This window comes from Podarcis gaigeae, assembly GCF_964106915.1.
Source record: "Podarcis gaigeae genome assembly, chromosome: 7".
Lineage (NCBI taxonomy): Eukaryota > Metazoa > Chordata > Lepidosauria > Squamata > Lacertidae > Podarcis > Podarcis gaigeae.
This window is the reverse complement of record NC_139683.1, coordinates 68,404,589-68,476,677: the sequence shown is the minus strand read 5'-3', so window position 1 is coordinate 68,476,677 and position 72,089 is coordinate 68,404,589. Positions and strand designations below refer to the sequence as shown.

The 72,089-nt window shown below is 43.9% G+C and overlaps 1 protein-coding gene across 2 annotated transcripts; it reads left to right on the top strand.

The window, feature by feature from the left end:
• The first annotated feature begins 39,905 nt into the window (after positions 1 to 39,905).
• Positions 39,906 to 69,831, top strand: LOC310848333 (glutamate decarboxylase 1-like). Of its 2 annotated transcripts, none has more exons than XM_083747315.1 (16): positions 39,906 to 40,061; positions 40,792 to 40,848; positions 45,175 to 45,309; positions 46,130 to 46,372; positions 47,397 to 47,487; positions 52,656 to 52,768; positions 53,890 to 54,005; positions 55,264 to 55,343; positions 56,637 to 56,691; positions 58,575 to 58,691; positions 59,003 to 59,067; positions 60,414 to 60,492; positions 62,505 to 62,654; positions 64,539 to 64,646; positions 67,807 to 67,855; positions 69,569 to 69,831. In XM_083747315.1, exons 1-16 carry the CDS (start codon positions 40,031 to 40,033, stop codon positions 69,670 to 69,672), a joined length of 1,593 nt encoding a protein of 530 aa, XP_083603441.1. In that variant the 5' UTR covers positions 39,906 to 40,030; the 3' UTR covers positions 69,673 to 69,831. The 2 variants fall into 2 exon arrangements, with proteins under 2 accessions (XP_083603441.1, XP_083603440.1); XM_083747314.1 differs by having other exon boundaries at positions 39,911 to 40,061; positions 67,766 to 67,855.
• Positions 69,832 to 72,089: the final 2,258 nt, after the last annotated feature.

Here is a 72,089-nt window from a genome sequence, read left to right as displayed (position 1 = left end):
ATGATTACCTTTATCAAGCACAATCCTCTGTTGCAGCATGAAATGAAAGTAACCTTTAGAAGCTACTACCTAATCATATGTTGTTACTTACAAAAGGAACACAGAAAATATCACCTAAGCTCCTAGTGATATTTTCAAATTATACCCCCCCTCTCTGTATAGCGTAAAGGTCAGGGCTGGTAGTAAAGGTAAAGGATCCCTGGACAGTTAAGTCCAGTCAAATTTGACTCTGGGGTGCAGCACTCATCTCCACTTTCAGGCCAAGGGTGTTTGTCCACAGACAGCTTTCTGGGTCATGTGGCCAGCATGACTAAGCCACTTCTGGTGCAACGGGACACCATGACGGAAGCCAGAGCACATGGAAATGCCATTTATCTACCTGCCACAGTGATACCTATTTATCTACTTGCACTGGTGTGCTTTCAAACTCCAAGGTTGGCAGGAGCTGGGACAGAGCAACAGGAGCTCACCCCGTTGCACAGATTCAAACCGCCGACCTTACAACTGGCAAGCCCAAGGGGCTCAGTGTTTTGGACCACAGCACCACCTGCTCCCTACTCAGAGCTGGTAACCACATAGCACAAGGCAAGCAGGATCCACATTTGCATTACTGGGTGCTGTGGGTTGACCCCATGTTTGATTGCTCATTTTCTACATATCTTCCTGCCATTGACTGCTGATTTTTAAACTTTTTAAGAATTAAGTTTTTGTTTCCAAACTTTTCCCATAAAACAGCTGGGAATTGGGGTAGACATTCCCTTCAACGAGTAAAAAAACCAAAGCAAAAAACCTTCCTTCTCAGAGAAAGAAACCTAAACTCCACAGTGGAAATAAAGAACTAAAATGGAGAAGTGCCATAGCTGAATATAGCACAAGAGGATCAAAAAGCTTTGGATTACAAGAGCTTTGGATGGTACCCAACTTGTTTTGCATCAGTAGCATCCATCAGTGGCCTGAGGAAAAAAAACCATTTGTTGCCAACTCAGATAGGAACACACCCACCCACTCCAGAGGAGCATGATTTGCAATCCTGGCTTTTCCACAAAGCGAGTGAGTCTCACGAGTGAGCGCATCATGACTCATCTTCAAAAGCTTGGTGGGCAGGGCTTGGAGACTGTAGGGACATCTTCATTGCTTCTGTCCAGTTCTGAACATCTCGCTTGATTCCTGAACTCCTGAATCATGACTCCTCAACTCAGTGGCTGTTGCCAAGCTTGTGCTGTTTCTCGATGAAATGAAGATCTCTTTCTTGCTTGTACATAAGAGCCTGTCTGTATATGTTGGGAGTGAGGCAGAACAAACAGAGGGATGCCAACTTTGTTGCTTTGAGCTTCAATCAGCAAATGTAACTAAGCATTTACAGAACCATGAACTTTGTCCATCTAAGATGTAAATCTTGTTAGGCTTGTGTGCAATTACTGAACTTCAAATCTTTTTGGGTGAAGTTAAAGGCCTAAGCAAATTTTTGGGTTTGTTTGTTTTTTGTTGTTGTTGCCTGATCTTGGCTCAAATGGTAACTTTACGGGAAATCTTCTGATAATACTCATTGCCCTGTGGCTAGTAGCTGTTGGATGGAGTGCTTCATTGTTTAGGATGCTCATTGAATTAAAAAGAAATAGCAGCAAAACAGTGTGCTTGTGCAGTAGTATAAATTAATCACACCGGGGCTCTTTGGAAATCAAAGATTGAGGAATTGGATTATGTGCAGAAAACGGTCTCTTTCAAGCCTGTCTTTTTCATGAGGGCAACTTAATTAAACTTGGAATTTTCCATACAGAGTCATGAAATGAAAGCAGCAGAAAGGAAAAACACCTATGACGCATCCACCATGAGCTATGTTTCTCTGCACAAATAGTTGTACTTCGGGTATGCTAAGACCGCAGCTGGTGTTAGTCACTCTTCAATACCATAATAGAGTTTTGGTAGACCCTATTCCGGCAGTTTATTTTCCTCCAATGAGTGGGCAGGACAAAAGAAAACAGTGCACTGGTGTTAGCTGCTGAAATTATGACTCCTGAGTGTAACATTCGCAGCTGCAAACTTTAGAAAGGAACTGCAGTACGGAACTATGGAGCGGTACTATTTCTAACTCCTTGGCAATGTTCACATAACAAAATGGCACTACTCTGGGCTTCTTTCGCTTAGAGAGTGTCACGGAGAACCGTTATTCTCACTGCAACAAATGACGGAGCACTTTGGCTCCCTCTTTGAGTTGCATATCACTACAAAGCGGAAAGCATGAGTGGGTATATCGGCGAAAGAGATGAGGCTGTGGGGAGTGCATTGTCTTTTTCAGGTCTTATGAGAACTGGGCTTAAATAAGTCATGTAAGGGTTGTGGGTTTTGGCAGGCACTGCCCCTGTCTCCCAGTGTCCCTGTTGGCCCCACTTCCAGTCTTACCTTTGATTGGGGAAGTCTTCCATATTTTTAAGAGAGGATTTTGCTGTCTCCAGTTAGTTTGTTTATTAGATTTATACACCACCCTTCATTGTAAGATCTTAGGAAGGTTCACAGAATAAAACAGAGGATAAAAACAGGTAAGCAAATAAACCAAGACAACAAAACAATAACCCCCGCCTTCCCACAGAAGCATTAAGAAAGGCTGTAGAATATCAATCAGCCAAAGGCCTGGTTGAAGAGGAATGTTTTCGTCTGGTACCTAAATGAAGGTGCTAAGTGAACCATCCTGGAGAGAGAATTCCATTCTCATGTTGCCACCCTCTGGACCTCACGCGGAGGAGGCACACAATGAAGGACCCCTGATGATTGTAGAGTCCGGAATGGTTTATATGGGGAGAGGCAGTTCTTCAGGTATTGTGGTCCCGAGCCATTTAAGGCTTTATAGTTAAAAACCAACCCTCTAAATTGAGTCCAGAAGCTAATTGGCAGCCAGTGCAGTCGGACCAGGAATGGTGTAATGTGCTCAAACCGTCTTGTCCCAGAGGGCTTAGGAAAATTGCAACTCCACTCTCCTTTGAAAACTGCTCACCCAGCTTCTCTTTGCCCCAAGCCTAATGCTTGTGTACGCACATGCATGCACACACATACATTTTGAAACTCATTGTGAAGTTCACTGCTTATCAGAGTTCATTGCTCATCAAAGATCTGTAGCAGTTACAGAAAATTGCCTTCCCAATTCCATGTGATGATACATAATCATGATGATATTTGAAATGACTGTTCCTAAGAACAGAACAGTGAGCAGCAGCTTCCCTGCTCTTCCTTTCCACCAGATATACAATTTTCCACAGCGTTCCAGCTTGATTTATTGCTAGTGTTTTCTAGTTTTCAGGCTCTCAAGGGTAGTTTAGGATAGTGCAGTGGAGATCCTTTTGCTGGGAATAAAAATGAGCACACGAAAATTCACCATTGCGATACTGTCCACATCTCCAGGACTTTTCTTTTTTAAGGACGAGAACTAGAAGTTGATGAAGAAAATTGTCAGTGCATAGAAGCAAATGAATTTAGGAGTTGTGGAAGCCTCTCTTCCTTCCGCATTCCTTTTCAGGCGCCAGCTTCCAGAAGGATCACTGCCCTGGCCAAGGTGGCAGAGCAGCTCAGGCCCATGGTGAGTAGGTGTTGGCCAAGGGAGGCAGGCAAGGGGTGACAACGGCCCAGCCCGGCCCGGTCCGGTGCTCCTCTCTGTGTGCATTGGGAGGATTCACCCACCAAGGCCTGCATTGGCACCAGTCAGGTTCCCCCTTGCATGTGTAGGCAGGCGTTGTAGCATGGCCCCACTTGGATCTGGTGGAGAGGGGTGTTCTGGTGGTGTCAGTGGCTTACCCACCCTGGACACTGGCAACCCATGCTACGCCACTGGAGGAATCTCCCTCATTCTTAAAAAGAATAAAAATAATGAGCACAGTGTCTTGAAGGAATACTAAGTCATATTCAGAGTAGACTTGTGTCAACCAATTTCAGTGGGTCTGCTCTGACTAATGTTGGATAGCACCAATTTGTATTTCCCTTTCCTCACAATAAGCTTGAGGAAACTAACAACAGAATCAAATCATAATTTAGCAATGCAATTATTATTTTTTATAAAACATGTAAACACCGTAAAGCAACAGAAGCAGTGATCCCTCCCCCTGATCTCATGCTCCCCCCTCATGCAGGCGCTACCACCCAATGTTCCACCTCCTCTGGCCTGCCTCAGCGAAGGGGAGTTCGCCTATCTCAGTTGCTTGACCCACCTCCTTGATCTTTGCCCCTCCACCCAGTGGGGAACGGAGAGGTTGAGGAATTGGCGGGGGTCCACCCTCCTTCTCTACCTGGGTGTGCCCATGCCCCACTCCTTGCCCTCTCCTCAATGATGGACGCAGCTGCCCTCAGTCCCTGCTGACCCACAGAGACCCCCTCAGCCACTGTTCTGCGCCCCATGAGGCAGGATTCCTCCTCAAATGGGGGGTGCCCTCCTTGGCTTCACCCCACTCCCCTCCCCAAAGAGCAGATTTGTCTTTTTGTCCGATGATGGTAGCAATAAAAGCATCCTCCCTTAAAAAGAAAAAGAAAAAGAAAACAATGAATTGTACCTTGGTTTTGTGTGTTTTTTTGGGGCGGTCACTCTGCTGTGCCAACTCCATCTTGGTCCCTTCCTCATTAAATCCAATGCATATTATTGAACAAGTCATTGCAGTGAATTAAGCAGCCAGATAATTTGTCTGTGCCAGCATTCATCTGAGTGTCTTTCCCTTTTCAATACAGGGGTACCTTGCTTCTCAAACTTAATCCGTTCTGGAAGTCCATTCCCAAACCAAAGCGTTCCAAAACCAAGGCATGCTTTCCCATAGAAAGTAATGCAAAATGGATTAATCCGTTCCACTTTTAAAAACAGCCCCACAAACAGCAATTTAACATGAATTTTACTATCTAAAGAGACCACTGATACATAAAATGAAAGCAATAAACAATGTATTGTAGTCATACAATTAGTCAATCAGTAGCTGAACTGGGTTCCACACAGTCACAAAAACAAAGAGCTGCAAAAACAAAAACATAAAATAAATAGCAAAAACAGACAGACCTCAGCATAACACTCAAAACAGAAGTGTGACACTCAAAACGGAGTATGTTTAGCTTCCCAAAAAAGCTCACAAACTGGAACACACACTTCCAGATTTGCAGTGTTTAGGTTCCAAGTTGTTTGAGTACCAAGGTGTTTGAGAACCAAGGTACCACTGTATAAGAAAGAGATGTGAAAGGATGCACCTCTTTGGTGCATTATTGCACATCAGTTTCCCTGTAGGGAAAAAGCCATTGCTCTTGTTGTGGGTTATGGAGAAGAGAAATTCCTGTTCTCTCTCTCTCTCCCCCCCCCCTTTTTTAAAAAGCACAAATGATTGCAGCAGAAAGAAAAAAACATCTTAGCCATGAGCAATTTGGCGGTTGAAAACATGAGTTTTCAATTGCTTGTCTTGGTCACAACCTGTGGCTTATTTCCACGCAGCTATTTATCATTGCCATCTCTCTCCTTATCATTCTTCCATTTCAAAAAGGAGGCAGAAAAGATTCAGTTTGCTAATATGCCCTTTGAGTCAGCTTTACATAACAGCACCATAGCATTTCAGCCAAATGAGTTTCTGCCTTCAAGAATATCATTTTTGCAGCACAGTTCATTTCAGCTGGGTCTATTTTTTCCCTGCCTTGATAAAAAAATAATAATAGTAATGGGCTTCATTCAAAATAATGATTTTCCAGCATAAGTTACATTGAAAGGAGTGAGAAATGTGGAAGAATGTTACTCTGCATCTGGAATCTTCCTTGAAAAGCGTCTCCTTTAAAATGCACAGCCCAATATGAGCTTGAAGAGCGAAGACAAGTGGACTGAGACTATACAGCCCATTCAGATTCCCTGGTTAAATATGCTTTTTCAAATGTCCATTTTATATCTGACTTCCTTTAGTAACGTTTTCTGTTAATAAGTTTGCTTTGAATGTATCCTTTATAATTTGACTTTGTTCTGAAATATTTTCTTCTGCGTTGTTTTATTTCATGTGTGAATGTAGCTTGCAAACCGCATAGAGATTTTTTAATGAAAAGATTTAAAGTGGAATGAATATGAAAATAATAATAAATAATAATAATAATAATAATGATGATAGATCATGAAGCTTAGGCTCCAATACTTTGGCCACCTCATGAGAAGAGAAGACTCCCTGGAAAAGACTCTGATGTTGGGAAAGATGGAGGGCACAAGGAGAAGGGGACGACGGAGGACGAGATGGTTGGATAGTGTTCTCGAAGCTACCAGCATGAGTTTGACCAAACTGCGGGAGGCAGTGGAAGACAGGAGTGCCTGGCGTGCTCTGGTCCACGGGGTCACAAAGAGTTGGACACGACTAAACGACTAAACAACAACAACAATGTAATGCAGAGCACAGGTTGCAAAGGATGCTCTCGAGTCTAAATGACTAAACAACAACAACATCTACAAGTAACAGGATTTTAAACACAAAAAGCACTTTAAACGTAGAAAAGGAAAACACCACCGGGCACATATAAAATAAGACAAAACGTAGTTCCTCTGACCCTGAACTGATCCCTATACTTATTTTCCCTTGGGGTGAGGTCCAGTTATCAACCTGCAGCCTGGCCTCCTGCCTTCTACAGGTAGTTCTGGATCCCCTCAAGAATGCCTTCCCACTGCTGCTTTCCCTGGTCCCCAAGGACACTCTCTGCCAGTGGGCAATTTACAGTGCAAGCTGCAGGCACCAACAGGGCTCTGTGAAGTGTGGAACATAAGACGTCCCTGCCTGGGAGGGGTGAGGCCAATGCCAGTCCCATGTGCTTGCCTTGGTCTGTTCAAGCCAAGTAGGAGGGAAGGAATGGAAGAGATTTGGGAGAGCTTGCTGGCCTGGTCTATCTGTCCCAGCCGGCCCCCCACTCGCACTCTCCCACTGATTAAAGTGCAGCACGTACCACTACTGACCTGATCCTTGAGCTGGAGAAGGCTGCGTAGCTGGTTGTTGACTCTGGGCCTATAGGCTCTGGATTCTGAGATGGAAAATTTTGGGGTGTGAGGATACTCAACAGTTCAGCTCGTCGGGGTGCAAGTCCCTGCGGGTCTCTGCAGTTAGCAGAAGAAGGAAGTTTCAGCCAAATACAGGAGCAAAACAGTGGTCAGTAGACGATGATCTTTGTTGTTGTGCAACAGGTCCCCACACAGAGTAAGAACCCTGAATATGGGTTACAAGCTCTATGAAGACCTTCCCTCCCTACCAGAATACATGTGCAGAACCATCATTGATACATCATCATGATGTCACAAGGAGGGAGGGGAGTCGTGAGGTTACCCAAGTTCATCAATTTGCCCTGTGTCATGAATGAGCCAGATGTCAGGGAAGGTATGCAGCCAGCTCCCAGTGAAGGAAGTAGCCAGGAAGAAAGAGGGTTAACTGCCAGACAAGATGAGCATAGCCTAGTGCCAACTCCCCCACCCTTAGGACTGGCAGTTGATAAGACAAGGACACAGGTCTGGCCAGGACACTGAAGGGCTGGTGAGGCCCCCTCGATTTAGAGGCCCTAGGCTTCAGCCTACTTAGCCTATACATAAATCCAGCACTGACCACTGCAATAAAACCCTCAGACGCTGCTGAATTAAACTATTTTGGGGTTCAGTTTAGAACTTCATTACTACGAGATATCCAGATGAAGACTCCATTCTCAGACAAAATTTATCTATTCTTTTTGGTTCCTGCCCAGTTTGTTTCGTCAAAAAAATAACCCATTTCCTTTCCATTGTGCATGCCACCAAAAGTCATCCCAATGTTTTATGTACATTCTGGTGGACAGTGCCTGATGGGATGTATTCATGCTGCATGTTTCTGTCCCCTTCTCTCAGTTAGTGCTTCCCTGCGCACCAGAAGTTCAAGAAACCTGAGGTCCATAGTGGACATGAGTGTGGATATTTGTTTAACTGTGTGTGTACAATTTTTCTTTAAAAAATTTACACACACACACACACACACACACACACACACACAGAGGTACCTTGGTTCTCAAACTTAATCCATTCCAGAAGTCCGTTCCAAAACCATAGCATTCCAAAACCAAGGCACACTTTCCCATAGAAAGTAATGCAAAACAGATTAATCTGTTCCAGACTTTTTAAAAACAACCCCTAAAACAGCAATTTAACATGAATTTTACTATCTAACGAGACCATTGATCAATAAAATGAAAGCAATAATCAGTGTACTGTACTATAAAATAAACAAGACATCATTGTAGATGATTTTTTTTAATAAAAAAATTCTTTCCTGCACTGATGATGGTCATTGTTTAGATGGGGGACTTTTATCCATTTCTGTAGTCACACAATCAATCAATCAATCAATCAATCAATCAATCAATCAATAGCTGAACTGGGTTCCACAAAGTCACAAAAACAAATTAACTGAAAAAGCTTCAAAAACAAAAACACAAATACCGGTAAATAGTAAAAGCAAAAGTGCCAAATGTAATCCATTCTGGAAGTCCGTTTGACTTCCAAAATGTTAGAAAACCAAGGCGCAGCTTCTGATTGGTGCAGGTGTCCCAGAAACAATAGCCGATAGCCACATCGGACATTTGGCTTCTGAAAAACATTCAAAAACTGGAACACTTACCAGGAAACAACCAATTCATTGTGAGCACACTTACAGGTAATTGTTTACCTGTGTGCATATACAGCTTTAATTTAATTTAATTTTTTAAAAAACAAAGAAGTTTCTCACTCTACCAGATTTGCACAAAACAGCAGCCTTTCTCTTTCTTTTAAAAAAGTGTGTCGCTCCAAGCTAGGCAAGGATTTGTAGTCCCTTACATCATAAGTGCCATCTTGCTCCAAAGATTATGAGTGCCCGCAATGAAGGGCTTCAACTTTGCCCCTTGACTTTGTGGGGGGCCCAGCCCCCACAAATATATTATTGTGGGTACAGAAGCATCCATGGCCCCATGGAGTTGGCTCCAGTGCCTTATATGAAAGCCTGATTCTTTCTTTCCTCCCTGCCTTCCTTTCCTTCCTAAAGGAGCACCTTTTTTTTTTTTTTAATGCAACAGTTTTGTGCAAGACGAGCTCCGTTTTCAAAATACAGCAGACATGCTTCTGGCGACAGCTGTCAGAAAAGGGCAGGCTACATGCTTTCCTTTAGACTGATGGAGAAAAAATGCATGTGAGGCTAGAAGGCACCAAGCAAAATATCCCCACACGAGTTAAACAACAACAACACACACTTCCCCACACAATGAGCTTCAGTGCATCCACAGTTATACAGTCATACCTCATGTTATGTCCGCTTCATATTACGTTCTTTCAGGTTACGTCCCGCGGCGACCTGGAAATACTGGAAAGGGTTACTTCTGGGTTTTGCCATTCACACATGTGCAGAAGCGCAAAATGACGTCATGCGCATGTGCAGAAGCGGCGAATCGCAACCCGCGTGTGTGCAGACACGCCGTTGCTGGTTGCGCTCTTTTCATGTTGTGAACGGGCCTCCGGAATGGATCGTGTTCGCAGCCAGAGGTACCACTGTATCGGGTTTTCTTCCTTTATCCATTGATCTGTGGATTGGGTAGATCCAAATTTCCCAGGGAGGAAGTATTGGTTGCTGCCTGGATAAGGATGTCCTCTGGATGTCACAAAAAGACAGCAACAACCCAGATAACAAGCAGATGCAAATCCACCTTAAACTCCAATGTGGATGAGACTATAATTAATATAAAGGTAAAGGATCCCTGACAGTTAAGTCCAGCTGTGGACGACTCTGGGGTTGCGGCGCTCATCTCGCTTTCCAGGCCGAGGGAGCCAGCATTTGTTTGCGGACAGTTTTTTTGGGTCATGTGGCTAGCATGACTAAGCCGCTTCTGGCGAAACCAGAGCAGCACATGGAAACGCTGTTTACCTTCCTGCCAGAGTGGTACCTATTTATCTACTTGCACTTTGACGTGCTTTCGAACTGCTAGGTTGGCAGGAGCTGGAACCAAGCAATGGGAGCTCACCCCGTCACGGGGATTCGAACCGCTGACCTTCTGATTGGCTAGCCCAAGAGGTTCAGTTGTTTAGACCACAGTGCCACCCACGTCCCTTGTAATTACGTAATATAGATATGTGCTGTATTGCCATGTCTGGCTATCAATACCAGTCGGGCTGCCAGAAATGTAAACAACTTGCAACAAAGGGAACTGAAAGAAGCTAAAGGACACCAGTCGGTTCTCCAGCTTTTCAAAGGAGGTCAGGGGTTTTATTTTCAAAACAGACCAGCAATTGGAAGTCAGGAGGAGGGACTGTGTTATAAGACTGCACCAGAGATGCAGAGAAATAATGCATGACCACGGACGGCAAAGGAAGTAAAGCAGTAAGAGGCATTAAAAATAAAGGGGGAAAGTGGTCTCACGAGGCCAGAAGCATTTAATGGTCTAGCATTCAGTAAGAAGAAGGAAAGGTTTATGGCTATACTGCCAACTTCCTTTTCAAGGTCCAGACTTGCTCTATTATTTCTTCAGCAGAGCATCTAGCTGAATCCTTATTTGCTCATTTATTATTTTGTGTACTGCATTCCCTGCTACAAGCTAGATTCTGTCTGCAATTTCTGAGAAATGTTTTCATATAAGGACCACGTGACGATGTTTATCTCAGCTCCCGTTTGCAGGAACTTTCTGTGCAGTGCCTTTCTGAGCCCGAGGTCATGGGCTCTCCTGTTCTGCTCTACTTTATATCTTTGATTTGTCAATAAAAGAGTAATGAATATGTGCCAGTACTTTCTCCTTAGCTGCTTCCACAGAACACAAAATCTGGTCCGTCCCCCCCAGCATAGTGCAACAATCTACATGCTCAAGAAAAGCAAATGGCCCAGAACTTTTGGAACCATGCCATCTTAAAAAAATGACCTCTTTCCTGGGTCAAGGTTGTTTTTGGTCTCTCACCTCTTTATGACAAATAGCTAACAACAGCCACTTGCCGGAAAGAGAAAAGTTGAAAGGGGAGTAGTATTATATCGAAAGATGCAGGTTGATCACTTTGCAACTTCTCCATTATTTTCTTATTATCCAAAAATTGACTTGAACATCACTGTGACCCCTTTTGACTGCTGGATGGAAAGAAACTCCATTGGCAAGAAATGGCAATGTTAAAAACATCCAGCACTAAAACATGGCATAGATGCATCTATCCTTCATCTACATATTGCAATATTATGCATGAGCCCCTCCCGCCAATCCACTTGTTTTCTCACTTTCCTTCCAGCCACTCCCTTTCTTCCTGAAAGAGGAACAGCAAGGCTAGGAGGGAGTGGGATCTCTCAGGCTGGATCTACACAGCTATTTAAAAAAGCTCTGAAAACACTGTGGGGGTGGGGTGGGAACGTTGTAAAGCTCACAATGGAAAATGTCATTGTGTTTCAGCTCTACAGCACCATCTGGCATCCCAGTGTTATAATGCTATATTTTTTCTAATGTAGCTGAGTCCTGGGTCTACAAACTCTGAGGGAAGACCATAGATCTAAATAGGGGGCAGTGAGATGAGAGGGTGAGTTAAACTTGATAAGGAAGGAGGTCCGACGAGATTTAAGTTGGTTTAAAAAAGCCTTCTGCTGGCCCAGTGAGCCACATGATGTGTCTAAGTATGAATGACGAAGATGATACAAAACCAGACCCCTTTTGAATACTGAGGGACCTTTCCTATCTTATCAGAATTGGTGCCCCCAGATTAATTAGGGAAATGATTAAGAACTAGTCATTCACACAAGAGCAAGTGAACCTTGACTTCCGTTTTACCGCATTAAAATGCAAGTGGAGGTATACAGGATGGATGATTCACCCATACAAAAATAAGCAAAGTATTCTGGTCACACACAAAACTAGATGTCAGGGAAGGTCTATAAATATTTAGACTTTTCTTCAGCTGCCAGCTACCTGTGGGACTGCTAAAGTGAGGTAAAGATACTTAGGCTTCTGCCATGAAGAGAAGGCCTGCAGGAGAAGTGGGGCTTGGAACGTCCTCTGTCTTGAATCTTGAAAAGTCACTGCTAGTTGGTGTTGACGATGCTGAACGAGATGGACCAATTGCCGGACTCGGTTCCCACATCAAGGAGAAAATAAAGGTTGCCTGGTGCTGAGTAGTGCTTTGAGGTTTGTTGTCTAGCAGAAGCTCATAATCAGGCAAGAGGCAGCCAAGCAAGAGTGTTTCATTCTTGTGCAAGAATGGTTTCTGATCCACTTCATGGTGCACACAAAAGGTCCTGATTACAGGTCACACAAATGATTTTATAGTTTCACATGAGCAGCTTGAAGCCTCATTCCTTCGCAGCTTGTCCCACCTTTATAAACCAATCATCACTTTTGATTAGCAACCTTAACTACGCATTTTGGAGGAATTTCCACCGTCCCCCTCTCCTATTTCCTGCATTCTTCTACTTGCAGTTAGACTTGTTTTTTCTGCTGATAATTTCAAGCTTTGACACCTGGGTTAACCACAAGCTTCATCTGTTAAGAGAGTTCCCTATTGTGGTCTGGAACAAGCAGGGGCGGACTTTGGCAATCTTTGGTAAGATGGCATCCTGAGTCAGGTCAAAATTTGGCGCCCTAAAATGGACCTTCACAATTATGAATCTTCTCAATTTTGCACCCTCTCAGCTTGGCACCCTGTGCAGGGAAACCACCTGTAAATCTGGCGCTGCGAACAAGGTACTACTCAGAGATACTACTGTTAGAAGCTGACAAGCAAGCATTTCATTTTCCAGAAACAGGCCCTTGATTTGCCCAGCTCACTTAGCTTTTATACTTAGCTACATAATTGTTGCTCTTTGCTAAGCCAGAATAACTCCATCGTTTAGTACAGTTGTCCCCACACAATAACAACCCCAGCACTGCTGACTGTTGTAAACTATCTTGGAGATATTTTTTATAGGAAAGATGGAGGTAAACCTTGAACATCGATAAATAAGTAGTAACAGTGTCACGTGACTGTTATTTGAATCGGTACAGCCCAGAAACAGGATTAACACTTCAGTGTGGGTGAGGCCAAGGAAACTAAAACAGTACACAGAATTAAAAGGTAACGGGATCCCTGACCATTAGGTCCAGTCGCGGACGACTCTGGGGTTGCGGCACTCATCTTGCTTTATTGGCCGAGGGAGCAGGCATACAGCTTCCGGGTCATGTGGCCAGCATGACTAATCCACTTCTGGCGAACCAGAGCAGCACATGGAAACGCCGTTTACCTTCCTGCCAGAGCGGTACCTATTTATCTACTTGCACTTTGACGTGCTTTCGAACTGCTAGGTTGGCAGGAGCTGGAACCAAGCAATGGGAGCTCACCCCGTCGCGGGATTTGAACCGCCAACCTTCTGATTGGCAAGCCCCAGGCTCTGTGGTTTAACCCACAGCGCCATCCGCGTCTCTTGTACACAGACAAGAGTCCTTCAGCTCTCTATATTGGACAAACAGGCCAGACCTTACGCCAAAGAATAAACGGACATAAATCGGACATCAGGACTCACAAGACAGAGAAACCAGTAGGAGAACACTTCAATCTCCCAGGAGATTCTATACAAGATCTCAAAGTAGCTGTTTTACTACAAAGGAATTTCAGAAATAGACTGGAAAGAGAAGCTGCTGAATTACAACTTATCACCAAACTTAAAACCATGGAGAAACCTGGCCTGAACAAAGACCTTGGATTCTTATCTCATTATACATGACAAAGCCATTTTTCACCTTTTCACCCCTTGCTTCTCCCTGTAAGACCTATTGCAGTCGTTAAGAGTTGTCAACAGGCTCATCACAGCTATCTGCCAACCACCCATTCCCACCACCCTTCTGAGTAATACCCCTCCCCACCTTCTCACTATATAGAAGGGTCTGGAAACTTCTGTTTCAGTGTATCTGAAGAAGTGTGCATGCACACGAAAGCTCATACCAAGAACTGACTTAGTTGGTCTTTAAGGTGCTACTGGAAGGAATTTTTTTTGTTTTGACTATGGCAGACCAACACGGCTACCTATCTGTATCTTGTACACAGAATTAGGGTTGCCATATTTAAAAAAGTAAAAACCAGAACACCCTGAAAATTGTTGAGCTCTCGCCCCAGCCGGCATCAATTCTGCCTTTGAAATCCTGGTAATAGCCAGGAAAATCCAGACATACTGTATGTCAGCCCTAACAGAATGTACCTTCTTGCTCTCTCAACTTGCTTTGAATGCTTAAGAGGAAGATGTCTGGAAAGAATAGGAAAACTCTGCTGAAAACATGCAACCTCTTCTCATGCATTTGGAGACACAAAAATAAAATAAAGTCGGGGCATAATTAACTTTCCACCAAAACAACAATCAAGCTGAGAGAATGCTTTCCCCTAACTGCACGCATGGTGGGTGTTTTGATTAGAACAACAAGCTTCTGCCAGTGTTGAATAATGAATTTCACTCTAAGGGCAGCACTGTGTGAATATTCATACACAACGGTGTGAAAAGATTCTAATGCAGAATTTTTTGGAACACCCTTATTTTTGGGTGAAAAGCGCCTGAGCCATTTGATATCGGGGGACAAATAATTCTAACCCAGAGCATAGTTTGAAAGCAGGGCTGTAACCAGCACTCTGCAAAAGGTGGGATCCCTAGGTGGGGCTTCAAAGAAAAGAATGGAAAATCAGTGATTTTTCTCATAGCTAACAGAAACTTTGACAACTCTTTCACCAACCGGAAAGATTGATGTGCATTTCAGCACTTTATTTTATTTTATTTTTTGATAGATTGCTTGGCCAGAGAAGTGCACTGTGAAATGTGGGCAACGGTGGACTTTGATGGGTGGTTGTGTTTCAGTTTGCATCTTGCTTCGGGAATTGCGAATTAGATAGGCTTGCCTTGAAATGGGAACCGATCAAAATTCTCTCCCAGTCCTTCTTCTGAGAAGCAAACACTCTTCTGAGAGGTCTTGGGCAAAACATTCAATGAGATCAACGACCACAGAGTTGTTGTGGGTCTCACTTTAGGAGAAATGGACGAGGCTGTTTTCTTTCATTATGTCCTATAAAAATTAAAACCAACCTTGTTGGTGCAAGACAAGCCCTTGCTTTAACCAAATCTCAAGTGTTGTATTCTGAGTTGTGCTTTCGTTGCCTATCAGTGTGAAGAATTCAGCACCAAAGTGAATCACCTGTCAGATTTTGGTAATGAAACAACATTCCCACATCCACAGGAGCCTAGAAATATCAAAGCACGTTGCACTAAAACGAAAGCAAACCAAAATTTTTGAATACTGGGTTTCACTCTCATAATACTCCTATATGAAATTTTATTGGTGAATATTCAGCATGAAGTAAAAGTAAAGTCTGATGCAATTTTCCATTAAAAAAGAGACAATCTTCCTGTTTTCCATTTACATCCATGCCAAATGGAGTGGGTGGCGCTATGGTCTAAACCGCTGAGCCTCTTGGGCTTGCAGATTGGAAGGTTGGCGGTTCGAATCTGCACAATATGGGGAGCTCCCGTTGCTCTGTCCCAGCTCCTGCCAACCTAGCAGTTCAAAAGCATGCCAGTGCAAGTAGATAAATAGGGACCGCTGTGACAGGAAGGTAAATGGCGTTTCTGTGCGCTCCGGCACTTGTCAGAGTCTTCCGAGCCCCAGAATCAGTTTAGTCATGCTGGCCTCATGACCCGGAAAACTTTCTGTGGACAAACGCTGGCTCCCTTGACCTGAAACAAGATGAGTGCCTAGCCCCATAGTCACCTTTGACTGGACTTAACCATCCATGGGTCCTTTACCCTAACAATGCCAAATACAAATGTATTCATGGGAAAACTTGAACAAGACATCCTCACAAAACCCATTAAGAAACCACTTACATCAGGCTTCCTCAGCCTCGGCCCTCCAGATGTTTTTGGCCTACAACTCCCATGATCCCTAGCTAGCAGGACCAGTGGTCAGGGATGATGGGAGTTGTAGTCTCAAAACATCTGGAGGGCCGAGGTTGAGGAAACCTGATTTATATGGTGGTGATGCACAAAAGATATCTTTGTGGTCTGGACAAATGGCAAAGCAAATTTAGAACAATTCATAAATTACTTCAGCTCTGCTCATCCAGCTATCAACATTCAACGGCACCATTGATAATCCATTCATCCCTTCCCTCACTAATGAGGAACAACAAAATGGCTGCCGATCTCTTCAGCAAACTCCCTGATGCTCATACCAACCCAGACTGGAAATCCTGCAATCCGAATTGTATAATGAAAGCCATTGCCTACAGCTTGTCTGTCATGATCAAATGCATTTGCAAACAAGAAAGATAAATACCAAAGAAGGGTCAGTGAATTTATAGAAATCCTCCGTGTTTTTGTTTGTTTGTAACATTCACTGGGCTTCCACCCTCTTTGCTGCCCAGCTGTAATCTCAACACAGATCCCTTTCTCTTTTGCTATTTGCATTGGAAGAAAGCTTCCACTATAGTTCCAATATACTTAGCAGACACATGCCTCAGCTTTGAATTAAGAACATACCTGCTATTTACCATGGACAGAATTACCAATTGCATGAACGTCATCTTATCCAGTCTGGCTCTTAGTGAGTGGTTGCTATTCTCACTCCAAATAATGTGTGGACATGCAGTTGCCCATGTCTCCAGACACTGGGCAGCCGCTGCTGGATCCTACAGAGGTTAGGCACAGAGGTCACTGGACTCCCCTATGAGTCTTTGGAATATTCAAACAGACACATCCACCCCATCTGTCAACATTTTGCTAGTAACAGAGACTCTTCAGATAAATTTCGTCCGTACCTCTGACCTGACACCTTGAGATAACCAAGTACAACAGTGCCATCTGCTTGCCATTAGATGTTCCAGCAATAGACCAAGCTTATGTTTTTGGATGGGACGCGGGTGGTGCTGTGGGTTAAACCACAGAGCCTAGGACTTGCTGATTAGAAGGTCAGCGGTTCGAATCTCCGTGACGGGGTGAGCTCCCGTTGCTTGGTCCCTGCTCCTGCCAACCTAGTAGTTCAAAAGCACGTCAGAGTGCAAGTAGATAAATAGGTACCGCTCCCGCGGGAAGGTAAACGATGTTTCCATGTGCTGCTCTGGTTCGCCAGAAGTGGCTTAGTCATGCTGGCCACGTGATCCAGAAGCTGTACACCAGCTCCCTCAGCCAATAAAGCGAGATGAGCAACGCAACCCCAGAGTTGGCCACGACTGGACCTAATGGTCCGGGGTCCCTTTACCTTTTTATGTTTTCAGATGGCCCATGTTGACTCCTAAAAAGAAGACAGGCAAAAGGCATGAAATACCTTGCAAGTTTAAGGTCTTACAAGGAGCTTTAGATGGACAAGGAAGAACAGGTTCATCAGTTGCACTTTTGCTTTCCCTGTTGGCTTAAAACAGTGGTTCCCAAACCCTTTTGGTCCACCGCCCCTTTAGTCCCATAAATTCACCCCCTTACTCACCGTCTTATTCCACATATGTTCAACCAATTCATTCAGTGGAACTGGTACTCCTACAGGTGCCACAGAATACCCATTTCACATTGGCTAGAACTCGATCGTTCAGTGTAACAACACCTGAACTTCGGAATTCTCTGCCTATTGAGAACAAGCAGGTGCCTTCACAATAGTGTTTTCGGCGCTTGCTAAAAAACATTCCTATCTAGTAAAGCAGGGTTGCCATACGTCCAGACGTTACAGGGATTTCAAAGGCGGAATTGATGTCCAGGAGGTGGGGTGGGGGAGCTCAACAACTTTTGAGGTGTCCTGGTTTTTACTTTTTGAAACATAGCAGCCCTAAGAAAAGCCTACCCAGATGCTTAGAAAGTTGAGGAATTTTTAATCTATTTCAGTAGTTTAACTTTTGTATGTTTTAAAGTGGGCTTGTGAATTTTTCTCAATTTTACTGTTTCATTTTTTGTAAACAGCTTTGAGGGTTGTTGTTTTTTACAGCCAAGAGGTGTATAACTTTTATGCAATAAGAAATAAAAAAATGAATGAATGAATGAAATCCACACCTGCAGCATCCTACTGCTGCCCCCTTGCTTCTTAGTGCCCCCTAGGTAATCACCCCCAGGGGCAGTACCACTCGCTTGGGAACAACAGGCTTAAAATGCCCACTGCTTAAGCCCACACATTTCTTCCCAGGAATGGATATCAATTCCAGATGGATGCCAGGATGATGAACCCCATCAGTGGAAACCCTGTGGAAGGCTTTTGGCTTGTGCAGTGGGGTTTCCCCCCTCTTCTCTTGACCCTGGTCCCCCAGAAATGGGTTCCTGGAAGGTTGGAAGAACTGCCAGAGTGGTATGCCAGGGGAGAGGGGGAATGGGAATGTCTGTTTGGCCAGCTGATACAGTGGTACCTCGGGTTACATACGCTTCAGGTTACATATGCTTCAGGTTACAGACTCCGCTAACCCAGAAATAGTACCTTGGGTTAAGAACTTTGCTTCAAGATGAGAACAGAAATTGTGCTCTGGCGGAGCGGCAGCAGCAGGAGGCCCCATTAGCTAAAGGGGTGCTTCAGGTTAAGAACAGTTTCAGGTTAAGAACGGACCTCCAGAATGAATTAAGTTCTTAACCCGAGGTACCACTGTATGCTAGTGCAAACGGATTGCTTGTGATATTGAGGCACCGAATCCATGCATTTCTATTTCCGAGGATTTCGGTGAGCTGAATAGATGAAAAAAAAATCGACCCTCTGGCAGGATAAGCAAAAGGCAGGTGACTGTGAAGAGCAGACCTTTCCTCTCTTTCTGTAAACACCACGTGCTTAGGAGTGGTTGGAGAGGAATGATGTTTTGAAAAAATGAAGTTCGGAGTGGAAATCTCAGCTTCTTTGCTTGGAGTTAGAGAACACAGCCCTCTGCTGGCTAAAGCTGACACATCAACCGAGACAAGTTGCCTTGAAGGAACATTTGCTTTGTTGCAGCTTGCCTCAACCAATTTAATTTAGCCATGCGGTACTTTTCTTTCCCCAAGAAAGGTAAAAACAATAACTGCCACCCCCAAGGAGTTTGTCCAGCTGCTGCTACTTAATGCTCCTCTTCCCAAACATACCCTTGTGATGGTGGAGAGCATTTTCTGTAGACAAGAGAGGCTTCGTGATAGCAGGCCAGATAGCTCAGTTGGTTAGAGCGTGAGGCTCATAATGCCAAAGTTGCAGGTTCAATCCCTGTGTGAGACAGTTACATATTCCTGCAATGCAGGGGGTGGGACTTAGATGATCCTTAGAGCCCTTCCAGTTCTATGATTCGATGACCTTTCCTGTTGGGCTGCATAGGAAATACAATATCCTATGACTCCTGATTCAATGCATTGGGTCAGGATAGCTGGTTGGTGGCATAGCTGTCAAGTGTCCCTTATTTGGAGGGACAGTCCCTTATTCCAGCGCCATGCCCTGCTGCTGTCCCTTATTGATGGATGTCCCTTAAATGTCCCTTAAATGATGTCCCTTAAATTTCAAAGGAAGCAGCTCCTCTCCCTCCCTCCCTGCTGGCCAGTGAGGAGGGAGGCTCCAACTGTGTTGCTTGGCTGTGTTGCTCACCCAATAAGAAGTCTAAGAACGACTGGGGGGTGGAGCTTGCATGCCTTGTGCTGATCAAATCGGCTGCGTTGCCTTTGCTCAGTGCTTCCCAGCGGAGAGGTGATGGTGGTTTTCCTTGAGGCTTCGTTTGGCTGCTGGCTGGGCTTTCTGCCTTTGGCTCAGAGGGGCTCAGAAGTTGAACAGACCTGTGCTGAGTGCTCGGATCGGAATCGGATGGATACGTCATCAACGGCCCACTCACCCTTGCCGGCAAAAAGGTCTGCCTGGAGCGGGGGCACATGGTGGGGGGAAAAGAAAGGAGATCTCATGGGAGGGGGGGAGGCTGTGTGTGTGTGGCTAGTTAATGCAAGCTGAGGGGTTTTTTGAATGCTGGACACCATTTTGTTGCAGGTGCTGCTGCAAACTTTGCAGTGCAAAGCCAGGCCGGGGAGCCATCTTAAGTTGAGGTTGCATAGGCCTTGTGGTGCATGTGATTCAGATTCTAGTCAGTTGAACCTCTGCTTACAAGGTTGGTTGGACAGTGTTCTCGAAGCTACCCAGCATGAGTTTGACCAGACTGCAGGAGGACAGGAAGACTGGAGTGCCTGGAACAGGTGAGGCTGCTGGTCCCTTATTTTGGCTGCTGGTCCCTTATTTTCAAGGCTGCTGGTCCCTTATTTTCAAATCTGTAAGTTGACAGCTATGGTTGGTGGCAAACTCAACAGGAAGCCGAGACTGAATTCTGGAAGCAGTTTGAGTTTTGCTCAGATTCGGGGGAAAGATTTTCAGATCCCCCCAGTTCCAGATTTGGCCCCATCACAACACACTGGAGATGTAAGAGTGTTTGTTATATTTGTTTTTGTTATAGAAAAGCAATAAAAAGTACTGGGGGGGGGATTATTTACAGGTATAACTAAATAAAATAATAATGACTAAAAAAGAAATGTAACAAAAAGAGACATTGCACATACTTTTGCAAACCAAGAAATCTTCAATAAAAAATACATTTTAAAAAATAGAGTTTTCTTGTTCTGTCGTTTTGCAAATGCGCAGTGACACATACCTATCCAATCTTTATTGCGCTTTGCTATTCAGGGTTTGCATTTGCTGATGCATGTTGTAGCTCTGCACATCAAGCGTCCATTTTCCCAACAAACCTCTGGAGTGAGATCCTATTTCGTTGGGTGTATGAAGTGGTCTATTAAGAGTTAGGAATAAGCATTTTTTGCTTCTTACATTTATGTTTTAAGACATCTGATTTACACTTTATTCAGAAGTCATGCTGGCTGGCACATACATTATACACTGCGGGGTGGGGAACTTTTTTCAGACTGTGAGTCACATATTTCAAAAAGTGAAAATCTGGACACAAACGTCATTGAGCTTTTACCCAAACTTGCACTGGCAATTCTTTTGTTTTGTTCTTTTTTATTATTAAAGATTTTCTTGTTTTACAGAAGCATGTGTAATGTCTCTCGTATTTTTCCCATGTAACATTTTTACAAATCAGTTTCATTTGTTGAGACGTTGGGGGGGGAGGGGGGAAGATGGGGGGTTGGGTGGCGATGTTTCTATTTTGCTTAATGTATGTAGGGTTTGGTGTCAGCGTTGCTTGTGCTGTTCATTTGTGTTTCTTTGGTGGTGAGAGAGGTTGGGGTTGGCCTAGGGTGTGGTTGTTTGTTTGTGCTAGGCTGTGGTGATCTTTGTTTTCATGTGTGAGTGGGGTTGGTGGGTGTTTTGGATCAGGTTAGCCATATTAATTTGTATGCTGTTGGTGGATTATTGTCACTGGAGATAATCTCACAGTAACTGCAGGTGTGTGGCATCATCTTCTCTGATCACCTGGCAACCAGAAGTACAACCTGTTGTCATGTCTACCAGTTGCCCAGCACATGACACAGGCCACAACGACCATTCATATGTGTGACCTGTAAACAGCGGAGCCATAAGCAGAGCAAACTGCCCTACCCCATTAAAATGGGTTTTTTTAGGTGTAGCACTGACAATTTAACAATCTTCTGTGATGAATAGATTACCAGGACGAATAAATCACCATGTTGAGCTGGCCTCATACAACAGTTGCACACAATGCTGCTGTTGCTGTTTCTTGGGCGAAGATGAGGGAAGCAGTAGACTTTAGAATGTAATATTGAATAAGTGAAGAAGAAAAAAGACTTGTTGCTATGGTGAAAGTCAGGTGGGCAGCTGCTCCCAGCAGAGGTCCCTTCACAATTTTTTCATTGCTTCAAGTGAAGCTTCTGTGTTAACTATAAAGCTTTTATCTCTTCGGAGCACAAGAGGAAGCAGTAGGATATTTGTCACCATGCAGAAGGACTTATTGCCTTCCAACGTAGCCATGACAAATTTCCCCATCTCTGAGTAACTGCATCCATTGGGCTGACAGAGCTTCAGGATTAGACGGATTCTCGAAGGTCTAGTAAGATATATAAATCAGGGTAGTGAATGGAATCTCCATGTTCAGAGGCAACAGATTCCCAATGCTGGGGACAAACAAACTGGAGTAGTCACTGCGCATATTCCATGCTTCCAAAAGCATTTGGCCTGCGGAGGTTGAAAGTACAGTTCCGGATAATCCACAATTTTGATCCGGCAAAGTGCAGCCAGAAGAGGATCTATACAGATATAAAAAAAAATGCTGCGAAAATGCTTTTAAAAAAAGTTGTAAAATATACATGGAACTTGCCATTAGCTCATCAGCGCCATCTAGTGCCACATTTGTATAATGCATTTAAAACATACATAAAATGTTATATTTGCAGCTGTATAACTATGTCCTGGCTTAGAGATGGCGCTTCCAAGGGTGTGAGGAGCATCAGCTTCCTTGTCATAGAATCATAGAGTGGACCCATGCAATGGTCAGGAATGAGGCTTCCAAGGAAGTTATGAGTATCGGCCTAGCCAGGACAAAGGCCTGTTATATATTCTGGGCTTTATTATCTTTATGAGGCACCTGACCCTCACCTGAGACTTCTCCAGTTGAGGCATCACACACCAGGCTAAAGCTCCACCTGGGCTATTTCACTATTCAGGGCAACTTTACAAGGTTTAATTCCATTCCTCTCATCAAACCTTTCTTTGGCAGGTCTACTATAATCCTGATTCAGTATTATAATCATTAAAATTACAATTATTATTATTAAAATTTGTATACCGCCCTTCATCCAAATATCTCAAGGAGGTTTAGAACATCAAGATGCAAAATGAGAACACAAAATGCATAATAAAACAAAAACAAACCAATAATTCCTGCTCCCACAAACATATTTAAAGGCCATAAATTGTTCAATCAGCCTCCACACTAGGAATGTCCAGAATCAGCCCAAGATCATCTGGATCCTAACCCTCACATCCTGTTGGATCCTGGTATTCAATTGCTCCCTTGATGCATTAAAACCTTATGTTGTTATTTATTAAGTTTTCCCTGGAAGACAGCGGTTAGATTTTAAAAAACACAAAACAAAAAAACACCCAATAACCCATAGCTTTTATTTTTCATCCAAACAAAAAGGCATAGGCAATAAGCGTTCACGAAAATGAATTGTCAGCTGACATTGTTTCATATTTCATCTTCCAGGCTCCCTTGTTTTTCCTGACAATCATATTGTTCACATACCCAGAAATACTTTTTAGGGTGACACAGGGCAACTCAGACCAGTTTCTCTAGGCTTGTTGTTTAGGCATTGTGACAGTGGCAGAATTTGTCATCATAGGCCAATAAATCTGCCCTCGACGCCTTAACCTGCGGAAAAAACATTTTTTTTGAAAAAATCCCTAAATCACAATTGCAGCAAAAATCTGACTTTCTGCAGGTTAAGGCGTCGAGGGTGAATTTCTTGGCCTGTGATAAAAAGCTTTCTGTTTCCTTTCAGGGGAGAATTTGCAACCGTTTGGCACAATTGTTGAGAGAATTTGAAAAAGTCAGATTTTTGCTGAAATTGTGGCTTAGGGATTTTTTCAAAAAAATCTTTTTTCCACAGGGTATGGCGTCTGCGGCTGAATTATTGTCCTGTGATAAAAAGCCTTCTGTTTTGACTGCCAAACCTTTCAGGGGAGCATTTGCAACCGTTTGGCACCATTGTTGAGTGAATTGGAGAAGTTCAGACTTTTGCTGCAGTTGTGATCCCGGGGTTAGGGATTTTTCCCAAAAAATCTTTTCCCACACATTAAGGCGTCTACTGCTGATTTCTTTGCATATGAAAAAAAGCCTTCTGTTTCCCTTGCCCAAACTGAACAACGTCAGATTTTTGCTGAAAGATTTTTGAGGAGACCGCCATAATTGTAAACATATTGTATATGCTGCTTCGTATAGGTGCAATACGGACATGTGAGTGAGCTCTTCCTTTGCTCCTTGTCATGGTGAGGAAAACTGTGAGCTTAAACATTTATGCGCACAGTGTTTCCCTTTCATAGCTAGTAGCAACTGCAGGGGACATAGCTGTCAACATTTCCCTTTTTTTTAACGGGAAATTCCCTTATTCCGAATAGGATTCCTCACCAGAAAAGGGAAAAGTTGACAGCTATGCCAGGGGAGCGGTTTGGATTGGGGCTGTGGCACCATAAGAATGGGCAAATCTTCCTTCCGCTTCCCACTTTTTTTGCAAATATAGACCACCTGACTGCTTTTACAAAGAGAAAAATTACATTGGTACCCTCGGGGCAACCAGAAGAGGCTTCCCAGATTGGGTGAAGCTGCTACATTAGCTTTCTGGGAGGTAGTGGGGTGATTGGCATGACTGACAAATGCATTGGCAGGATCTGTACCATGCCAACCTCCCTATCACCTTGGCCCTATGTCTCCTGGAAAGCATGAGCAACTCAGCTGTCTGGAAGCAAGTGCAACCGCTCCAACCTGTCAGGTAAGCCGCTTCTGAGTGTAATGTGTAGTTTAGCCCTGAACTATGAATTTCATCTGGGTTAGGCTTCCTTGATGTCATCTGATGCCCTCCTGACTCATAGGACGCGTAGTGTGCTGCTTCAGGGTGGCTATGTCTCCTGTTTGAAGGGCTGTTCAGTTCTAGCCTGGTTTAAAGATCATGGACCATAAGAAGTGTTGTATTGCGTACAATAAAACACAAGGGAACTTCTGCTTTCCATGGACTCAGCTGTGCAGCTGCAAATAATCGTAAGCATAATCACAATATGAGCAGGGCTGGCCCATCATGAGGCAATGTGAGATAATGTGAGACTCACCTCAGGTGGCAGATCCTGTCTCTTCCATGCCTGCCTCCCCCCCAACGATTTCCCCTCCTATTTAAAGCTAAAGAACACATCAGGCAAACCTCATTTTCCACCAGAAGGGATGAAATCTTCCCTGTCAAGTTTTTAAAGACAGACTGGAGTGGAATCTAGACACATATTAAAAACACTGTGAAAATGCTTTTGAAAAAAAGGTTTTGAAAAATACATTGAATTTGGCATAGCTCACTGTCGCCACCTAGTGTCACATTTGTATATTGTTCTTTACAACACATTTAAAAGTTTTGTTTGCAGTTGTATAGTCCTAGGGGGAGTCTAGAAGAGGAGGAAGAGCTGTGTCACACGCCGGGCACTGGGAAGAGGTCTGTAGATCAATCAACGCTCGAACAGAAACTATGACATCTGTTCTCTCTTTTGTGCAATAATCTTTTGCTCTCAAAACAAACACCTCCTGCCTCACTGTGAGCGCACGGCTGTCTTGGGTCACATTTGCAGGGTGCTTATTTAAAGGATTGGATGTGTGTGCACTAAAGTCCCCTTGCACTGGGAACTTCAGCCCATGCTGATCCCTCTCCTGCCCACTTGTCCAATGGGAACCATTGTTAGACTGATACAATCCTGTGAAATCTTCACAGCTGGCTTTCTCCTGATGGCACGGACATGTCCACAGGGTGGAGGGAAGGAACAGCCTGGCTTTAGAGGGAGATTCCCATGCTTTCCATTGCTGCTGAATCAAGAGTGTGGGCAGCTGCTGTGGAAACGTACCCTCAGGGAGGCCAGATGTCTCCTATTATAGAAGGTCACGACTTATTCCAGAAGATCAAAGCACTTGGCAACCACTGCTTCACTTTGTTTTTCACATTATGTAATGCATTTCTCAGGATACAAACAGCAGCAGCAGCAGGAGTAATGCCAGCGACTAAATTTGGCTCCTACAGGGACACTCACAATTTGTTCTGTTTGCAATTTAGATCCACAGCTTGTTCAGTGTAATGTGCCAACCCAAGTCATCTCTCGTTCGTTTTACTTACGGCTGCCATACGTTCGGACATTATCGGAAGGCAGAATCAATGTCCGGGAGAATCTCCGAAAGGTGGTGCTTTGCCCTGAATCAATTGAAGAATTGTGGTTTTGGGGCTCAACAAACCCCTCAGTTTTGGGATTTCCTAATTTCCTAATTTTGGGGCATCCTGGTTTCCCCCCTGGACATTATCAGAAGGCAGAATTGACATCCAGGGGGAATCTCTGAAAGGCAGTGCTTTGTTCTGGATCAATCAAGCTCAACAATTTTTGTAAAAAGCTTTTGAGGTGTTGTGGTTTTTACTTTTTTAAATATGGCAATCCTAGTTTTACTTCTCTTTTGCACTAGGGTTATTTAAGTGCTGGGCAGACCAGATGTGTTTACTTTCTGCCATGCTTATGAGACAGTGAGGGCAGAATGGGAAGACAGAAAACCCTAGCTAGGCCACTCTAACAAAGACTTTACAGTGGTACCTCAGGTTAAGTACTTAATTCATTCCAGAGGTCCGTTCTTAACCTTAAACTGTTCTTAACCTGAAGCACCACTTTACCTAATGGGGCCTCCTGCTGCTGCCGCACCGCCAGAGAATGATTTCTGTTCTTATCCTGAAGCAAAGTTCTTAACTTGAAGCGCTATTTCTGGGTTAGCGGAGTATGTAACCTGAAGCGTATGTAACCTGAAGCGTATGTAACCTGAAGCGTATGTAACCTGAAGTGTATGTAACCCGAGGTACCACTGTAATAAGTTGCCCTCAAGAAGAAAAATAGGGGCAGTGACAAGAATCAGAAAACAGTGGCGGTTCTTGAAAGGGCAGGTCCAAAACATTTTCCTGTCTGAAGTGAAGGACAAGATGGTGCCCTCCCTCTGCTCTGGACTAGGAGCTGGATCTTGCTTCAATGCTGAGAGGAGCAGCATAATTTTTTGGGGGGGGGGCACAGAAGAGGTCCATGTCACACAGAAGCCTAGATGTCAGGGACTAGGCAGAGGAGGAATGGTGGAGACCGCCTCCCCATCCTGACCCTTCCAGGGAGGAGGAAGAGGAAGACAATATAGATTTACAACAGGGATTTGAGGGAGGTCATAGCTGAGAGGCAGATGAGGGGGAAAGTTGGGAAATTATGGGAGAGGAGCAGGCAGAGTCAGAGCAGCAGCTGGCTGACATGTCACTAGAAAGCATGTCCCAGAACCTGGAAAGCTTTAAAAGTAGGAGAGCAAAGAGCTTGAAGACAGAGGGTACTTAGTGGCACTGTAAAGGAGGTGATGATGACGATGACGAATGAGGAATTGGGAGAGAAGGGGGTGGAGATTCACTCAGGACAATGCCATTATCCAAGAGGCTGGGTTCCATAGCCTCTCTCTGTAAAGATTGAAATAAAAAAGGACTGTAAGAAACTTTTCCTTGCCTTTATACTTTCCTGGGCAACCAGCTGGGAGCCGCTGACAGCATCCTGACACTATCCTCCTGGGATGGAAGAAGTGGTGGGGCTCAGGAAGAACAACCAGGGAGCTCGCACTACCACCTCTCTGCTTCCATACCCTCCAACATTTCTCAGATGGAAATAGGGATGTCTCATTGCATAAAAATATTTTTACTGTTTATACCCTGCCCACCTGACTGGGTTGCCACAGCTACACTGGGCAACTTCCAACTTACAAACATAATAAAACATTAAACATTAAAAAACCTCCCTGTACAGGGCTGCCTTCAGATGGCTTGGGGGTTGGAAAACTCCATAGCCTCCAACATTTATCTGATGAAAATAGGGACGTCCTAAGAAAAAGTGGGACATTCTGGAATCTGGGATCAAATCAGAAGCCGGGATGGTTTCTCTAAATCAGGGACGTCCCTGGAAAATAGGGAAACTGGGAGGGTCTGTGCTTCTGCCACCTGAGGCAGTTGCCTCTATTTGCCTAATGATAGGGCAGGCCCTTTTGGGGATAGCTGGAGCACCTTCAATGTATTGGTGAGAAGATTGTGCTCTGTTGTGCTCCAGATTACAATATTTATACAATATTCAGCGTTGTGAGCTTGTTTCATCAGGGCACCCATTTGGGCTTGAGGACGGAAATATCCTCCCTCCTTTCCCCCACATGCTGCTCTGGGGGGTTCAGAGCCAATTTCAGGGGTTCAGCGGCACGTAGTGGGGAAAGAGCCTTGTTTTGAAAGTGGAAGTCCTTGTGCAGGGTTTCCACTGATGGAACTCATTAGCTGAACCCTGAATGTTGTTCTGCGGGGACCATTGGGAACCAACCCAACCTTGCCTGCGGAGCTCTAATGTTTTGCCTGCATATTACAGGTAGGCCTGAGGGCTCTTTCCCAAACAACTCTTTCCCAAACAACAGGTGCATCAAAACACCAGCCATCCTTCAAAATGTGCACTCCTCTGAATTTTGCTGTGCAGTTCTCCAGTCCAGTCATGTGTATATACTGGGATAAGGTGTTCATAATAATGCATCCACTGGTGAAAATGTACAAAATGCATTACATCAGGGGGTAAAAGGTAAAAAGGTAAAGGTACCCCTGCCCGTACGGGCCAGTCTTGACAGACTCTGGGGTTGTGCGCCCATCTCACTTAAGAGGCCAGGGGCTAGCGCTGTCCGGAGACACTTCCGGGTCACGTGGCCAGTGTGACAAAGCTGCATCTGGCGAGCCAGAGCCGCACACGGAAACGCCGTTTACCTTCCCGCTGGTAAGCGGTCCCTATTTATCTACTTGCACCCGGAGGTGCTTTCGAACTGCTAGGTTGGCAGGCGCTAGGACCGAGCAGCGGGAGCGCACCCCGCTGCAGGGATTCGAACCGCCGACCTTTCGATCGGCAAGTCCTAGGCACTGAGGCTTTAACCCACAGCGCCACCTGCGTCCCCCCCCCACATCAGGGGGTAACTGGCTTGCAAAAAATGTGCACAGAAAAATACAGTGCTACCTCGGGTTAAGTACTTAATTCATTCCGGAGGTCCGTTCTTAACCTGAAACTGTTCTTAACCTGAAGCACCACTTTAGCTAATGGGGCCTCCCGCTGCTGCTGTGCCGCCACCGCGCGATTTCTGTTCTCATCCTGAAGCAAAATTCTTCAGGTACTATTTCTGGATTAGTGGAGTCTGTAACCTGAAGCACATGTAACCCGAGGTACCACTATATGTATATTGGGATGCATTAGCCCTGAAATGCTGATAAATTCTCATGGGGAGGAGTATTCGGTATACAAAGAAAAATCACAAAGTGTTGTGGGAATGTAGAGAACTGAACTCCAGCCTGGGAAGAGGAGAGACCAAGAGCAACTGAAATTTACAGGTGCGACCATCCCTTGTTGATGTTCTATTGTTTTGGTGTAACCGATGCCTGGGAACTGGATACGCGAGTGTCTGATTACCTATGAATGTCCACATTGTTTCAGGTTCTTTACTGTTACTTGGGAATCACGATAACAAAAGCTGTATACTTTCAGGGCGAGGCTAATGTTTATCTCTCCCTTCAAAATGCTCAGCACAAGTGGAATGGGTGGTTACCTGTGGCAGCCAAATACCAAGGACTGAAAAGCAATCAGTAAACTGTTTCATTCAGGGGTGGCAGATGGATAAAGGGTAACTTTGCTTATGACCTGCACACCTTCAATTGTTCCTTTCTTTCCTCCCCTAGCTTCATATTACCTCACCTCAGCTTTCTATTGATTGAATTTGTTAACATTTGATACATTTCGCAGATTGTGGAGCTGTGTAATATGACAGACGTGACTCACCGGATGGAGCAAAGCTGCTACGCTAGCGCCTTGGCAAGTGAATCATGGCTGCTTACCAGGACGGGGAAGATCAGTGCAATACAAACATATACAGTGGTACCTCGGGTTACAGACGCTTCAGGTTACAGATGCTTCAGGTTACAGACTCTGCTAACCCAGAAATAGTACCTCAGGTTAAGAACTTTGCTTCAGGATGAGAACAGAAATTGTGCTCCAGCTGTAAGCTGTGTATCCTCTCAGATTTGGCTGTGTCCTGAACAAAATCAGGCCTATTTGGAGCAATCCAGACATCAGTCAAGTCAGGTTGAGACAGTCCTGGGTCGCTACAGGTGAGGTTTGGTTGGACCGCAGTGATTTAGGGCTGTCAGAGTGCTGGAGCATCAGGCAGGAAGGAGCAAATCATATGCCGAGCTAGTGCAGACATCTCTGACATCCCTGAGGAGTTTGAGACACTGGCAGTGGTACGAGCAAACCTCTCAGGCCCAGCCCACTCATTTGCCTGCCAACTCCTGGGACTAAGAGCTGTATCTGTCCTGCTCTTCAAAGGAAGATGCAGGGGGCAAGTCACTTGTTGGATCAATGTCTGTGCTTGTGCCAAGCCATGCGTCTAAACCTTCTTTGCACCTCCTATACCTTGGGACCACTGCCTTATGTACCAAACTTGGTTTATGCATTGAAGACTTTAGCAAACGTGGAGTTTGAGTTCTTTGTCCAGTAGTGAGGGCACTTCCCACCAGACCCCTCCTTCCTGCCCCCCTGATGCAGCAGGATTGAATCCTGCTGCTTAGAAGCTGGAAACCAGATGCATTAGATCCTGCATGGTCCTGGTTGCTGCTCCTTTGTGAGTGGCTTCCCACCTGCTCTCATATGGTGGAGGGAGAGGAAGAGATGCTTGATCTCCTACTCTGGCAATACCCTCAATACCCCAAGGACCACCTCAGTGGCGTAGCGTGGGTTGTCAGCACCCGGGGCAAGGCAAGTAATTTGCGCCCCCTAACCCGTGGATTTGCGCCCCCTAACCCTAACCCCCAGATGTTGCACCCGGTGCGGTCGGCCCTCCCTGCACCCCCCACGCTACGCCACTGGACCACCTCTCTCCATATGAACCTACCTGGACCCTGAGATCATCATTGGAGGCCCTTCATTGTGTGCCTCCTCCTTGAGAGGTCTGGAGGATGTCAACACAAAAACAGGCCTTTTCTGTGATGGTTCTCCCCAAGGAGGCTTACCTGGCACCTTCATTAGACATTAGGTGCCAGGCAAAAATATTCCTCTTCTGTCAGGCCTTTGGCTGATAAACATCCAATACACTTTTAAACATGACATGGGAGGGCACTTTCTTGGTTTGTTCCCCACCCCCTTATTTTTCTTTTGTGCTTTGTGGGTTTTTATATTGCATTTTTAAAGAAGGCTGATTGCCGAAGAATTGATGCTTTTGAATTATGGTGCTGGAGGAGACTCTTGAGAGTCCCATCGACTGCAAGAAGATCAAACCTATCCATTCTGAAGGAAATCAGCCCTGAGTGCTCACTGGAAGGACAGATCCTGAAGCTGAGGCTCCAATACTTCAGCCACATCAAGAGAAGAGAAGACTGCCTGGAAAATACCCTGATGCTGGGAAAGATTGAGGGCACAAGGAGAAGGGGACGACAGAGGACGAGATGGTTGGACAGTGTTCTCAAAGCTACCAACATGAGTTTGACCAAACTGCGGGAGGCAGTGGAAGACAGGAGTGCCTGGCGTGCTCTGGTCCATGGGGTCACGAAGAGTCAGACATGACTAAATGACAACAACATACTGCATTTTTATGTTGCGAGTCACCCTGAGATCTATGGATGAAGAGCATGATGTAGATTTCATAAACAAACAAACAAACAAACAAACAAACTCCCCCCTTCACCTCCTGTCCCCAAATTGCTTCGGGGAAGATCCTGGGCAAGGTGGGTGGTCCCTGGATCAACCCAGTGTGGGTCAGCCTGACTGGAGACCCCTGGATCAGGACTGAAGGGCAGATTAGCAGGAGGAGAGGGCTGACCTATGCTACACACAGTGACAAATATTGGTGGATTACATTTAAGGCAGAATTCTAATCCCTCCATTCATAGAAGCCTTTGAAAGATGCCTCAAGGAGTCTCACCTTTCAGCAGTGCGGGAGAGATCCTTAAAGAAAAGAGGAGGAGATAGCCACTCACCAAACTTCAGGTTAATTCTACTAGTGGTAAGCCCGGTTTTGTGATGGAGACAGTTAACACGCCTTCATCATAAAGGAGAAATTGGGATCAAAGTGTTAAGAAATGTGTATTGGGTCTTCCTTCTGCCTCTCGTAGAGTTTTATTAATACTTCTCTGAGTCAATCGGCTCTCTGGAATTAATTAAACAGAGTAATAAAAATGCACTTTTATTAACTTTCTCGTTTTCTTTGTGCCCCAAGGAAGGGTAAACTTATTTAATTATCACCTCCCTCATTGCCTGGGTAAGAAAGAAATTCAGGGAAGCTTATTACAAGCAATAGAAGATTAATTTTGCCCCGGTGAGCAAGAAGCTAGGAGCTGAACAGCTGTTCCAAGGCAATTAGCTTCCCAAATGCTTCTCTTAGTTAGGTCTCGCTTCACTTTTTATATCTATACATATATGTGTAGATCTAAAGGAGGACATCTGGTCTAAAGTAAACCAAAGTTACCTCTAACCAGAATTATTGGGGTGACTAGTCTATGGAACTACCTGCCTTCTGTAGTGCAGCTAAATACATCTCAGGGCAGGTCTTCAGAGCCCTGCAGCTTAGGAGTTCACTGAACAACCACTCAGAGAGCATCTAGGGTAGCATTCACATGCCGTGATACTGTGGGGCTGGGACCTGTCACTGCAGCATCCTTCCTTTTCAGAAACATTTTATAGCCAGGGGGTACCCAGCCGGGCATGACAGATGCTCATTTTATTACTATTTTTTCCCTTAAAAATATGTATTGTCCTTTTCAACAATGGTGCATCTTCCCATGGGAATTGTGCTGGTTATCAGGGCAGAAGAAACGGGCCCCGTTTCACTTCTGGTAATTATGCTATGATTTAAGTGAGTTAAGAACAGGAAATGGCACATGTTGCTACCTCTTTCCTCAAGGTGTCAGGGACAGCCTAGATGAGAAGGAGTGGTGGAAGCTGCCTGACCAAGAGCCCCCCCCCCCAGGGAAAGTGCAGAGGGAGAGAATTTTGATCCTGGTGGTGGGAAACCAGCCACACCCTAGAGGAGGAGCTGAGAAGTACTGGAGGCTGGGAGCTTGAAGGTTGGTGAAGGGGAGGAAACAGACAGGTGCCCCAGCACAGGGCAGGGACAGGAATCAGACTTAGCAGTTCTCCCACAGAGGCACTCTGACAGCTTCTCTGCAGCCCCCCTACCAGAATGAGGCGTTTATTGCATGTTGCCGAGCAGAGAGTCCAGCAGACCCAGAGAGCTCGCCGTAGACAGAGCGAGAAGAAGAAGAAGAAGAGTTTGGATTTGATATCCCGCTTTTTCACTACCCAAAGGAGTCTCAAAGCGGCTAACATTCTCCTTTCCCTTCCTCCCCCACAACAAACATTCTGTGAGGTGAGTGGGGCTGAGAGACTTCAGAGAAGTGTGACTAGCCCAAGGTCACCCAGCAGCTGCATGTGGAGGAGCGGAGATGCAAACCCGGTTCCCCAGATTATGAATCTACCGCTCTTAACCACTACGCCACACTGGCTCACACAGAGGCCTGGGGAGTGAAGGAGGAGCTAAAAGCCAGTCCAGGCAATTGCTTTGTCCAGACAAGTGCAACATTTAGAAGTTTCTGTGTGTTCTTTGTCCTGCTTTCCTTAATAAAGAAACTAACTGTAAGGTAGTCAAGCGTTTCTCTCTCTTTCTCTGATCTGTGAATGACCTGCTCTCCTCGTTGGCTTCCGGACAAGATGCTACATTCCAGTGATATCATGTTTTCCTTGTCAGTTTCCTAACACAGGGTTGGAAACTTTGTGGTTATGTGGTTTGTTTGCTTGCTCTAGAATATCAGGGGTAGGGCTATAGCTCTCTCCCTGTCATATCTGGGTTCAGTCCCTGTCATATCCGGGTAGGGCTGGGAATGTGTCCCCCCCTCGAAACCTTGGAGCATCACTGCCTATCAGTGCAGACAATGCTGAGCTAGATGTCCCAAAGGCCTGACTCATTATAAGTCAGCCTCTATGTTCTCCTCGGCTACATAGAAGCAGTTGTGAAACAGCAGGGCGTGGGGAAATGTTAATTGTGTACTCTGCTGCTGAAGTAATGCACATGGTTGTCTATATCTCCCCATTAAGCCCAGAATCTAAGATTACTTAGCTGCACCATTGCCTGCATTGGTTGGTAGCCATTTGGGGTCCACGTGAACCTTTTCAAATTGGAGAAACTGTTGTCAGCACAGCGTGCCCTGCAACCACGTGGACCTACCCGGACCCTGAGATTATCACTGGAGGCCCTTTTTTGTGCATCTCCTGTAAGAGGTCCAGATGGTGGCAACATGAGAAAGGGCCTTTTCTGTAGTGGCCCCCTGTTTGCAGAATGCTCTCCCCAGAGAGGCTCACTTGGCGCCTTCATTGCATATCTTTAGGCACCAGGCGAAAACGTTTCTCTGTTACCTGGCCTTTGGCTGAGTGGCTTTTGGCTTGCTTTTGGTTTTGCTTCGTTATGTATTTTGTGTTCTCATTTTGTATTTTTGAATTGTAAATTGCCCTGAAATCATCGTGTGAAGGGTGGTATACAAATCTAATAAAAATAAATAACCAAACACACAGAGAAACCTATTCTATTGGCTGTAATAGAGACATTCTTTCAGGCCTAATTTCAGCAGAGGGTGAGGTGGGTGGACTCTGTAGGAATCAGTTAATGAGTCCTGTCAGCGGAAGCCCCAACATTTGCTTGGTCACCAAATGCTGTTGTGCTTGGGCCCAGATAGAGCTTTGAGAGTTCATAATGTGCACCTCAAAGAATAGGAGAAATTTATGAGTGCAGAGGGAGGTTAGTTGAAATACAGAAGCCTTTCAGGTGGATTCCTATATGAGGCTATTTAAGAATCGAAAGAAGTGGTCTGTTTTAGAATTACTGTTACTCCGTAACTTGGTGAGTAAAACTAGGATATACATATATTAAAAGTTTGATGCTATAGAATATATCACCAAGGGAAAATATTAGACTTTTAGCAAGTAATGAATTAGGATGTTGAGGTTTGACCTTTTGAAGTTTATGTCCAAACTTTAAATCAATAACTAATATCTTAGATTTTACTGCAGCTCTAGGGAGGATTAATTGCCCTTCTAGATGAAGTAAGGCATCACCTTTAACTGCAAGTGCAATTTCTGAGGTGATTTGACAGACAAATTCACATATACTTAAACCATAAAATGAGCGTTCTTTCATTTATGATGATTGAAAAGAGACACTTCTCAAAAATAGTCACTTGCCACTCGACATCCATCAGTTTTAAAAGCACAATTGGCAGAATCATGCTCATTCCATTTGTCATATATGCAAAGTGTACTGGTTCTTCAATTTCCCTGTTCGCTCATAAAGCTCGGTTCGGGTAACTTTCTGCTACCCAAACTTAAAACCGTGCTGCAGGCCAGCATAAGCAGTAGTTTCCTGCTAATGCTCCATTTGTACCTGAGGGAGATAATGCAAGTAAATGTATTGTTTCAGACTGGAGCACTGGCAATTGTACAGCATGCTAGGCATACTGAAATCAACAACACAAGGATCCCTGTCTGCCTTCCCCCTTGAGGTCTCTTGGCCCTTGAACCAATACAAGCTCAGAATCTTCCCTGAAGCTCCCTTATTTTTCCTGATGTGAGATGGGCAGGACTTACAATTTGGTGGATCTGCAACACAGATTCTCTTTGTGTGGACAGGCGGAGTCCCCCAAACGCTGGGCTGCTCCTGTGTGGAATAACGACTCAAGACAATATCCTATGGGATTAAAATTACCACAACTTTATTAGGTTTCAGATGTGGGTACACCTTGGCTCAGGCATCGGGCTTTTATCCTTCCCAGTCCCCCGCCGGGGATCTGGGGAACATCAGGGATATCCAGTGTGTGTGGGGATTGGGCTGACTCTGGAGAACATATGTTCAAGCAGAGAGAGCCCATCCCCATTTTGCTGCAGTCACAGGGGAGAGCAATGACAACTTCTAGGCGTACGGCCAAAGCCTCCCCTCAAAGCAACCGCCGCCGCAAAGAGAAGATGGGGCGTGAGTCACTGCTACACGCCCACCCCCATTTAGATAGACTAAAGGATTCTGCCCAATGCCTGATACCGCCAAAGTTGTGACGTTTTGCTACAGGAAAGGCAAACCTGCCAATGCTGGAGAATTCCTTTCTGGCCCTTCAACAGTGACCTTGACGTAGCAGAGCCCGCATACCTGTGGAGAAGAGGTTAACCTGCCAAAGAAGTCTTAACTGAGGGTGGGTAGGGTGGGAGAAGCTCTGGAGCCAACTGATGATTCCCAGGTAAGATCCTTCCCTCTATTGTGTGGGCAGGGTGGTTCCTCCCCCTACCTGGCCTGATCACCTTGGCAACGCCTCCCCAGGTGGGATTGGGCAACTGGCTGAGATAGGCGGAGACCTCCAGGTATTCCACCTGGGGAAGGCAAAGCCAAGCCTGTGCTAATGGTGCCGCATAGGGTCCAGGGGGCTGCGCGTGACCGTGCAAAGGGCGCCCCCCATTTAATGTGGGGAGCGGTTATTCCTGCACTCTGATTAGATTACAGTTTCCATCTGACCATACAGGATTATGTATCTCATGTAGGAATTGGCCAATTTGTAAATTCCTATTTCTGTGCACTTCTCACTTTCCAATCTTAAATTCACATTTCTACATCAGTTTGCATTTTTTCCTTTTAAAAAGTCCCCATAAATTCATAGCCTGAATTTCTCATAAAATGCATTTTTTTTTTGCATTCAGTTTTCCCCAATATACACATATTTGCAAATCATTTTCCCGTAAAATAGTACATTTTGGTATGTTATTTCTACTAATATGTAGACTTTTATACACATTCTATACCAGTATGTGCATTTTCCTACACATTACAGTGGTACCTCGGGTTAAGTACTTAATTCGTACCGGAGGTCTGTTCTTAACCTGAAACTGTTCTTAACCTGAAGCACCACTTTAGCTAATGGGACCTCCTGCTGCTGCCATGCCGCTGGAGCACGATTTCTGTTCTCATCCTGAAGCAAAGTTCTTAACCTGAAACACTATTTCTGGTTACAGATAGGTAGCCGTGTTGGTCTGCCATAGTCAAAACAAAAAAAATTCCTTCCAGTAGCACCTTAAAGACCAACTAAGTTAGTTCTTGGTATGAGCTTTCGTGTGCATGCACACTTAGTTGGTCTTTAAGGTGCTACTGGAAGGAATTTTTTTTGTTTTCACTATTTCTGGGTTAGCGGAGTCTGTAACCTGAAGCGTCTGTAACCTGAGGTACCACTGTACTGCTCAGACTGACTAGAGCTCAGTCAGCAGAGCATGAGACTCTTAATTTCAGGATCGTGGGTTCCAGCCCCATGTTGGGCAAAAGATTCCTGCATTGCAGGGGGTTGGACTAGATGAGCCCATGGTTCCTTCCAACTCTATGATCCTATGACTACAGAAATGCACCACAAAATTCAGAGAAGTATGAATTTTAAAGGGTGTCCCTATTTCAGTTCACATTTTGTTTTGGAAAGTACATAATAGGCAGGTTTGCCTTAAAATAAAAACTGATTCTAAATTCTCCCCCAGCTCTAATATCATGTTTTAAATTGTGATCCAAACTCCTTTTGGTAAACCACCCAGCTGAAGATGTAATATAATCAAACATTTCCTATTTTGTTGAATTTTTGAAAGCTGCTTGCTCTTCTTGCGAAACAGGGGAGTGTTTGGACAACAACAACAACAAAATATTGTGAAATATTATCTCCTCTAGTCCTCTTTATTGATATAATTCTGCCATTACAAGAAATGTGGTTAATCTTAGCTGATTACTCCCATTCCCACTAGTGAAACAAAAGCACACGTGATTGCTCAGCTGGGAAATGTACAAAGAACTTTGATCAAAACATGATAAATGATCCAGAAAATGAAAAGAACATCTATTAAGCCGCAGGAAATTAGATGAAAGGCATTTAAAAACTATGAAAAGAAGGTGCAAGCAATCATGTGGTCCTCTGAGAGTATCTGAGAGACATGAATAGAAAATATTATATTAAGGCAGCAGTTCTCATGCCCAATTCTTGGGAAGTTTCCGAGTAAATTATTATATTTGTCACCACTAGAAACATTTCCTTAATGCAGAGAATATCAGTTTATAAACCAGGAATGGGGAACTCATGGCTCTCCAGATGTTGTGACCAGGGTGTATGGGGGTTTAAGGGAGGGGTGATCACTGCAGATGGTGACAGCAGTCACGAAATTAAAAGACTGCCTGCTTCTTGGGAGAAAAGCAATGCCAAACCTAGACAACATCTTAAAAAGCAGAGACATCACCTTGCCAACAAAGGCACGTATAGTTTATGCTATGGCTTTCCCAGTAGTGATGTATGGAAGTGAGTGCTGGACCATAAAGAAGGCTTTACACCAGTTTCTTGCATGCAGGATTGCTCCCTTAGTTTCTTGCTATAAAATGCCATAACCCCAATAGGGGTTTTTTAATGAAATAGAGGGTTTTTTTTTGAAATGTCCTTAATTTTGCATGGACAGGCGGAGTCCCCCCAATGCCAGGTGACTCCTGAATGGAATAATGACTCAAGACAACGTGCTATGGGATTAGAATTGGCCACAACTTTATTAAGTTTCGGATATAGGGAGACCTTGGCTCAGGCACTGGGCGTTTATCCTTCCCAGTCCCCATCCAGTGATCTGGGAAACATCAGGGTTATCCAGAATGTGTGGAGATTGGGCTGGCTCTGGAGAACATATGTTCAAGCAGAGAGCCCGCCCCCCATTTTGCCGCCGTCGCAGGGGAGAGCAATGACAACCTCTTGGCGTATGGTCAATGCCTCCCCTCAAGACCCCTTTAATGGGGAACCCTGGGATCACCACTGCAAGGGGGGGCATGGGTTACCGCTTCACCCCCCCCCCATTTAGGGAAGATAGACCAAAGGATTCAGCACAAGGCCTGAAACTACCAAAGTTGTGATGTTTTGCTACAGGGAAGGCAAAACCTGCCAATGCAGGAAAATTCCTTTCTGGCCCTTCAACAGAGACCATGACATAGCAGCGCCCGCATACCTGTGGAGAATAATAAATAAATAAGTTTTTATTTATACCCCACCCTTCCTTGTTCAGAAAACCGGGCTTAGGGTGGCTAACAACAAATTTAAAACACTTAATTGATGCAACAAGAAACAGCATAAAATACAGTATAAAACGTGAATAACAATAAATTCAGAATTCAAAATCAATTTAGGGGGGAAATCCATCCAATAAACATTAGATGATCACCAGGGCTAGCTGACTAAATTAGTCATATTTGGGCCAGTGAGGAGACCAGGGGAGAATTAGCAGTGGGATCCCAGAGTGGGTAATCTTCATAAAAAGGGGAGGGTGAGGGAAGGAAGGGGAATAAAAGATCAGGCTAAGTTCAAATTGAAAGCCAGGCAGAATAGCTCTGTCTTACAGGCCCTGCGGAAGGAAGTTAAATCCTGCAGGGCCCTGGTCTCATGGGACAGATCATTCTACCAAGTTGGAGCCATCACTGAGAAGGCCCTGGCCCTGGTGGAGGATAATCTGACTTCCTTAGGTCCCGGGACCTCTAAACTATGGTTATTCATGGACCTTAAGGTCCTCTGCAGGGCATACCAGGAGAGGCAGTCCTGTAAATGCGAGGACCCTAAGCCACAAAGAGAAGAGGTTAACCTGCAAAAGAAGGTTTAACTGAGGGAGGGCAGGGTGGGAGAAGCTCTGGAGCCAACTGACACTTCACAGGTAAGATTCTCCCTCTGTTGTGTGGGCAGGGCGGTCCTTCACCTTACCTGGCCAATTCCCTGGCAACGCCTTCCCAGGCGGGATTGGGCGATTGGCTGAGGTAGGCAGAGACTTCCAGGTATCCAGCCTGGGGAGGGCGAAGCCAGCCCATGCTACCAGGAGCCAAACAGGGATCCAGGGGGCTGTATGTGACCACATAAAGGATGCCCCCCCCATTTGATGTGTGGAGCGGTCATTGTTATCAAACTGCTGCAAAGAATGTATAGGGATGTCTGTGTGTTTGGCAGGGAGAGGAGGAGCACAGCAGAAAGGAAAAATATTCCTTGCATTTGACCTAACAAATAATTAAAGAATCCTAAGAGCCTTAAGCCGGCAATGCCAAAAAAACACACAAAAAAAACCCTACCCAAAGGAAATCAGAATTCTTTGTCTCCACCCTTTTTTGCTTTAACAAGTAACTGGAACGCCCAGAGGCACTATCTATTCAACAAATACCAAACTATGTAAAACAAATTAGTTCAGCAGCAGATACATTTGAGAATTGTGTGTTTGTCCATATTAGGGCTGCTGAGAAATTGCACTTTTTACTACTCTGGATATTTTTCTGCCGTGCACGGTTATTCAGAGCGGCAAAGAAATGGATTTCCAGATGGTGAACAACAGAACAAGTAAGTGCACAGATATCATTAGCAGATTATTTTAAAAAATAATAATCTAGCTGTTCAAGACGTTTAAAAATAGTAATCTGTTTTGAGGATAACTTTGTCAGGGCGAGAGAGTCTGGGACACGGTTTCCATTTTGTACTGATACATTTTAAAAAGCGAAAGAGAAGTCATTCAAAGGGTTTGGGTGGCGGTTGTGAAGTTCAGAACATTTGGGGTCAGAATCCTCAAGGACAAGAGCAGCAAGCACAGATTGGTCTCTTGTCTGCTGTTCCCTCATCCTTGATGTTTGTTTTCCTCAAAAGCCACCTGCTACTTTATATATAATGAGAAGCTATGGTGGTGTTGTTTTTAAACTGCCAGGAAAGAAATTAAATCTTAAAAGCTTCCTTCTTTCTTTCCTGCTAATAAGGGGTGGCGATGTGTTTTAAAACAACAACAACAAAACCCCAAAAGGAACAATTATAAGGTTGGGTTTTTTTTTACTAATTTTTATTAGTTTATTAGGTAACTAATTTTTATCAGGCATATAAGAGCTCAGTCTTTTATCTGAAATGTTTCATGTGCGCTTTCCTGAAATAAATATTTCTGCTGTTAATGTTCAACAGTTAAACAGAAACTTTTCTAAGAAATCTTTGGTGGTTTCTCCTTGCTTCTCCTTCAGTTGCTGTACAGATGTAAAGACAGACTTCATAGAGCTGATTCAGATTTCACATTTCTTTTCATTGTATTCAGATGCAGACACAAATCTAAAAATTCAACATGAGAATGGGTCCTGTGATGTTCTTCCAGGTCTGTAGAGTCTTAATACTTTTGGTCTATCCGACAGTGTTTCTCAAACTAGGGTCCCCAGCTGTTGTTGGACTACAACTCCCAACATCTCTAGCTAGCAGGACCAGTGGTCAGGGATGATGGGAGTTGTGGTCCAACAACAGCCTGGGGACTCAAGTTTGAGAAACACTGGACGTTTGTCCAGGAAATCTCTATGACATGGGTTGCTAATGGGGCAACTTCCAGATGTGGTTGGATCGTGACTATCGCCTTCCCTGACCATTGACTGTGCTTGGTGGGGCTGATGGGAGTTGTAGTTCAACAACTTTTTCAGGGTACTGTATTGGTTATCTGGGCTGTGGATGATCTGCTGTGGATTCTCTGCTATGGAATTCCATCCAGCAAACACTTATTTGAACCCAAATTCTCCTCCTCCTCCTTCTCAGGGATAAACAAATACTTTCTTTAGTAGGAGATGCTTAGTTTAATCAATCAATCAATCAATCAATCAATCATTATGCAATCCAAGACCTTTGGCTAATGACAGTCATTTCAATGGCTTGGATTCTTTCTTTCTTTCTTTCTTTCTTTCTTTCTTTCTTTCTTTCTTTCTTTCTTTCTTTCATTAGTTTTTAATTAAAGATTTTATTGCGTTACAAACCAGACAGACTTCCAGCTGATGGGAGTCTCTCTAAATGGAGATCTGTTTGAGTGATGCTTCGCCCAGCAGAATGGGGCAGGGGAGATGACATTCATTGATCCCTTCTCCCCCCCAACTTGAATAAAATATTGGGGGGGGGGGCAGGTAAGCTCTGCCCTGCACAATTGATCACATGACGCATTGCACCACACCATTTGAATGAAAAAGTCTATCAATTTGGGTGGGCCATCCCCCTTCAGATATTTTTTGGGGGAGCCAATGGGAACTCGACCCCTAGGAGTTGGCTCCTATGCTCCCCCCTATAGCTTCTTGTGCCCTCCCACATGCTCCAGAGGGCAGGTAGATTTAGGGGACTCTCCAGAGCAGTATGAGTCATGAAAATCTGTGAAAATTGCACCCCTCCCTTAAGCAGGCAGGATCCTCAGTCAGAGCTCTGAAGGGAAGAAGCCCCTTCATTCATAGCTGCCTCATTATAATCCAAGCCATAATTTCCCAGTTTCAGGACTCTGGCTACCACCTCCTGTTTCTTATTAGGGTGCTCCCCAGTGTGGTGTAGTGGTTAAGAGCGGTGGACTCGTAATCTGGTGAACTGTGTTTGATTCCCTGCTCCTCCACATGCAGCTGCTGGGTGACCTTGGGCTAGTCACACTTCTCTGAAGTCTCTCAGCCTCACTCACCTCACAGGATGTTTGTTGTGGGGGAGGAAGGGAAAGGAGAATGTTAGCCGCTTTGAGACTCCTTAGGGTAGTGATAAAGCGGGATATCAAATCCAAACTCCTCCTCCTCCTTCTCCTCCTCCTCCTCCTCCTCCTCCTCCTCCTCTTCTGTCTCCTACTGAGCTCCCAGGCTAGTAACCCAATCTTTTCAGCTATGGCTGTTGAGGATCTGCACACAGAGACAATTCTTCACTGCCAACAAAGGGACACCCACTGCCTCACCGTTTCTCCTTTTAAGATTTTCCCAGTGAAAATACGTAACTTCCCAAAAGCACCGGCAGTACATTCAAAGATGCTATAAATATGAAAAGGAAGAATGACATGGGAATACGAAGCGCTGCGGAAGGCATGCAACTGCAAATAGCTAATTGTCCAGGGATATAATTTGACACTTTTCTTCTCTCTTTCTTTCTATCTTTCCACTCCCACTTCCCTTGCCCTTATCAAATTTTTGCAAGTGGTTAGAAGGAAAAGATTATATCTCTGAAATTACTTCACAGTCATTTTGCATGAGTGGGAAAAGAAAAAAAAGTCGCTTTACAACTCATGCTTTCATTTGAGGTATTAAATGTACCAAAATGGATTCTGGGCAAAATGAGAACAGATTTACATTTTCAGCACAGTATATTTTAATGACAATGCCACATTGTAGAATGTGCCATAAAACACACTAGGAGAAAAACAGGGGATTGACACTTAGAATGTAGATTTCTATTTGTAGCAGGTGCAATTTCGCCCCTTCAGATGATTGTATGCAAATATCTTTGTAGGTACCTGTGCTTTGCAGGTAAAACTGAGTCATTAACTGTGTAAATGAACTATTTTTTCCCCCCATGCAGAAAATTTCAGCAAAAATCAAATGCACTAAAACAAATATCAGATGTTTCACGTTTTGTTTTGTTTTCTCTCTGGAGTTGAGTTCTGCTAAATTAATTTTAAATAGCATAGGAGAAATGTTGGAAGGTATGAAGTTATACCTATATAACCAGCCAATGCAGTATACACATACCTTGGGTAAAACCTTCATACCCAAGGAGTGTGACAATGTGCCACAGACCCACTCTAAAAAAGGGAATAAGGGAAGGAGAGGCTATACCTGACCTGGTGAAGCACTAAGTGCAGCACAAAGTTAGGCCATGGAAATACAGTCTCTCACAGGACTGTGAGAGGCAAAGTGAGGCAATTGCATCAGGCAGCAGACTCTGATAGAGATCTTCCCTCACCCCTTCTTCTCTGGCGGGGAAGATTGTGTACAGTGTAGCAAGGGAGCACTGTATTTTGCTATTGAGCAGAACAGTGCCATAGAATTTGCAAAACAAAAGCTGGCTACTGGGATTCATCCTGGTGTTCTCTAAGCACACAAAGAGCAAAAGAATAGGTGAGACCACAGAACAGGTGGAAAGGATGATTTCATCCTATGTACCCTCCTGGAGAGAGGGACACAGGTGGCACTGTGGTGTAAACCACTGAGCCTAGGGCTTGCCGATCGGAAGGTCGGCGGTTTGAATCCCCACGACGGGGTGAGCTCCCATTGCATAGTCCCTGCTCCTGCTTCCGTGCGCTGCTCTGGTTCGCCAGAAATGGCTTAGTCATGCTGGCTACATGACCCAGAAAAACTGTCTGCAGACAAACGTCAGCTCCCTTGGCCTATAGAGCGAGATGAGCGTCGCAACCCCAGAGTCGTCCATGACTGGACCTAACAGTCAGGGGTACCTTTACCTTTAGTCTCCTGGAGTCACTAACACTTTGCTCCCCATAGTACTCTTGTGTGCATTTTTACTATGCATCACCTTCCGGGGTTCCAAATTGAGCAACAGGTGGGACAAGTTTAATGCACTGGTTCCTGCTCTCCCTTCACTCTGATCTCATCACATGGAGGCATTTGTTGCTGTTTAGTCATTTAGTCGTGTCCGACTCTTCGTGACCCCATGGACCAGAGCACGCCAGGCACTCCTGTCTTCCACTGCCTCCTGCAGTTTGGTCAAACTCATGCTGGTAGCTTCGAGAACACTGTCCAACCATCTCATCCTCTGTCGTCCCCTTCTCCTTGTGCCCTCCATCTTTCCCAACATCAGGGTCTTTTCCAGGGAGTCTTCTCTTCTCATGAGGTGGCCAAAATATTGGAGCCTCAGCTTCAGGATCTGTCCTTCCAGTGAGCACTCAGGGCTCATTTCTTTTAGAATGGATAGATTTGATCTTCTTGCAGTCCATGGGACTCTCAAGAGTTTCCTCCAGCACCATAATTCAAAAGCATCAATTCTTCAGTGATCAGCCTTCTTCCATACATCTCACTTCCATACATCACTACTGGGAAAACCATAGCTTTAACTATACGGACCTTTGTTGGCAAGGTGATGTCTCTGCTTTTTAAGATGCTATGGAGGCATTAGGGTGCCTGAAAAGGGCTTGCGTGAGTCTGCCAATCAAGCATAGACCAGAACACTGGCACCAACTCCAGGGGGCCCTGGGGAGCCGGTCAACCACAATTTTGTTGTGCGTGCCTGACCTCTGTACCCCACCAGTACCACTGCTTGGCCTTCACCCCCAGGCTGCTGCTACTGCCTTACCTCTGGCGCTTAGGCAGCGGCTGGACTGGGATGTGCCACTGATGCGGGGCCTATATGGGGCCCACTGCAGCCATGGTCAGAGGCCCCAGGCACCACTGTGGTGTCAGAGCACACATGCCACTCTGTGGTGCACACCCTGAGAGCCCACAGTGTGGTGCCCAAGTTGGCGCAGCTGTGGCGGAGAGACAGGGGATGTTTGTGTGTCAAAAGAAGGGGAATGGAGGGCAATTTACACAAGGAGGTTTACAAGCTGAAGATACTACAAAACAGGCAGCAAAGATCACACACGTAATAACAATCTGATCCAATACAGCGATGGGGCATTGCAGTTTTAAATTGGGTATGACTATTTTAGCAAGCTTACTTATGCTTTGTATTGACCTTTTTTATTCCTCATTTCCAGACAAACAGATCAGTACTGGACCTGACCCACTGAGACAAAAGCGTCTTTCTAGCTTCCAGGGAGAAAGTGAAGAGAGAGAGAAAGATTCTACCATTGAGAGCTTTGTGACCAATTTTTCAAACATCTTTGAGTCAGGTAGGATTAATATATTCGTGTGTGTGTGTGTGTGTGTGTGTGTGTGTGTAGGGGAGAGAGGTGGAAATTTAAGATCTACATGTACAGTTTCTGAATCACCCCATTGTGAATCCTTCAAGACCTGCTTCTCAGGATGTCTGCAGAATCTTGAAGCGGGGTGTTGTTTAGGGGTCATTGTTGTGGTCCATATTTAATTTTGGAGATGCTAGTTTTGCCGTTACTCGTGTTATTTTTGTATACCAATTTTAAAATCTTATTACAGCATGTGGGGAGTGTTTAATTTTGTTGTTGTTTCGATAAGTTTTTATTTATCACTTATGACCACTGTTCTCATATTTTTGAAATTATCTACATCTTTGCATACTGTAAGCCACTTGGAGCATGGTTGGAACTATGGAAAGGTGGCATGCAAAGAAGCAATGCTGAAGCTGGAGACTCTCCCCCTGTACTTTTTACATCAGGGGTAGGGAACCTGTGGTCCTCTGAAAGTTGAGGCTAGTGGCCAGCAGCTGGAGATAAAGTCCAGATGTCCAATATCTGGAGAGTCACCGCTTCCCCATCACTGTTTAACAGTCATTATGTGTTCCTTCCATTCATCTCAAGGTCCTGTTGTGTGGTGCACATAGAGTCCTACTTGCTGTGACTGGGGCAGGGGATGGATGGAAGGACCATGGGTTAAAATGGTTGGGAGAAGCTTGACCCCATTTTTCTATCCAGTTGTAGATTTAAATGTGCAACCTCATGCAAATCAGCCTTTGCCCCAAGTCTCCTCCTGAATCCTACACATCATTAAACAGAATTTCTCTCCTCCAACTCCCAGATCTTTTGCCTAATCAGAATGGCGAGGAACTGACAGAACGTTTCCTGCATGAAGTTGTGGGTATTCTCCTGAGTTACATCAAAAAGACCTATGATGGAAAGACGAAAGTGCTGGATTTCCACCACCCTCACCAGCTTCTGGAAGGGTTGGAAGGCTTCAGCGTGGAACTTTCAGATCAGCCAGAACCTCTGGAACAAATACTTGTTGACTGTAGGGATACCTTGAAATATGGAGTCAAAACAGGTAACTGCTCGTTGTGTTTATACAGCATTGTTTCAGTGGCTAGCAGCCATGTGGACTTTGGGTTCACAGAGAGCATGTGTCTGAATGGCAGGAGCTGGGAGTCAACCACAGGGAAAGGATATTGCCTCCTTGCCCAACTTGTGGGCTTCCCAGAGACATGTGGCCAACCAACATGGGAAACAGGATGGCGGACCACCTTGATCTGTTCATGCTGCTCTAGCATGTGTCTTCCTATTGCAGTCTGGTGGCTTACAAACTTTCTGTTTACATACATTCATCTGCCCATTGGTCTTGTTTATGTGCTGCAGAAATGACTGCATTCAGCACCATTCTACTTGCACATAGTATAATAAGTGACCCAAGAACTTTAGACATATGCCGAATTCTTGTGTTCTTCTTTCTCCCTCCTCACTTTTATGAAAGAGCCATATGGTTGCACACGTCACAATCTCCAAGTGGTGAGACTTCAGGGGGTTCCAACACTTACTCAGAGTTTGGTTTTCTTGGAGTGAAGGTCATTGAGGTCTACGGTGTCTTGAGGAAACTAAGTAGATGTTCATTTCTGTTTGTGTGTGTGTTTAATGAATTATCCACATAAGCCAAGAGCTTTCTTCTACCACAGTTGCTACTGTACCTCCCTGTACAAACACCCCCAATGGCTCTACCTAACTATGTAGAAACCCCTCAAGGCTGGTATCTAGGGATTTCTTCCTTCTTCACAATATATTTTAACTGCCACTAATTTGTACCACTAATTTAGGGTTGCCATATGTCTGGGATTTCCTGGACATAGCCAGAATACGGCAATTGGAAATCACTGAAATGTCTGGGAAAATCCATGTCGGAAGTCTAGATTTTGGTGAATTTCCTTAAAAATAGCCCAAAACCTCCATTTCCCCCCCTCTTTCGCTTTTTGAAATATGGCAACCCTAACAAACTGGAAACTTTGCTGATGAAGTGAAGCACCTCTAATATTTCTTCAAAAGGCATGACCTGTTTTATCTTCAATTTATCCACATTTCAGGGCATCCTCGTTACTTCAACCAACTTTCCAGTGGCCTTGACATTGTAGGACTTGCTGGGGAATGGCTGACGACTACAGCAAATACAAACATGTATGTACTGTAGATGGCCATTTTTATACAAGATTAATCTGAATTAAGAAGCAACAGCGAAACCAAATTCCTTTTTTTTTATTGCTCTTCAAGAATGCGAAGGTTGTATGAGATCCAGCAAACAGAGACTAAATACATTTATGAAACACATTGGGAAGACATGTTTATTGGACTCAGAGGGATGGAAAAACTAGAAAGAAAAAAGGAGTTAAGGAGTCCAGTTTCTACTGAAATAACAAAAGCTTCAGTTTAGGGCCAAATGATATGATTAAAAAGAAACATGTTTAGCACCTGTCACACTTCCTCCTTAACATGCATCTCTCTGTGTGGGGATCCTGATCTGGACTGGGACTGCAGCATAAGAGGAGAGTGAGCGAGCTCTTCACTCCATATCCTCTTTTAAAAACAAAAACCGCTACTCCTTGAGCTATTGCTTTGAAAACACTATTTGCAGCAAGTGGTATCTTCCGGGACAAATAGCAAATTGCCATGAGGACAATAACAATGGTAATCTGAGCCTTTTATTGTAGGCAATATTCATACAAAGTTAAGCATGTTTAAGTCTCACTTGAAGAACTCTTTAAATCAAAAGTGGAGAGCCTGTGGCCTGCAAGATGTACACGGACTCATCTCAGTGGTCCCAGGCAGAAGGTCTTGGGTTCAATCCAGGCACCTCCTGGTATGGCTGGGAGAGACTCCTGTCTGAAATCCTGAAGAGCCACAGCCAGCCAGCATAGAAAATACTGAGCTAGATAGAGGTAAAAGGTAAAGGACCTCTGGATGGTCAAGCCCAGTCAAAGGCGACTATAGGGTTATGGCGCTCATCTCACTTTCAGGCCAAGGGATTGTCCACAGACAGCTTTCCAGATCATGTGGCCAGCATGACTAAACTGCTTCTGGCACAACAGGACACTGTGATGAGTGCCAGAGCTCATAGAAACACCATTTTCCTTTCCGCCCCAGCGGTACCTATTTATCTCTTTGCACTAGTGTGCTTTCGAACTGCTAGGTTGGCAGGAGTTGGGACAGAGCAACGGGAGCTCACTGGTCTAAACCACTGAGTCTCTTGGGCTTGCTGACTGGAAGCTAAATAGACCAATAGTCTGATCTGAGTCAGTATGAGGCAGCTTCCATGACTCCAACTTCCATCAGTCCCAGCCAGAATGGCCAACTGTCAGAGACGATGGCAGTTGTAGACCAGCTGCATCTTGGAGGACCACATGTTCCTGCTATAAATTTACAAAGTTTGTCCAAATGCCTTAATAAAAGACCACTAAGAATTAAAATTAATGATTGTTTGTTTTGGCTGGATCATGCCTAATTATAAATAGCAACTATTTACAGAAGACATATGCAAACTTGTCATAATTCTTTATAGAGGGCCTTTCCCTCATTTGCCTGCAAGAATAACACAATGAATTCTGATGCGCATTGCACTTTTACAAGATTTTTTAAAATAACAACTATCTCATCAATTTTCCTGCATAGCAGGTAAAATATATAAATTTTCAGAGTTTTGGTGGGTTTTGCTGTAAGCAAATTTGAGTGCTTAAATGATACATCTTGAGAGGTCGACAGTGCTGAATTTTTACCCTCCATACTTTAATTACATCTGTGATACTATGAACAGCAGAAAGTCTCCATAGTGACATTTTAACAAAGTGGGCATTGTGTAAGAACTCTTCAAAAGATGAAGTTGGAAGGAGTCTGAGAAATGTCAATGAAAATGCTGTTGATAACTTCAGATATAAACAGAATAATGTCCATGCCAAGTTCTTATGGAAAACTTCAGCAAATTTAATCGTTTTCCTCTGCTGTCTTAAATATTATGTAATGAGCTTGGAACAAAGATAGCTTATTGACTAAATTTGGACTGCAGGACTGCATCAAAGGCTTCAAAAGCTTTCCAAAAAGCCTTTTTGTTGTTGTTCAGAATTGAAGACAGACTTTCACAATGGATTTTACTCTTGCGCATCTTTGATTTTAAAGAGTGACATTTCAAAAATATTCTTAAAACTCCTATGTGGCATGACATCTCAAAGAAAATTGATTTCAACCCAATGAAATCAATTGGGCTAACTTAAATCCCGTCAATTTCAAGGGACACCTTCTAAGTGTAACTAAGCCTAGATCCAAACCAGTTTAATTTGATCACCAGAATGAGTCACTGAGAATTACACCATTTGAGTTTGATATTTTGGAATAAGTCTTGAGAGCTTTTGAGACAAAGGCAAAGATCCAAACAACTGTGCAATCCATTCTACATGCCCAGTGGACCTTTGAATTCATGTTCATTCCAACTGCCGCTTTGATGCACACTCTCTGCTTCTGAAGTTCAGGAGAGCTTCAAAGTCCAAACATGAAACAGACAGGGCTATATGGCAGCAGTTCGAGAAGAGCAGCAAAAATTGCCACTGGGATGGCCTTTTCCACATTTCCTGATTAGGCTCGGAGATCAGCCTGAATTCAGTGGAGCACCATGACATTTCCCTTTTCTATTAATGGAACGTTCTTGGTGGAGTTATGTGCTCTCAACGAACCAAGCACTGGACATGTACTGTGTACTTCAGTATTTCCCTGTACCTTTGTGGATGGAAATGTCCATTACGCCCACGGTTAGCTAATGTTGTTCTCTGAATTTGGCGCCAGCAGTACAGGATAAGGATAAGGTCCTCTTATCCTCTAAGGGAGGATAAAAGGAGCAAGGCATGCAGACAAAGTGCAGTGTGATCAAAAGGGGATTTTGATCAAAGGGAGCATGAAACACAATGACATAGCTTCAGGGCTCGAAACCCATTATGGGTACATATACCTGTACTGTTCAGTAAGCTTTGTTTACCGGCTCGCTGGCAAACACACCTCTCTTTATGGGAGCGTGGGGTGGGGCAGAGCAGAGTGAGCTGTGCCAAGCCAAGAAGTAATGCTTCAGTGTTAGATAGCGGCTTTGTGTTCTTCCACCACGTGAACCGCTCAGTATGGTTAGAAAACAAGCATTTGTCGGGAAAGTTGCTTGATGCTAATGATAACAGAACTACCTCTTGGAGGCTTCCGTTCTCAGTAATAATGTTTTATTATTATGTATAACATTTCTGTATTGTTGTCCACTAACAACAAGTTACCTGGGAAAGTTCAAAAATATCATTATTGTCATTACTGTTGTCGTCATCATTATCAGTGGTGTGCGGTCAGTGGACTACAGGGACTAGGCTAATCCCCCAAAGCAGTGGTTCTCAACCTGTGGGTCCCCAGATGTTGTTGGACTACAACTCCCATCATCCCTGAGCTCTGGCCTTGCTAGCTAGGGGTGATGGGAGTTGTAGTCCAACAACATCTGGGGACCCACAGGTTGAGAAAGGCTGCCCAAAAGAGTCCACTAACCCCCCAAATCTCAACTGGCTTTGGGAAGGAGGTGGCAGGGCTTTGGCATCCTTGAAGCCTGGTGCCTCTGTCCCAAAGCCCAGGAAGCTTCTTCCCAGCTTAGGGAGGGAGGTGTGATGCTCAAATGCATGGCGTCAGACCCCCAACTCAATCATCCTTGCAAGCTGGCGCCTCTGGTCCTAACTATCCCCCTACCAAAAAATTCACTGCATGCCATGGAATCAGTCATCAGCGTAGAAGTTTAAACTGAAGTGTAACAACTAAACTCAGATGTAACATCTTAAACAAGCAGTAGGGAACCTCAGGACAGGGATGGACTGCCTAGTCCTCAGGAATTTCCCACAGGCCACACCCATGCTAGTCCTACTTAGTGCCCTCCTTTGGTGCTTTAACCAGCTGGTCTGTGATAATGCCCCTTGCTCAGCTGAATGCAGCTGTGTGCATAGAGACTTTTTGTTGCTGAGATGTAGCCTACAGTACAAAGACAAAAGTCCACTGACTTTTGCCTCTGGGCCCGCCCACTTCTTGTTCTCTAACTGTTATGTACTGAAGTTCTCACCCTGGGCCAGCAGGGGGATACTGTAGATAGTTATGCAAATGAAGGATCGAAAGTGACGTTCAGTGATTGGATAGTTTTAGAAAGTTGTTACAGTAACAAGGTACTGGAGCTCTATATAAGAAGGCTGACTGAACACTTCAGCTCAGTTCAGTTCTGGCCTCAGAATAAAGAAGAGCTGTTTGAAGAATCGCTGTGTCGTTTGATATGTTCGCCCACAACTTAGCACTAACCATCCCTACTTTTGCCTCTGGCTCCACCTACCACTGGCACAGGTTTCTCCATCCTTGACACAGAAGATGGAAAAGAGGATGGTAAGAAAAGGTACCTGAGGAAAAGAGGGATGAAAAAAGAAATGTGAAGGCCCCAGATCGAACTCTAGCTGTGCACAAGTAGCCCCAAGTAACAACCACATCCTCATAGCCTCATAGATGGGAATGTTCTCTCATATATATATATATATATATATATGCAGGTTTTGGTGTCCTCGGGTGTCTTCCCGTGTAAAAGTTGGGGTGTCTAGGCGACGTTTCGACGAGGTCTCACTCGTCATCTTCAGGCTGGTGCTTTCGGCTTCTTGTTACTGGAACAGAGCGGGATCTCAATGTTTGAGTTCCTATAAATACTGTAGAGGGGGTGTGGTGTCTAGCCTCCAATGTTCTGGGCAGAGAGGAAGTTCCCAGGCTAGTGTGCCTTTTCTTCTTTTGTTCCTTAATTACTTGAGAGATACCTTGAGTGATTTCTTGAGTGATATCCTGAGTACCACTTAGGTGGGTCATTAGGTGTGGATTAGTTGCTAAAGTCTTTGTGTCTTGACCTCTTGAACTTTGTGAAGAGTTTTCCTGAGAAGATGGCTGTATTGCACTTAGTTGTGCTTTGGCTTGGCTTCGTGTATAGGGGCGAGCTGTGGTTTTGTGGCTTGTGTCAGCCAGATCTGTGTAGGGATTGCAGGGGGGTGCAGCATCCGGAGGTGCCACCATGGATATATATATGCATCCAGCCAATTCCTTCAAAGCAGGGTGAACCTTGAGATACAGGTGCAAATGAGCATCTATCCAGGTGTATTAATACATTCTTGTTACCTTCCTGTGTGGAAGCCTGTTTCTGTGAGCAATTCTCTGTTGCTTGACCAAGGTGGAAATCTGTATTGATTTTTCTTTGTCTTTATTAAGATATTCTGATGAGTTCATTTTGTATTTCTGACTACCATTTTTTGTTTCGTTTTTAAAAATAGGTTTACTTATGAAATAGCCCCAGTATTCATTGTAATGGAGGAGATCATACTTAGAAAAATGCAAGAAATTATCGGATGGGGGGAAAGTGAAGCAGATGGCATATTTTCTCCCGGTAAGTAGATCAGAAATTATTATTCATCCAATGAGTCTTATTCAAACCCTAGAACCGACATGGATCATTTCCTGACATTTTAAAATGTGAACATTAATTTGAAGATAGACTGTGTATAGAAAGATGAATAGATACTGGCTCAAAATCACTGTAAGAACATGTTTCTTAAGGGGAGGGCAGAGAACTCCGAGAAAGTGGTATGGCTAGATTATCCAATCAAAGCTTTAAATAGAAAGACTTTTTTTCTTTTGCTGTGATCAGGTATCGCACTAAACTATGGCTTAGCAAGAGATTAATGACCCCAGCTTCCTCCCAGCCTTGTTTGCTCTACTTCCCAATGCGAAGAGGAAGACATTGGATGGAAATACCCATCCAAACATTTATGTATACCACTACAGTGGCTCGGATCTTATTAGCCCCAAACTGGCGAGTGAGTGAGGTCCTTACAAAGGATTGGCAATTAAAAATGATAGGATATGCAGAGCACTTCCTTCCCAATGAAGAGCTTTTATGCTCGCAAGACTAAATGCTTTCCCCTCCGCAGTGACCACAGGTAGATACCCGCAAATTCCTTATCAATCCTGCCTGTGTGCCTTCAGTCAGGAAGTACCAGACTCACTGGACCATAGTCTTTTGGACTGCCCTTTGCACAGCAGACTCTGCAAACAGATGCTGAGCAAGGTGTTGGACCTGGGACCCATGGCTCAGAGAAAAAGCCAAATGAGGTTCCTCCTAGCAGATAGGGATTAATCTCCATCTTACCCGAAAGGGTTCTTAATGAATCATCCCTCTAGGGCAGGGGTCAGCAAACTTTTTTGGAAGGGGACCAGTCCACTGTCCCTCAGACCTTGTGGGGGGCCGGACTATATTTTGAAGGGGGGGAAATGAATGAATTCCTATGCCCCACAAATAACCCAGAGATGCATTTTAAATAAAAGGACACATTCTACTCATGTAAAACACGCTGATTCCTGGACCGTCTGTGGGTCGGATTTAGAAGGCGATTGGGCTGGATCCGGCCCCCAGGCCTTAGTTTGCCTACCCATGTGTTATGTTGTACTGTTCATTCCCAAGGAGACTGTTATTCAAGCAGGTGCTTAATTTCTTTCTTTGTTTTTCAGGGGGCAGCATATCAAACCTCTACAGTGTTCTAGTTGCCCGCTATAAACGTTACCCTGAGATTAAAACCAAAGGCATGGCAGCCATTCCAGACATCATTCTCTTTGTTTCTGAACATGTGAGTATGCACTCGCAATAAAGTCTATGCGATGTTATTTGTCTGTGATATGATGCCTTTTAATGATAATCCTGTAGAGGCTTGTTATCACTATATTTTAGTAAGGCTTTTTATAAGACCAGTAATAAACCTTTGTAAGCTTTTTCTCTTTTTCTTGTTGTTTAAGCTTGTGTGTGTGTGTATATGTGTGTGTGTGTGTGTATATATATATATATCACTGTCTTGTGAGAACCGCCACACTAAGTCAAATCTAACCGAAATCAATCAGTTTGCACCAAACATTTTATGCATACATGCAAAATGAGTACAGTCATACCTCGGGTTAAATATGCTTCAGGTTGAGCGCTTTTGGGTTGCGCTCCGTGGCGACCCGGAAGTAATGGAACGTGTCACTTCCGGGTTTTACTGCTCGCACATGCACAGACAGTCAAAATGGCATCATGTGCATGCGCGTCGAATTGTGACCTGCGCACGCCCAGACGTGCAGGCATGGGTTACGTTCACTTCAGGATGCGAACGGGGATCCGGAACGGATGCCGTTCGTATCCAGAGGTACTACTGTACTCCAAATTTGCTACCAGTTCATGGTAAATTGGGGGCCCATTTCATTCCAGCCCTAGTTCAAACATCTCTATTCTTATCCTTGGCCAAACTCTGGGGGAAAACAAACAACCTGATTCTGCAAGTTTCAAGTAAAGATTGCATATACTCTGTAAAGATTTGCTTGGTTCCCACATTGTGACCAAAAGAGCTCAAATTTATGCCTTGTTTCACTTGCAAAACCAGGTGGAAAGTTTTCAAATATCAGATTTTATCTTCACCCATTGATTTCAATGGAGCTTAGTCACAACTCATTGCTGGCCTTAACTGGGGCTGTGACCATCGTCAGTTTCATAAAATAATGGTTGGTAACCAGAGAAATCTCAAGGATGCCTTATGAGCTGGTGGCAATGCCTCCCTCTGTGGAACAAAACAGTATTAGAGATGATATATGTTTTGGAATGGTTACTCTGAAACCAGCAAACACAGGAATGGGCAGTTTCACCGTGTATGATGTTCACTCTTCTACTCAAAACAATGATTTAAGTAGTATTTTAGTTGAATTGTACTCCCCTAGATGTCAACTGACGACAAGGGCTTAAATCCCTGTCTTGTCTGTATTTCTTTAACATAGAAGCAATCATGAAGTAGTCTTTCAGCTCTAATGTATGTTGTGAGATCTTTCCTCTATTTAACCTTTTCAACCTTACTATCTAAGAGCCATTATTCTGTAAAGAAAGCTGCAGCAGTTCTTGGGATCGGAATGGATAATGTTATTGTCGTCAAGTGTGATGAAAGGTAAGGCCTTCAGCTGCTTTTTGTGCATGATTTATATATCCACTCAAGCAATTTACTTGCATTTGCAGAGATGTGTGAACCTTTTATTTCTTCATATTCTAGATTCACATATTAGGAACACTTCAACCCCAAAACAAATGTGTTGCTTTCACAATTCAGAACTCAATAATGTTTTCTGTATTTTAGGCATAATATCTGAAATAATATCTTAATTGCACATCATTCAGTGAACTGCCTGTTTAGTCGCCATATTTCAATAAGTAAAAACCAGGACACCCTGAAAGTTGCTGAGCTTTTTTTAGGAAACCACAAAAATTGTTGAGATTCTTTATGACAAACCCCAAGGTTGTTGATTTTTCAATTGACTTGCCTAAGAAAGTGCCGGCTTTTGGAAATTACGTACCCCTAGACGTCAATCGACTTTTGAAATCCTGGTTTAGTTATAGGCCCAGAGGTCTCCCTAAGCAATTGGCTTCATTCCACAATGGCTTGTGCATCCAACAGTTATGTTTTTCACAGGTCTGATAATACTTTCTCACCATTTCAAAACATTCTGGGAAAATACAATGGTGACCACCTCAAAAAGTGGCAGACGTCAGGCGATAGCTGCCCAAATCAACTCTGTCACTACAGCAAAAACAACACTTAATGGTTTTTGTTAGGAAAAAACAATGAAAACAAATGAACAGAAATGAACGAATTGAAGAAAAATTCCAAAATCTGTATCAGGAGAATACTTTTAGCAGGTCAATCAAAATGGCACAAAATAACATTGGGGCTTTTCAGTTCTCCGGAACAGAATGGAAGAGACCAGGAAAAACTGCTGGTAGTGAAGTCATGGCGTCTGCATTTGGGTCACAGCTCACGTCCACAGCAAACATTTCACGCACATTTAAAGTTCATGGCTTCAGCACAGAGCTACAATTCCTAGCATTCTTTGGGGGAAGCTGTATGCTTTAATGTTTGCTGTGGGTGTGACCACAATCTCCAGATGGAATGTGAGATAAAATAGCAGACATGAAAAGGAGGTTCTGTTAGGCGCCATGCGGATTTCAGGTTCCAGCCCAAATTACAAAACTGGGGGCGGGAGAAATATTGCACACTCCCAATGTAGAGCCAAATGCCCTGTTCTTCTCTGAAGCGGTGCATTGAGTCTTGTGGGGGTTTCTTCCACTATGCAAAACTTTAGCTTGAAGGGGGAAATGGATGGTGCCCTTAATTGTTATGCATTTGGAAGGTTGCACGATGAGTAATATTTAGCAAGCACTGCTGCTGCTGCTTTGTTCTTAACAGGGGGAAGATGATTCCATCTGAACTGGAGGAAAACATTATCCAAGTCAAAAAACAGGTTTGGCTTCCATCACCTTCATGTAACCTTTCAGGTCCTTGTACTATAGCTACTCTGCTGGAATTTAATTGTATGTATGTGATATCCCTATTGAGCTAAATTGGACTTTGGCAGGTTATTTGGAACTGGTCGGGTCTCTAGCTCCCTCCCCCCAGGCAAGTTAGCAGGTGGTTGAGGATGACTTGGTGGCTGCTCCTCATCTCTTCCTCCTCTTTGTCCTTTGCAAAGTGAAAGGGATGGTGGTGAAGGAGGAGGACAGGGCTAGGGAGCTTATAGCCCTCCAGATGTTACCAGAATCCAACTCCCATCAGCCCCAGCCTGTATAGCCAATGGTCCTTCCTCTCAGGAGTAGGAGTCGCCACCTCTGGAGACCAATATCAAAACCTGTCATTGGTGATCCTATTTATGGTATTAAAAATATGCCATATGAAGCAGTCTCAAGCAATGACTAGAGCAGCCTTTCTCAACTTGTGGGTCCCCAGAGCTCAGGGATGATGGGAGTTGTGGTCCAATAACATCTGGGGATCCAGAGGTTGAGAACCACTGGACTACAGAGTCTCGCTAGTGGAAGCCTGTGCACAAACTTCCACCAGTGCAACAGGGTTTCCCTTGCTACTGTTGTCATAGTAGCAAGTTGAAATGCCTCCCAATTTTTAAAATGCCAGGTTTGGGGAGATGGAGGGTCTGGAATGCTTTCTAATGACAATGTGTCAGCTGGCTGTTGTTTTTGGCTCTTCCATGATTTCCCCCTCATCTACCTATGAGCTGCTACCCCCCTCATGCCCTTGTTGTAAAGCTATACTGTCTTTCTCTTCCTCCTCCCTGAAAGGGTCAGAATGGGGAGGAGGTCTCCACCATTTCCCCTCTGCCCAGTCCCTGACAATTAGTTGTCTTTAACAGTGGAAGCAGGTTTTCAGATTAACCACAACTCTTCTTCAGGCTTTGATTATGAGAGCAAAAAATGAACATACAATAATCTAGATAGTAACAAATGGGTAATCAAGCTGATGGTTACTTGGTTGCAGAAGTTTACTGGCCATTGCTGTTGGCATGGAGATAGTCTAGGTTGAATGCAAACATGCCATTCTGATTTCATGTGTGATGTCACAAAGAGGATATGTTTTAAGTCTTGGTAAAGCCAAAAGCAGTTAACAGTCAGACTGCATCTCAGCATTGTCAAGATGGATCTCCATAATAGGTAATGAATAATTTTATTTGGGGGATATATTAACTTTTACTGTTGGGGAAAAGTTTTAGATTGGTTTGCCAGTTTGTACCCCATCAAGTTGAGGCCAATAGATAGATATTCATAACCCTGTACCCATCAAATACTCAACTTTATGGGTGACTTTGGGACTGATTCACACAACCACATTTCCTTTCTCTACTCTATACCCTGCATCTTTCCCACTTCCTCATTCGTCAACCTTATCACGTCCTCTACGGGTGCCGGTAAATGCCCTCTTTTTTCAAGCTCTTTACTCTCCTACTTTAAGACTTGCCAGGTTCTGGGAGATGGTGGGTCTGGAATGCTTTCTAGTGTCAATGTGTCAGCCAACTGCTGCTCTGGCTCTCCCATGATTTCCCAACTTTCCCCCTCATCTCTGAGGGGTGACCTCCCTCAAGCCCCTGTTGTAAGTCTATACTGTCTTCCTCTTCCTCCTCCCTGGAAGGGTCAGGATGGGGAGGCGGTCTCCACCATTCCTTCTCCTCTGCCCAGTCCCTGACAGCTGTTGAGCCAAACTGCAAAAAGGACGTTTCTGACAGCAGCGTTCCCGGTATGTCCGGGAAATTCTGGTTGTATGGCAACCTAGGTTATGACAAAGGACAAGTCCTTGTTGCATGTGCACTAATGCAGGCTGCCATCTTGAATTTCTTTTCAGGGCAAAGTACCATTGTATGTGAGCGCCACAGCTGGGACAACTGTGTATGGAGCTTTCGATCCACTCGTTCACATAGCTGACATCTGCGAGAAGTATAACCTCTGGATGCATGTGGATGTAAGGTGGTTGTTGGCTATCTGTTCCATCTTGCTCCTGGAAGTCGATTTTGAAATGTTAAATGCTTGTAAAATCATTGAAATGTATAAAATTGAAAATCATAAATAATAATAATAATAAAAAATCTTCCAAGCAAAGAGATCAGTAGTATAGCGACTAAGTTCAGAATGTCTATAGGATTGTCTGTAGATTGGATTCTTATTCAATTATGAAATGTACTTATGATGAGTTGAAGGCAAAATTTTAATAAACGGTATTGGTGAACGGTGGCATTCTCCCAGTAAGATAAGTGTGTGTTTCGTTTCTGATAGGCAGCATGGGGAGGTGGCCTGCTTCTGTCGAAAAAGCATTCCCACAAACTGAGCGGCATTGAAAGGTAATCACATTATGTTCTTTAAGGGTAAGCTGCAGTGAGATCAACATATTAGCCAGTCTTTCTCCTCGGTTCAGACCTCTTGCTGAAGTGCAGACTGTAAGGCCTGTCACCATAGTAATAGTGACTCATAGTAGGAGTGGAAGCGAGTTGTTGCACTGAGTTTGAGGGGAATGGAGAATAAATCTAGAGCAGTACCAAGTTTTATATTATGGAAGACAGGGATGAGGCGCCTCAGTCCTGGGGGCTGAATGTGGCCCTCTCTGGCCCCCGAGACCCTTCCAAGGCCACAGCCCTCCCTACGCCCCCCCCAGCATCTGGAGTGCTTGTGTCTGGCTACAATGTGGCAGAGAAAGAGAGTGAAACACTAGCTGACGTACAGTTAGTTTCTTTATTAAGAAAGCAGAAGGAAGAGCACATGGAGATTTCTAAGGATTGCTCCTGTCTAGATGAAGCAGTTGCCCAGATTGGCTTGTAACTCCCTCTCCACACTCACTCCTTCTGTGTCAGGCCCCTCCCTCCATCTACGGTGACCCCCAAGGGACCCTCTCTGTGTCTGCCTAGCTCTGTGCTCTGTGGTATGCAGCAGATGCCTTGTTTTGAGCATGGGGGGTGGCTGCAGGCTGTCAGAGAAGGAGTCAGAGTAGCTCCGTGGTGGACCCGCCAAGTCTGATTCCTGTTCCTGTCCTGTTTCCTCCTCTTCATCATCCTCCAAGCTCCCAGCCTCCAGTACTTCCCAGCTCTTCCCTTCCTCTGTGGTGTGGCTGGTTCCCCACCACCAGGATCCAGGGTCCAAACCCTTTCCTTCTGCACTTTCCCTGGGGGACTCTTGGCTAGGTGGCTTCCTCATCTAGCCAGTCCCTGACACATCTTCTACAAAGAGTTGCACCTGTTCCCCTGCCCACCTTTTGCCTCCCTTTGCCCCACTGCTATGCACCCCCCCAAAAAAGTTGGCTGAACAAGACCTCTCCTCCCCTGATGTAAGAGACCTACAAGTTTATTTGCAGAGTTCTCTGTTCCCTGTTGGCATAATTTCATACAATTTTATTTTATTTTTAATTTTTTTTTCATGCAGCAAATGCTGCGTCCCCATTCTTTCGAAAGTCCTGCTGACTTTTCATTTTGCTTCCCCCGCCTCCTGCTCCCCATTCTCCTGTCAGGTTGCTTTGATGATAAACCTTGTGGATCAAAGTTGCTGATATGAACATCTCTATAAAGTATTATTAGGTCGGTGACTTCATCGCTAATGCTTCCAACTAATATTTATGTGTGCGTTTATATGCTTCAGAGTATACGACCCATTTCAAACTTGGCATATTCATTATCTTTTAATTTTCTTCTTTACCTAGGGCTAATTCTGTCACGTGGAATCCTCACAAGCTGATGGGAGTTCCTCTGCAGTGCTCTGCTTTCTTAGTCCGTGAGAAGGTAACACCCACCCCTTTCCTACCATGGACAGAGCTCAATATCTCAGGGCAGACACAGGATCCCAGACCAGTTTTCAATGCCGCTTCTTTAAGAAGGAGTTAAGTTCCACACAAGCATGACTAGATTTGGTGTCTGATGCTGGGATGTGACTCCTATTGCACCTGGTGGGACTTGCTTTGGAGAAAACATGTGTATGACTGGGTTGTAAAGTGCATTTAGTTGTCTGCATCTGGAGAGCACCAGGCTGTGCTAGGCTATATATCTGCAGGTGATGTACACATAACAATGTGTGAAATGCCAAGCTGAATGCAGTCCATCAGCTGTATAGTGTAGCCTGCTAGATGCTGGCTGTGTGCAGAGGCAAGGATTTTGAAGTATCTAGCAGGCCATAATATGTGGGAGTGGACTGCATTCAGCTTGGTGGGTCACAGGCTGTACCGAGACTGTTTGAGTTGATCTCTTTGACAGGAACACACTGGCTGGGGCAACCCGGCCAGATCGGCGGGGTACAAATATGATGATGATGATGATGGTGATGATGATGATGAATAATACTTGGGTTGTATCCAGACTAACTCAGTCATTCTTATTTAATAATATTTATATACTACTTGATAAAAAACCAAAAACCTCAAAGTCAGGCATCCCCAACCTTCGTCCCTCCAGATGTTTTGGACTACAATTCCCATCATCCCTGACCACTGGTCCTGTTAGCTAGGGATCATGGGAGTTGTAGGCCAAAACATCTCGAGGGCTGCAGGTTGGGGATGCCTGCTCAAAGCGGTTTACAAAAGGGATAAGGCAATAAAAGTATATATAAAAAACCAGATTGTGGTGGTCCTGATGGCCTTGGCCAACTGGATGCCGCACTGAGGGGTCGGCCGAGCAAATAGATGGGGGGGGGGCGGATGCAAGGGAAGCCTGCTTCTCTCAGGTCCGCTTCCCATGCCCCGCCCCCAAGGCCACCATGGATTGGTCCATTTGAATGGGCAGGTTTGGCAGGAACCCATGAGCCTCCACGAAGGCCGAGGGGGACAGGGAAAAACAGCTAAGATGCTGTGTTGTGTCTGGGGAAAGAGGAGGTGCCACATTAGGCCGCAAACGCTGCTCACTGGAAGCAGCTGTGGTTTTTTTGCAATACAATTTCTAATCAAATTTTTGCAAGATTTTCACAATAATCTTCATTTCAAGTAATTACATTGTTTCATAAATTGACTTCGCGCCCCCTCTCTACCATGTTTTCACTCAAACCTTTTCTGCTGCATTATATCTTGATCGATTACAAAAAGTTTCTCTACGTACCGTGACCTTATCATTTTTCTTTTGTCTTGAATCCTGCCTGTGATTTCATTCGACTATAGTTAAAACAGCTATTTAAAGCACAGAAATCATCGCTGAAATCAGTGATAAGCTAAAAATATATATTAAAACACATGTAAACATTCTGCACAACTGGAGGAGGCATGTCTAAAGCAGGTACGGAAAGGAGTGCAGTGAAGACACCTGCTTGATGTCAATAGGGAGTTCCAGATTGTGAGTGTGGAAGATCAATTTCTTACAAATCCAGAGTATTATCTGCATCTGCAACAGGGCCAGATCCACAGACTGAGTGGGCATATATGAGGAAAGTTGATCTCACCTGTAGAGTCTCATGCTGTAGTCCCACTGAAATCAGTTGTATCTAAGTTAATTGTGACTAAGTTATGCCATTTACTTCAATGGGGCTAAAACATGACCATTGTCATCATGCCCAGCTTGTGGGCTTCCCTTAGCCATCTGGCTGACAATTGTGGAGATCAGGATGCCAGGCCAGATGTGATTAGAGAGATCTGTCCCAGCAGAGTTCTTCTTTATGTTCCCTGCATATCATGTTCAGGCAAATCTCTCAGAGCAGGTTCTACAAAATCATTAAAATGTCAATAAAGTATGTTTACTTCCTGTCACTGAATAGTTTCAAACGTGAAGGTGATTTCAGATGCAGCATTATCTTAACAATTCTATCCCTCCGCTAGGGTCTTCTCCAAGCTTGTAATCAGCTCTGTGCTGGATATCTCTTCCAACCAGACAAACAGTATGACACAGCTTACGACACTGGGGACAAGGCGATCCAGTGTGGCCGGCATGTTGACGTATTCAAGCTGTGGCTAATGTGGAGAGCTAAGGTAGGAAACATCTTGCAGGGATGGGAGGAAGTCGCTGAGATACATTGCATAACAATGACATTCATCATGATGAATCTGAAGCCATGGAAGGGAGGGAGAGTTAGGGAGAGCAGGGGAACTGCAGGTAAAGTGAGGTTGCCAAACCCACAAAACTCTTCTATATTGATGCTCCCAGGGCTTTTTTTCAGCTGGAACTCACTGGAACTCAGTTCTGGTATATCTCATGTGGGCACCGTTGCCATTCTAAGAGAATAAGGGAGGTGTTCATGGTGCGTTCTGGCATTTCTTTTTGTAGAAAAATAGCACTGGATGCACCTGCTGAGGAACATCTGCCACAGAGTGATGCATTAGTTTCTGAGGGATATTCCAAAGGACATGTTTCCTTCTGCTCCAGAGGGTAGAAACTGAAGCAGTGGATTCAAATTACAAGAAAGGAGAATCTGGCTAAACCAAACAATTAAACCCCTGTGTTGCAAACAAATATCAGTAATATCCAAAGGCAACACAATGACCAAATACAACAATGCGATGTCAATATAAACTCTTTATTTAATCTATACAGAAAATTGAACAATATGAATATAGGGAATATGCACTCTCTGCAAAACCAAATAAACAGAAATCTTCTAAATCTCTGTTACAGATAGGTAGCCGTGTTGGTCTGCCATAGTCAAAACAAAAAAAAATTCCTTCCAGTAGCACCTTAAAGACCAACTAAGTCAGTTCTTGGTATGAGCTTTCGTGTGCATGCACACTTCTTCAGATACACATCTGCTCCACAGCCATTGTTGTTATACAATTCCATTCACCATATAGATGGGTTTAGGAAGCATTTCTGTATCCTCCTGCTGTGCTGAAGAAGAATTTTGTGGAATATATCCAGAATCACTGTTCACTACGTCTGTTTGTGGACAACTTTGGTAGTGTTGGAAGTCATACAACAAAGCTTTATGGCTTGTTTTCACCAGATAAGCATCTGACCCATTGCTTTTCTCAGAGACTTGCATAGCCCACAAAGACTTTCAGAGACCTATAAGACTTATGTTTATTTGGTTCTATGTTTTCAAGAGAATCCATCAAGAGTGCATATTTTGCGACTTTCAGAGATTTAGAAGATTTCTGTTTATTTGGTTTTGCAGAGAGTGCATATTTCATGTATTTCATATTGTTCAAGGTTCTGTATAGATTATATAAAGAGTTTATATTGACATCGCATTGTTGTACTTGGTCATCGTGTTGCCTTTGGATATTATTAAACATTAGGAAGGATTTCCAACAGTGGAATGGACTACCTCGGAAGATGGTAAACTCCTTCATTGAAAATTTTAAACAGAAGTTGGATGGCCATCTGCCAGGGATTCTTTAGTTGGGTTTCCTGTGCTGCATGGGATTGCACTAGATAGCCATTGGGACCCTTTCCAAGTCTACAATTCTATGATTCTGTGACGTCATGCAGAGGCTTGGTCCATCAAGCTCACTAATGTCTACACGTGGCTGGAGGTGGCTCTCTAGGGTTTAAGACAGCCCCACCTGAAGATGCCAGAGATGAACCTGGGACCTTCTGCATGCAAAGCAGTTGCACTACCTTTGACTTTCAGCTCTTCCCTGTAGGCAGCACACATATTGTCTAATTCAGAGATGGGGAACCTGTAGCCCTCCAAATGTACCTGGACTACAATTCCTACAATTCTTGACCATTGGGCATGCTGACTAGGGCCAATGGGAGCTGGAGTCCAGCAACATCTGAAGGGCTGCAGGTTTGTTGTGGATTTCTGCTATACCTGTAGATTTACTGGCCTTTCCATCCTTTAAATAGTATGACACAGTCTAGATGCAAAGTGAACTCTCTCACTTTGTCTCTTTCCCTCCACTGATATCTTACAGGGCACGCGAGGATTTGAAACGCATATCAACAGATTTCTAGAACTTGCAGAATACCTTTACAAGGAACTGAAGACAAGAAAGAACTATGAGCTTGTGTTTGATGCCGAGGTAAGTATTGAACAAGGAGAGTACTACTGGATTACGTATTGATCCTGGCATCCTGCATCAAATTTAATTATTACTAATAAACACACAGACCAACACACAACCCAATAGGAGTGACTGCCTCTAGCTTGTGGCATGTGCTCCTCGAGCTACTTCTGTTTCCTGTTTTCCAGAGCCATTTTGTTTACTAAGTTCCACTCATCTGGCCATGTACATGACTCTGTGTACGCAGCAATTCCATTCAAGTGATTGTTTCAAAAAGTATATTTAAACTTTGTGCATCATGTTGGGTTTTTGGCAAAGTGGAGAAGTGATGATCAATGTCTCTGTGCTATCTGTCAATCAATCAATCAATCAATCAATCAATCAATGGATCCGAAACCTGTGATCCTCCAGATGCTGGGCTACAACTGCCACTTTCCCTGACCATTGATCATGCTGGATGAGGCTGGTGGGTGTTGGAGTCTAATAGGGTTGCCATATGTCCTCTTTTTCTAGGACACAGCCTCTTTTCCACGATGAGAGTCATCACAGAGATCCATAGTTAAAAGTAGAAGTCGGCAAATGTGTCCTCTTTTCTGCTCTTCAAAATATGGCAACCCTAGCAGTCTAACAATATCCAGAGGGCCACAGATTCCCCACTCCTGATCTACAAAAAACATAGGGTTTTAGAAAAAATCAAAAAAATTGGTCTGAGTCAATGTAATGAAATGTTGAGCGGTTTTCATTTTTGAAAAGAAAAGGGGAAAATGGATATTTCCAGGCTATGTGGAACTCAATAGAATTTCCAGTGATCTATGAAGTTGGAATGTGTCACACAGCAAACCTATAATAAGTAGAAGCCAAATAAATTAGGCAAAATAAGTAAATTATTTTTCTCAGGTTTTTTTTAAGGTCTATGAGCCACACATTGTTGCTTCAGCTGGTGTAGGATTGTGACGATCAATAAAATACTTCCAGCAAGTTTTCTTTTGCAATGTATGCAGATACTTGTACTGTGTATAGATATGAACCACAGGTAACCTCACTGATTTCCCTGAGCTAGTAATGCATAAAATGCTTAATAAAGATGTGAGTATCTGAAGGAGCTATCATCAGTTTTACGCAATATTCCAGAGAAGAAAAAAACCAGGCTAGGAAATGATGCTCAGTAAGAACCAAAGAGATATTAAAAGTAACAGAGAGGCTTTATGATTCTAGCTGGCCGGTGTAAAATACATAATGTAAATATACAAGCAGATGTGCTCTGCCACCAAATATGTGTGGTTCTTATGGGATGTTGCCACATGAGTTTCATTTGTGCCCAGACGTGCTATGCTGAAACCCTGTTTCCTCCCAATTTGATGTAAGCCTAGTCTTGGGGAAAGAGATGCCTTTAAAGGTGAAAATAAATCACATAGATGCACCAGTGTCCTAAGTGTGATGACTGTAACTGGCCAAGATTGGATCCACACTGACACCAGGAATCATTTATGAATCAATATATCACAGAAGCAGTTCAGTGAAATCCGTCTGTCAAATGAAAATTGTCCATCCTTTCAGTATATTGGATTGTGTCCAATGGAGATTTTGCACTAGCTTCTGCAAGTGCTTTCACAAGGACTGATGGTTGTCAGTCCCTCCAGCCCAATGAATATCGCCAACCCTCAAACGCTTCTCCTGAGGTCTGAGGAGACAGTGCAAAACAGAGCATCCAGGGCTGCAACTGGAACAGGGCAATGGTGAAAATATGGTCTCTTGCTTTGAGGCAGGTGGAAACACTTCCAACGGCACAAAGCCACCATTGTTTGCAACCCAATGTCTGAAAGTTAGACTTCAAGTATGGCAAATTCAGCACCGAATTAGGGCTGCAGTGAATTCAGCCTGTCGTAACCCACAACCTTTGCAGTTCGTAGATGAAGACTCTGATGTGGATGAGGTTCAAGCCACTTCCTTGATGGGAGAAACTTATTCAAAGGATGAATCTCCTGTGTTATCTCTGTCTCTCTAGCAGAAGTCAAGGACTAGAAGACGATAAGTTGAGGGCCTTTTTATCCAGCCAGCCAGCTCCTCCATGGAGGCAGAGCTTTATCACTGGTTATCCTGTACATAAAGCTTCATTGAGCTTCATTGGGTTCTAGCTCCCTGCAGAGGTGGCATCTATTGTAGCAGCATTAGTAGGGCCTCTGGGAGCTGTCCAAGGTACCATCTCCTTTCTTTGCCAATAGAAACTACCAGTTTCCCCTGTGAGCTTTGAATGTCAAAGCATTTCATGCTCGGACCCACAAATTCAGCTGAAATACGTGTCTAGGTTGATTTTATTCTTGGCTGAGACCCTATTTATGACTGAATTTGGGCAACCTTGGGCAAGTCACTAACTCTCAGCCTAAGCTACCTCACAAGGTTCTGGTGAGGATAAAACAGAGAGATCTACATACTCCACATTGAGCTCCTTGAAGGAAAGGAGGACTATAAATGCAAAAAATAAATGAATACTTTTGTATAAATTAGAATTCTGACTTTTCAGATATTGTACTGAGAGTGCTGGCAGTTGTCATTTGACAAACTGATTTTATCGAACTATTTGTGTGACATATTTGCTAATAAATCTGGCTTCCCAATAGTCATCTAACTTGGGGTTTTGGTACATTTAAATGATTTATTTTCGCTTTTTAAAGCCAGCTCTTTCCCAGAGACCAGGCTTATATCATACTGGGATGAATTTAGATTTCACAGTAACATACCACTGACTCTTGTAGGACTTTTTTTGAGTAATGATCGTTTTGCAACTGCCAGCTAGATTATGAAGCATCTCCTGGAGTTTTTATATATTTGGAGTCTTACTAAACATTGGCTTCCATGTTAATTTTGTGCAAGGAAATTGTGAAAACCAAGATTCTCTCCTTCAGATTCTGGAATCTTTTTGAAATATTTTATATATTAAAAGCTCAGCGAGAATCATTGGGCTTAGGTTTGCTTCACATTCACACACAGTAAGCATTTGTGAGTGAATTGCACTAGAGAAATTGCTGAAAAGGAATTGCAAAATTTAGAATCTGTCCAGGTGAGTTTAATAAATGGAAACATTTGTTGCAGATAGACATTGGCATTTTGTAATTTGTATTTTATTTTGTTTGTCTAAGCCTGAACTCACCAATGTGTGTTTCTGGTACATCCCACCCAGCCTTCGAAAGATCCCAAAGGGACCAGAGAGAGAAAAAAGACTACATCAGGTAGAATTTCTCATGCAAACCTTTTTGTCAGTCACGGAAAGTGTGTACAGAAATAGGAACACCAATGCTGTTGTTGTGAAGATCTGTTGCAGACCCCAATTTCTTTCATCTACACACCAGAACTAAGGATGGTCTGTGGCAGTTTTGCATATTTTTTAAATCTATAATTCCATTCTGTTGCATTTCCATGTCAATCTGCAATTTTAGGGGGAAAGTCTCACAGGAATATTAAGGCACAGTTCTCTTAAAACACATATTTAAATGTGTTTTGGTGCATTCTTCAACCCTGAAACGCTTGGATGCTGATTCCTAGAGACTGGTTCCCTCCTGCTGCTGCCCATGGCTTAGTCCTGAGAGTGTCCTAACTGTTGTGTTTATTACATCTTTGGAAGTTTTAGCCAATCATGCCACAGCACCAGTGACTAGATAGCCTTTTAAAAGGGCTGTTCATAATTGTCTCATAATGTAAGCTCTTTCTTTGCATTTGTTTCCAATACCTGTATTTATTTTATTTAGAGAAATTTATAAACTGCTGAATCAAAGAGCTCTCTTAAGAGGCATACGTAGTAAAATTGTAGCTAAAACAGCAAAAAATATATAGCTATTGTTCAAAGCATTGTTCAAAGCATTGAGAAACCAGTAAAACTTTGGAAACAAAAATAGTTCAATAGATTACACATGGGTGTAAGTTTGCTTAAAAAATTGTTCAGCTGTCATCTAAAACAAAATAATAATAATAATAATAATAATAATAATAATAATAATAATAATAATAATATGTTTATAACCCACGCATCTCCCACTCTGGGCAGCTCCTAATCTAATATTAAAAACACAATACAGCATTAAACATTAAAAACTTCCCTGAACAGGGCTGCCTTCAGATGTCTTTTAAAAGGATAGGATAGTTGTTTATTTCCTTGACATCTGATGGGAGTTACAGATAGGTAGCCGTGTTGGTCTGCCATAGTCAAAACAAAAAAAATTTCTTCCAGTAGCACCTTAAAGACCAACTAAGTCAGTTCTTGGTATGAGCTTTCGTGTGCATGCACACTTCTTCAGATACACAGATCTGATGGGAGGGTGTTTCACAGGGCAGGCGCCACTACTTAGAAGGCCCTCTGTCTGGTTCCCTGTAACCTCACTTCTCGCAGTGAGGGAACAGCTAGAAGGCCCTCGGCGCTAGATCTCAGTGTCCAGGCTGAACGATGGTGGTGAAGACGCTCCTTCAGGTATACTGAATTTAGAGAGGATGCCTGCCAAATATCAAAAGCACCTGATTAATCTCTTCTTCTGGATGAGCCAGTGTGGTGTAGTGGTTAAGAGTGGTAGACTTGTAAACTGGTGAACCAGGTTCACATCTCCGCTCCTCCACATGCAACTGCTGGATGACCTTGGGCTAGTCACACTTCTTTGAAGTCTCTCAGCCTCCCTCACCTCACAGAGTATTTGTTGTGGGGGAGGAAGGGCAAGTAGAATGTTAGCTGCTTTGAGACTCCTTCGGGTAGTGATAAAACAGGATATCAAATCCAAACTCTTCTTCTTCTTCTTTCACATGTCCAATGAGTTCAATCCTTTCTTTACAACCAAACATTACAGTACCGTATCAACTTTGCTACAGATTCAGACCATTGCTACTGCCTATTCATGGAACTAGTCCTTAAATTGTTCCAGAACATAATTGCAACTTTTTATATATATATCCATGTCTAGGTTGCTCCAAAGATAAAAGCGAGGATGATAGAAGAAGGTACTACAATGGTTGGTTATCAGCCTCACGGGAACCATGTGAATTTTTTCAGAATGGTCTTCTCTAACCCAGCAACCAAGAAATCAGATGTTGATTTTCTCTTGGAAGAAATTGAAAGGCTTGGGAAGGATTTGTGACAGTTGGCCATAAATCTCAAAAAGTGGGGACCAACATTTCATTGGTATAGTGGTTCCTGTTTAAAGTTTTGTCACTGTTGTTCTGATGACCTTGGGTGCATATTGAGGTTTTTCAAAATAGGAACAAACCATGGTTAGAAGCTGCTCATCTTTAAAACTATCTTCAAATACAAGATCTATTAATGTAGCATTTAAGGAAGGGGTGGGTAGATGATAGACTTGTAGATATCCCATATCTCTGACTTCAATTGTCTAACAAAATACAGTGGTACTTCGGGTTACATACGCTTCAGGTTACATACGCTTCAGGTTACAGACTCTGCTAACCCAGAAATAGTGCTTCAGGTTAAGAACTTTGCTTCAGGATGAGAACAGAAATCGTGCTGTGGCGGTGTGGCGGTAACAGGAGACCCCATTAGCTAAAGTGGTGCTTCAGGTTAAGAACAGTTTCAGGTTTAGTACAGACCTCCGGAATGAATTAAGTACTTAACCCGAGGTACCACTGTATCAGCACTTTTTAGTTGGTGCATTTTAAGCTTGCCTAAGGTCTGTGAAAAGGGTGTGGCAAGAGAGAGGTAACTTAAGCTGAATCCCAAGCTTTGGCAGCTCAGTCATGTGGCTTGGCAACCTGCCCCAAAGCTGATGTAACTTAAACACTATATAAAAGGTTTGTTTTGCCTCTGCCAGGCCAGCTCTGCCAGCAGTAGCCATGCTTTGGATGTGGCGTAGCTTTCTTTACATCAGCTTAACTCACACCAGCTTGCTTTACACCAGCTTCTTGTGCAGAGGATTGCTCCCTTAGGATTTGTCTATTAAATCCTATTTCTCAGATTTGGAATGCTGTTTTCCTTATGAAGACAAGAGGAGTCCATGTATCATTTTCTTAGAATTAATAGGCCCAAGTCCAGGCAGATAGATTTAGATCTACACACAAAAAATATGGTGCACTTTTCATTGCCTTTGATTTGAACCAAATGGACCAGGTCACAATAGACCAACAGATGCAAGCCTGCTTTCTTATACGATGGCAGCCCTAAGCAAAGCAAGCATCACAAGAGGTCAAAAACACATTTCTTTCTTCTGCCTGTAAGATCCATAGGGATGATTTTTATTTTTTGATGTCGGAATAAATCCTTCATATTCATTAGGAAATTATATTTGTGTTGTGTTGAAAAGGGGCATTACTATCAGGGACATTGACAGGGATCTCAATAAGCACAGAGTAATAGATTATTAGCTGACGTTATATGGATTTAATGTACATAATCCAGAATAGGTTGAACAGCATTGCAGCAATATTGTCATTGTATTATGAATGCTAAATAAATTAATAAACGCACAAGCGATTTCCCAATTATGTAAAACGTGGTTGATTTCTATGAATTATGTACCTGAAACATGCATGTTAAGACAGAGGATTCTTGTTTTCATCTAGGTATGTCTCCTGTTCATTTGGTGTTAGCTAGGCAAGAGTGTGGAACTTATATAATTGAAGGCCAGGAATCCTATCCCTCCAGCGGGGAGACAAGGCAGCTAGAGCTGCCCATTTTTTGTTCCAAAAATACTTGGTTCTTCTGCTGTTTCAGTGCGGCCCTCAGGGGGATCTGGCGAACCAGAGCAGCACACAGGAACGCTGTTTACCTTCCTGCCAGAGCAGTACCTATTTATCTACTTGCACTTTGACGTGCTTTTGAATTTCTAGGTTGGCAGGAGCTGGGACCGAGCAATGTGAGCTCAGCCCGTCGTGGGGATTCGAACCGCTGACCTTCTGATCAGCAAGTCCTAGGCTCTGTGGTTTAACCCACAGCGCCACCCGCGTCCCTTAGTCAGCTTCATAGGGTGATTTTAACTAGAAAGATACTCTGTGCTTTAAACTGATGTCCAGTATGGCTATTCTTCATTTTAAAATATCAGCAGGCCCTATTCACATACTTCCCACTTGCCCGGTTTGACATGAATAACCGGAGCCCTACTACCAGTTGGAGTAAGCATGAGTGGACTAAATTTGTCAGTGGTCTGACTCAGAATAACTTGGATGTTGGTTTCTTAGGAGAGGTGATGCTCAGCCAGCTCAGTCCCTTATGGTGGGCTCCCTTGGCTCTACTAGATTATGTGATTCTTCACATTTGAGTGGGATCAGAAGGATTGCAGATACAGCAGGAGGACTCGAGCTGGATAATCTTGCCAATACTGCAGAAGGACTCATGATAGAGTCTTTGCTGAAGCACTAGCAACAGTCTGAGGGGAGAATCTACCCTGCATGTATGAGGCATAAAATAAATTGAGGATGTGTTTTTATGGCTTCTCTGAGTCTCGTTCCATTCTCACAGGTGATGCATCCTACCCC

Bases quoted from the DNA above. Each gene is read 5' to 3' on its own strand.
- LOC310848333 (XM_083747314.1), top strand. From the start codon at position 40,031: ATGGATTTCCAGATGGTGAACAACAGAACAA. The intron at 60,493-62,504 runs GTAACACCCACC...TCCCTCCGCTAG, and splicing joins CTTTCTTAGTCCGTGAGAAG to GGTCTTCTCCAAGCTTGTAA. The intron at 62,655-64,538 runs GTAGGAAACATC...GATATCTTACAG, and splicing joins GGCTAATGTGGAGAGCTAAG to GGCACGCGAGGATTTGAAAC.